Source organism: Arachis ipaensis, chromosome B7, assembly GCF_059453495.1.
Source record: "Arachis ipaensis isolate K30076 ecotype BB chromosome B7, ASM5945349v1, whole genome shotgun sequence".
Taxonomy (NCBI): Eukaryota; Viridiplantae; Streptophyta; class Magnoliopsida; order Fabales; family Fabaceae; genus Arachis; species Arachis ipaensis.
This window is the reverse complement of record NC_142442.1, coordinates 88,545,636-88,617,724: the sequence shown is the minus strand read 5'-3', so window position 1 is coordinate 88,617,724 and position 72,089 is coordinate 88,545,636. Positions and strand designations below refer to the sequence as shown.

Here is a 72,089-nt window from a genome sequence, read left to right as displayed (position 1 = left end):
CGAACGGCCACGTGTAGATATAGCTTGACTGCGAAAGGGGCATTCTTTTGATGACACTCTAGTCTGACATTATCTGTTAGTTAGTCTCTCACTTGTTTTAGTACACCCGAGATCTAGGAGCTATATAGTGGTTAGGCTAGCCTAGGCACCATTTTAGTGGCTTTCTGTATGGGCCAGGCCCTGGGAGTGTCGTGTATATATTAGCTGCGTAGGATGACGAGGATGTAAACTGACTTGATCTTGTGTAAACGATACATGTTTTGTTATAGTGTACCTGATGTATATTATCAGCTGTGTTTCTTTGTTTATTTATGCTTCCTTTCTATTTCTCTCAATGTATGCCTATTTATCTTACCTTGTTATCCGCAACGATATAATAAAAAAAAAGTTACCCATAAAATTGGCATCGCTAACAAGGAACAGGCTCATATATTAAAGAATAGTTAATAATTAGGAAGGATAAGTTAGTAACACCTAGCTTCTTGTATGACCATGGCATACTAGGAGTTGGGTCGTTACATTTTTCGCCTTTGGCTTGTGATGTGCTGAAATTAAGAATAAGCGGGTTAAGCGTAGGCTCAAAATTGGTTGCAAATGTTGTTATAAGGTAAGGTCATTTGGGTAACTAGCTAAGTAAATTGATGGCCTCAATCATGCACATGCATTCATACATATAACAATGGACATATAGAGTCAAACAAATTAAGGATCACAATCATAGAGAGAGAATAATGCACACAAGAAGGAAAGTAAGTGGTTATAAGATACAACCACGCAATTAGGCTCAAAATTCACTTGCTTGTGTTCTTGGCTCAAAATCCATGTTCCAAATTACATTCTTCGAGCAAGCTAAGCATCAAAAGATTTTCAAAATTGGTAGGGTTGCCCTAAAATTCTAGTTTTCTAGGAGAGAAGTCATTACTCTAGCCAAGTGGATTTATTAAGAGATACTAATATGCAAAGGGATTAAAAAGGTGAAAAACCTAATTATGCATTCTTTCCTAATTAACAAAAGAGATTCAAAAGATTTATTCGGGTGTTACCTATGAAGACCGGTCGGCTGACCGACCTCCCCACACTTAGAAGTTGGCACGGTCCTCCGTGCCTTGAGTGAGACGCAGTGGTTGATCAGCTTCCGAGTGTCCATTCTCGTATTCATTATCGCTTTCCTCATTATTGGTGCTGGTGGACGTGGAAATTTCTGGTTCTTCCATAGGTGGTGCTAGGCAACTTAGAAGCTTCTTGATAAAAGTGTATCGGCGTTGGTTACACCGCTCATAACGGTCAAGCTTCATGTGGAGGTCCTCTATGCGTTGCATGGATGACTTTGGAGGTGCGGTGGATGTGGTGGGAATGCTCATGGGGACGGCTAAGTTTGGCTCCTCGGCGTCCGCTGGAGGATAAAGATATTTCCCGTTTGGAACAACATCGCCTTCTATCGGGATCATGGCCCTTCGATCCTTGGTCTCTCGGGGAACACCGGCTGCGGCAACTAAATCGATCACTAGAGCGAGAAAAGGTAGGTTCCCCTTAGCGTGGATGCAGCCCATAGCTTGGCGAATGAGACGGGGAATATGCACCGGTCTCTCTGTTAGGACACACCAAACCAACAAGGCTAACTCGGCAGTGATAGATGAGCCATGCGTGCTCGGGAGTACGTAGTGGGCTAGAATTTAGGCCCATGCCTGAGCCTCTCTAGTGAGAAAACGAGCGGTGATGCCCTTGGGCCGGGGTCTCATCCTTCCTCGAATCCAGAACGATTCGGGTATAGCAATGACCTCCGTGACAGGAACTTGTCTTTGGCACACAAATACCGATGCAAGGGATGAGAAGTGGTAATTGGTGTAAAATTCTACCACCCAAGACAAGTTTGCCTCCCATGGCTTCCTGAATAGGAACTCCCATTGCCGCCGTTCGATGCGGGGCATGATGAGCAGAATGAAATGAGCCAGAGTGGCTAGAAGAGGCTCTGCATGAAAGTTCCTTGGTTTGATCAATGGGTAGACAAGTTCGCAATAGCGGTTGGGAAACTTGTTTGGATCCCTAGCCGGATTGTCCTTTTCCAAATCATCAATGTTAGGAACGCTCCTTGACTTATTGGGGAGGGGCTTGGCTCTAGGTGCTTGTTGTGCTTTGCTAATGGACCGTGAGGGTGCCATCTTGGGTGCCTTTCCGTTGTCTCTTTTGATCACCATCCTAGAAAAGAGGGAAAGATGGTGAAATTAAGCCCAAAGAAGCACGAAGAAATGATAAGCATGCTAGTGACAAAGCATAAGGGAATAAGTGACTTAGATACATGACAGCTGCAACATGTAACTAAGGCAATAACAAAGATCGTGATTAATCACTAGCATGTGATGTATGAGTGGTATATGCATGTAAACAAGAAGCATGAGAAGCACACACTCTTAACAACAATAACAAGAAGGGAGAATTAGGGGATGAGCATGTAGATATGAAGCAAGAAATGTAGTAAGCTCAATACACATATGAACAAGCAAGTGAAAGAGAAAGAACACCAAAATAGAGGAGTTAAATCAAATGTAACACCAAAAAGTAATGTAGGTCTTCCATCAACACTTGGTGTGCATCCCTTTTTATGACAAAAATGGAATAAGGGTGATAATGTAACATCCCATAAAGCATTATCAATCATCATAACATACCACATATTGCAAAAGAAATCAAGTAAGTCAAACCAACTCATCAATGTAAGAGTAATCTCCACTTCTAACACCCGTAAGAAAATGAAAAGGAAGAGAGAAAGAAAATTCAACAAACAAAGAAAACATGAATGAAACTAACTAAGAGGAAGAGTAAGGGAATGTAACTAAGGAAAGAAAAAAATAAAAAGAAAACTAAACAAGAATAGAAATGATAAGTACCTTGAGAGGAAGAAGAGAAATGGGGTATGAAAGTGGGAGAAAAAGTAGTGAAGAGTAAGAGAGAGTAGACGAGAGAGGTGTGGAACTGCCGGAGGTGGTGGTTGCCGTCGGTGGTGGCGGAGGAGAGGTGGTAGAGATGGTAGAAGGGGGTAGAAGTGAAGAAAAGGGGTGGTGGTAAGAAGAAAGAAAGGAAATTGAAGGAGAAAAGCGCGTTCTAATGCAATTGGTTTGCGGAATCGACACGCGCGCGCCATGCACGCGTGCGCGTGCATGGGCAGAAATCAGTAAAGGCGCAGACGCGCACGGTGCACAGTCGTGTGAAGGGGCGAAATGCAGTTGTGCACGCGAGCGCTAGGTGCGCATGCGCGTGCACATGAGTTGTGCCCTCAGCACAGGTTGGCACAACTTTGGCTCAACTTCTGGGAAAAAGTACCAAAAGATGAATTGTGATAATCGACGCGGCCGCGCACTGTGCGCTGGCGCGTCGATTTGCATTATGATTGAAGTGCGCGTGCGCACCTTGTGCGCGTACGCATGAGTTGAGTTAGGCCAGTGGCATGAGATTAGCCAAACTTGGGCACAACTCTCGGGAAAGATGGCCCAGGATTGCAAATCGCAGTAACGGCGCGGACGCGGCTAGTGCGCGTATGCGTGCTTTTGTGCGAGTGGCCATGGACGCGTATGTGCATAGTGCGTGCACGCATGATAGTGGTTATGCCCAGGGCTCAAAACTGGTCCAGAATTTGCACAACTCTCTGGAAAATTAACCAAGAGCTGCGAAGGCTCATGGGCGCGTGCGCGCACGCGCCCCCTCCCCCCCCCCCACTTTTTTTTTCAGGAACATGAAGAATGCCTAATTATCATGAATGTAATGGCCAAACAAGCCAAAAAGGTCAAAAACACCTAAAACTCAATGCAAAACCTAAAGAAGGGGTGTTCTTCTACCACAAAATCAATTTATTCATTGAGAAAATCAATGCAAGTCTTCATGAACAAATTATCCAAGGGATTCACAATTAACACTAATCAAATAAGACTATAGCTAGGCAATCACAAAACAATCAAGAGTTTAAGAACTATATACAAAAGGGTAAAAAGGGTAGATCTCACCATGGTGGGGTGTCTCCCACTAGCACTTTTGTTTAATGTCCTTAATTGGACTTCCACTAGCTCATTGCTCTTTGCCAAGAGGTGCATCTTCCAAAAGGAATACCTCAATCTCTTTGTTGCTCTTCATTTGCTCAGCATGATATAACTTGAGACAGTGCCCATTGACCTTGAAGATATCCGAACTTGAGGGATGGTGCAAATGGTAAACCCTATAGGGTTCCGCTTTCACCACTTGATACGGGCCTTCCCATTTCGACCTTAGTTTTCCAGGCAACAATATCAATCTAGAATTATAAAGAAGGACTAGATCACCGGCTTTAAATTCTTTACCTCTTATTTTCCTATCATGCACGGCTTTCATTTTCTCCTTGTAAAGTCTAAAGTTCTCATAAGCTCCAAGCCTCAAACATTCCAACTCCGCTAGTTGTAGCTTCCTCTCAACTCCGGCTCCACCCAAACTATGATTGCATTCCTTGATGGCCCAATATGCCTTGTGCTCGATCTCCACCGATAAGTGGCAAGATTTGCCATATACCAACCGAAAGGGACTAATGCTAATTGGGATTTTGTATGCCGTTCGGTAGGCCCATAATGCATCGGTGAGCTTAGTACTCCAATCTTTCCTATTGGGTTTCACAATCCGCTCCAAGATGCGTTTAATCTCCCGATTGGAAACCTCGGCTTGGTCATTTGTTTGTGGGTGGTAGGCCGTGGTTACTTTATGCATGATTCTATATTCCTCATTAGCCCTTCCATTCTCTTATTGCAAAAATGTGAAACTTGGTCGCTCACGATTGCTCATGGCGACCCAAATCTACAAATGATATTGTATCTCACAAAAGAAAGAACCACATTAGCATCATCTGTCTGGGTGGGTATCGCTTCCACCCATTTGGACACATAATCAACGACAAGTAGAATGTAGAGAAAACCATTAGAATTTGGGAATGGCCCCATGAAGTCGATTCCCCACACATAAAAAATCTCACAAAATAGCATGGTTTGTTGGGGGATTTCATCCTTCTTGGCCAATAAAACCAAATCTAATGCATTGAGAACAATATTTACAAAAATGTGAAGAATCCTTAAAAAGAGTTGGCCACCAAAATCCATAATCTAGGATTTTTCTTGCCATTATTTGAGGTCCAAAATGGCCTCCTCCTTCGGAGGAGTGGCAAGCTTCCAAGATTAAGTGGGATTCAGTTTGTGGAATTCACCTCTGAATTACTTAATCTGCCCCACATCTCCAAAGGTTTGGGTCATCCCACACATAGTATTTGGATTCGCTTTTTAACTTATCCCTTTGAAGTTTGGAGAGATTAGGAGGGAAGGAGCGAGATACTAAGTAATTGGCAATTGGTGCATACCAAGGAATGGTTTTCGAGATTGCATACAAGCCCTCAAAGGAAAAAGAATCATTAATAGGAGTGGTATTGCCTTTTGTGTGTTCAAGGTGACTTAAGTGGTCCGCCACTAGGTTTTGCGTACCACTCCTATCCTTAATTTCCAAGTCAAATTCTTGCAACAATAAAACCCATCTAATCAATCTCGGTTTGGATTCTTTCTTAGCCAAAAAATACTTTAACGCTGCATGATCCGAGTGCACTACCACCTTTGAACCAAGTAGATATGCTCGGAACTTGTCCAAGGCAAAGACAATGGCCAAAAGTTCTTTTTCGGTGGTAGTGTAGTTGGATTGGGCTCCATCTAGTGTTTTTGATGTATAGGCTATGACATATGGATTCTTACCCTCGTGTTGTGTTAACGCGGCTCCGACGGCAAAATTTGAGGCATCACACATTATTTCGAATAGCCGACTCCAATCCGGCCCTCGCACAATGGGAGCTTGGGTCAATGCTACCTTGAGCTTGTCAAAAGCCTCCATGCATTCCTTGCTTAAATCAAACTCAATATCCTTTTGCAACAACCTTGATAGATGCAATGCTACCTTACTAAAGTCCTTTATGAATCTTCGATAAAATCCTGCATGTCCAAGGAAAGAACGGACTTCCCTCTTGGATGATGGGTAAGGCAAGCTAGATATAACATTAATCTTTGCTGGATCTACGGAAATACCATCTTTGGAAATAATATATCCTAAAACAATGCCTTGCTTGACCATGAAATGACACTTCTCAAATTTAAGACAAGGTTGGTTTTAGTACATCTTTCCAAAACTTTTTCAAGGCTATCCAAGCAATGATCAAAAGAATCACCATATACCGTGAAGTCATCCATGATTACCTCCATGCATTACTCTAGAAAATCCACAAATATGCTCATCATGCACCTTTGGAAAGTTGCCATTGTATTGCATAAGCCGAATGGCATACACTCGTAGGCATAAGTTCCAAAAGGGCAAGTAAATGTTGTTTTCTCTTGGTCCTCTAGAGTAATGTGTATTTGGAAGTACCCCGAATAGCCATCTAGAAAGCAATAATGGGATTTACCTGATAATCGATCGAGCATTTGATCGATAAACGGAAGTGGAAAGTGATCTTTTCTAGTGGCCGAGTTCAACCTTCGGTAGTCTATACATACTCGCCAAGAGTTTTGCACTCGTGTTGCTATGAGCTCCCCGCTTTCATTTTTTATTGTGGTTACCCCAGACTTTTTTGGCACAACTTGAACGGGACTCACCCATTCACTATCCGAAATGGGGTAGATGATGTCTGCCTCAAGTAACCGTGTTACCTCTTTCTTAACAACCTCCAAAATGGCAGGATTCAAGCGGCTTTGAGGTTGTCTCACGGGTCTAGCTTCTTCTTCTAAAAAGATCTGGTGCTCACACACTTGGGGACTTATCCCCACTAGATCCGCCAAACTCCACCCTATTGCCCTTTTGTTCTTCCTCAAAATACATAGCAACTTCTCTTCTTGTTGTGGATTTAGTTCCCTTGCTATGATCACTGGGAACTTGTGGGCTTCATCAAGATATGAATACTTTAGGTGGGGTGGTAGTGGCTTCAATTCTAGCTTTTGCTCTTGGCTTGTCACTTGAACTTCTTCACTTGGATCTTCACTATCTTCTTCAACCATATGTTTTTCTTCTAGCTTTGCATAATGCACTTCGGCCACAATGTTGTCAATTAGATCACACCAGAATATGGAATGGTTCTCCGGTGGGTGCCTCATTGCTTCTCCTAGGCTAAAACTTACAACTCTCCCATCTATCTCAAATGAGTAGGTTCCCGAATGGGCATCCAACTTGAATCTAGAGGTCCTCAAAAATGGCCTCCTAAGTAGGATAGATGATGCCCTTTCGGATTCACTTGGTGGCATCTCAATAATATGGAAATCAGTTGGAAATATCAAACCCTTGATGTTGACTAACACATCTTCTACAATACCCGTCATCGTTATTATGCTCTTGTCCGCCAAGACAAACCTAGCCACCGACCGCTTCAACGGTGGGAGCTTCAATAGATGATAAACGGAAAGAGGCATAATGTTAACGCATGCTCTAAGGTCACACATACAATCAATAAATTGAACTCCATCAATGACACAAGAGACTAAGCAAGGACCCGGATCAACACACTTTTCCGGAATGGCCCCCATTAAAGCCGAAATGAAACTCCCCAATGGAATGGTTTCCAACTCATGAATTCTATCTTTGTTCATACACAAGTCTTTAAGAAATTTCGCATATTTAGGCACTTGAAGTATAACATCAAAGAGGGGGATAGTGACCTCCACTTTCTTGAACATCTCTACCATTTTTGGGTCAAGTTCTATACGCTTCTTAGCCTTTCTTGCCAATATGGGAAATGGGATTGGTTGAGCCACTTCCTCTAAGACTTGCTCCTTTCTAGGGGCTTCACTCCTTGGTTGAGGGTCTTCATCTTCAACTATCACATGTGCTTCCTCCTCCTCCTCAATTTCTTCTATCTCAACTCCATCTTCCTCTTGAGCAACTATCAATGGGCTAGGTGCCTTTGAGTCCCTCTCTTTCAATTGAGTTCCGGACCTCAAGGTGACGGCATTGATGCCACCCTTGGGGTTGGGTAGAGGTTGAGAAGGTATGGCACTAGAGTTTGAGGCTTGAGGAGTGGAAGTAGAAGGTGGCTCCATACGTACAATGAGAGCTTGGAGGGTGGAAGTAAGACCATTGAGACTTGAGTTGAGTGTGTTTTGGAGTTCTTTTTGTCCTTGGAGTATGGACCAGAGTGTGTCATCTTAATTTAGAGATGTGGAAGGGTATGTGATTTGTGGTGCTTGGGGTTGGTTGGGTTGAGGTAGTTGTCTATGAGGTGGTATGTAAGTTTGGTAGTTCCTTCTTTGGTTCGGTTGTTGGTTCGGAGGGTTTTGTGAGTATCGGTTTTGTGAGGTGTTGTTTTTCCATCTTTGGTTGCCTCCATTGTCCCTACCTCCATGTTGATAATTGTCCCGCCAACCTTGATTAGAGTTGTTACTCCCTTGGTTATAATTGCCTCCTTGTTGGGGGTACCCTTGGTTGTAATTGCTCCCTTGTGAATGGTATCCTTGATTGGCGCGTTCATAGTAGGAGTGATCATAAAAGTTGTCGGTAGCCGCTAGAGTGTTATCTTTTTGGAGACTTGGACATTCATCCGTGTAGTGGGAGTAGTATGAGCAAATGCCACATACTTTTTGGGGGACCAATTATTGGCTTTGTTGGTGATGAGGAGGTAGTGGTTGTTGTTGGGATGGATGTTGTTATTGATTCTTGGAGTTGCTTTAGAAGGCTTGTCATCTCACACAAGGTCTTAGTAAGGGTAGCAGTCTCACCACTAGAAGAAACTTCATTCACAGCCTTTGGACGGTTGACTCTCCGTCTAGCATGTTGAGCGGACTCGGCCAAGTCGGTAATGAGTTGCCATGCTTCCTCCGCCATCCTATACTTTGACAAAGAACCGTTGCTTGAAGCATCCAACAAATTCTTATCTTGCTCCCTCATGCCTTGGCACACATAGCTAAGCAATAATTGAGTGTTAATCATATGGTTGGGACATGAGTCAAGAAGTTTACAGAATCGCTCCCAATATTCATATAAAGTTTCCATCTCGCCTTGTACAATACATGAGATCTCCTTCCTTAGCTTGTCTGTCATTTCCACGGGCATGAACTTATCAAAGAGTTTTCTTCTAAGAAAGTCCCAATCGGACACAACATCACTAGGTAAGGTATAGAACCACTCCTTGGCTCTTCCCTCAAGAGAGAAATGGAAGGCAAACAACCATATGGCCACTTCATCGAATCCTTCCTGCCTAGTAGTCGAGCATTCACCATGAAAGTCCTTGAGGTGTCTAATTAGATCTTGTGCAGGAAGTCCATGGAACTTTGGTAAGAGATTGATGAGAGCAGTCTTGAGTTCAAAGTTTGCATTCAAGATGGGATAAAGCAGATGAAGGGGTTGGAGAACAAAATCTAGTACACCCGCTTCCTTGAGAGTAACTCTCCTTGGAGCAGACATGTAGTCAAAACCTAGATCAAAAGAAGAACTATTAGTAGTATCAACGGAAGAGTAATTAGTGCCTTCGTTGAATGACGATTCAGAATCCACCTCGGATGTAGTTGGTGAATTGGTAAAAACCTTTTCACCTTCCTCAAAGGTTAACCGCCTTCGAGCTTGCCTAATATGAAGTAAAGTTCTTTCAATTTCTGGATCCAATGGGGCTAAGCTCGGATTTGGTAGTGATCGCGTCATACAATGAAGGGGAAAAGAAGCTCATGACATCAATTAGTATCTAAGCAAAATCTAATCCTATGTAACAATCAAACAAACAATCAATCGAGAGACAAATACAAATATTCACATATTAACATATTCACACTAACCAATAGAATGGCACACATAAGCAATTCCCCGGCAACGACACTATTTTAATGAACCGAAATATTCTTATGCCGGTTAGGAACTAGCAATATATCCAATCGTGAGTATAGTCTAACCAACACGCAAATATCACATCAAACAATTCTAAAATCTATGACGGAGAGTGTTGATCCCGGGTCGTTCTCCCTAGGAATTGCCTTGGAATGCACATCATTGATTAGGAAAGCTTTTGTGGTTTTGAGAGTTGGTGCAAGAGTTCAAGCTAACAAAAGCAAACAACAATTAATTGAGATAAAGGCCTTGGCTAAGGGTAAGTATTGGAAGTTCCATCATTATAGTTTCCTTCAATTATGATAAGAATTGATTATTTCTTCACTTAGTTAACCCCCTAACAATGGAGAAAAGTCAAGTGAGAGTAACTAACTTGAGTCACAAGTCCTAGTCTCACCCTAGGGAAGTCTAGCTTTAGTGCACTCCAAGTCAATTAGCAACTTCTCAATTCATACTCTACAATTGATATCCACTATTCAAGTGTCTCCAATAACTCAACCCCTAAGCCAAGTAAGAGAAATCTACTCCATAGCTAGGGTTGTCATTATCACAAATAATTGGTAGGCAATCACAGAAGACATGATGTAATTGAGAGAAGAAAATTGAATTAAAGCTATCTAATCCAAACAATCATCAACAATCAAGCAATTGAATAAAATTACACAATTCATTAATCCAAAATAAAGGTAACAAAGTCAAACAAATATAGATCTAAGAGATTGAATCAAAAGAGCATCAATTAAGAGTAGAGGAAGAGTAGATCTATGAATTAGCAATGGATCTCACCAAGAAATCCAAGGAGAATTGCAATGGAGGAAGTGAAATTCTAAAGAGAAGTTGGAGTTTCTCTCTCTAAAAACAAAATGTAACTAACTCCCTAAAATATCTAGAATTATGACTAATTGTCCTAACACTCCTAATCCTTGGTCTTCTTAAGCTTTTCCCTCCAAAATTCTGCTCCAAAACAGGGCCTGGGATTCCCTGAAATTGCTGGACACGTTTTTCTTTTAAAAAATCATGTGCGCTCATCAGCACGTATGCACACTGTACGCGTACGCGCCCTTAGGGTCTTTCGCGATCTGCGCACAGGCGTACGGTGCGCGCGAGCGTCATAGGAAATATGGCCCAGCCATATAAGCGAGCTGGCTCCTCTCTCGGCTCCACTGCGCTGGCTCTGGGTGTACGCATCCACGCGTACGCGCAAGGTGCGCATGCACGTGCATGTCCAAACTTCAAATCTTTAATTTATTCCATGCTCCTTCCATTCATGCATGCTTCCTTCACTCCTCTTAGCCATTTTTTACCTGTAACTTCTAAAACCACTTGACAAACGGATTAAGGCATCGAATGGTAATAGAGGAGGATTACAATATATCAATTTGATGCAAAAGAAGCATATTTTTATCTATGAGGAAAAATGGAGAAAGGAACACAAAATCACATAGTTTTATATGAATAAGTGTGGAAGATCATTGATAAAACTCTTAAATCTATACATGATAAACCCTAAAAATGGTCTTCCAAGAGGAAGACCTCTAGCTCTTTGTGTTCCTTCATCTTCTCACCATGATAAAGCTTTAGGAGATGTCCATTGACCTTGATGAAATTGAAACTTGAAGGATGACTCAGGTGGAAGACTCCATATGGCTCTACCTTCTCTACTCTATAGGGTCCTTCCCATCTTGATCTCAGCTTGCCTGGCATGAGTCTTAGCCTAGAGTTGTGAAGGAGAACCAGATCTCCGGGTCTAAACTCTCTTCTCTGGATTTGCTTGTCATGCACAGCCTTAACCTTCTCTTTGTATAATCTGGAGTTGTCATAAGCTTCGAGTCAAAGGGTCTCCAGTTCTGCTAGTTGTAGCTTACTTTCAGCGTCAGCTTTCTCAAATCCCATGTTGCACTCCCTCATAGCCCAGAAAACCTTGTGTTCCACCTCTACTGGAAGGTCGCAAACCTTTCTGTACACTAAGTGGAAGGGGCTCATCCCAATGGGTGTCTTATACGCTGTCCGATACGCCCAGAGCGCATCAACAAGTCTGGTACTCCAGTCTTTCCTATTAGGCTTTACTATCTTCTCCAGAATGCACTTTATTTCTCTGTTAGACACCTTTGCTTGCCCATTGGTCTGGGGATGGTAAGCTGTTGCCACTTTGTGAACAATCCCATGCTTCTTTAGTAGTCCTGCTAGTCTCCTGTTACAAAAGTGAGTGCCTTGATCACTCACGATTGCTCATGGTGATCCAAAGCGACAGATAATATGATTTCTAACAAAGGAGACAACAGTGTTAGCATCATCAGTGCGGGTAGGAATTGCTTCCACCCATTTAGAAACATAATCTACAGCTAACAGTATATATAAGAAACCACCAGAGTTTGGGAATAGACCCATGAATGGGCCAAAAGGTAGCAGTATCCTTAAAAAGAGTGGGCCACTAGAATCCACAGTCTAAGATTTTTCTAGCTGTTCTTTGAGGGCCAAAATGTCCTCCACTCTCAGAAGAGTGGCAGGCCTCTAAAATGGACTGGAATTCTGATTGGGGCACACACCTTCTAATTATTTGGTCAGCACCATACCTCCATAAATATGGGTCATCCGATATATAATATTTGGACTCGCTTTTCAGCTTGTCTCTCTGATGCTTAGTAAAATTAGGAGGGAAACACTACAAGAAAACACGTCTATTGCCACACTTTTTGAGCTACCGCCATGTTTTTGAATGGGTGACCTATGAAAGGGTGGCGGTTGCTCTATCGCCACGCTTTTTCAGTCTATCGCCACGCTTTTTTCTTGCCACGCTTTTTTACAAATTGCCACTTTTAAAAGCGTGGCTATAGGTGGGAGATATGGCCACGCTTTAAAGCGTGGCGACAGGGAGAGATATGGCCACGCTTTAAAGCGTGGCAATAGGGAGAGATACGACCACGCTTTTAAAATGTGGCAATAGAGAGAGATACGACCACGCTTTTAAAGCGTGGCGATAGAGAGAGAAATACGGCCACGCTTTTAAAGCGTGGCGATAGCCTTATCAAATTAAAAAAAAAAATCCTTTTTTGACTTTTCCTTTATCACTACACAATATAAATTTTCAGTCCTTTTTTATTACCAAACCATTATGCAATTTTTATTACAAGACAAATCAAATAGTAATTACTGACATATATAATTATTGTTATAATTGTTTTATACATTAATACTCAAATACAAAATAGATCTTGGGTTCAAAACTCTAATTTCTCAACAAGCTTTTCAACTTGAGCAAAAAATACAATGCTATCTAATACTTCCATATCCATCATTCGGTGTATAGCCTTCCAACAATTCTTTAATATCTTCAAGCATTCTTCATCAGTTACTCTAGAGAAAATTCACAGAACATAGGCCAGTTACTAACCTCACTTGTGTCCTCATTTTCTGGACCAAAACTCAAATAAACATCCATCATAAATCAGAACTTCTTGTCACACAACCAGAACAACACAATCCACTATGGTTATGGTATGATTTTACCCACCGGCATCTGGAGTTTCAGGAACAGATGCCTTAACTTGTGAATTCGTACAACATGGAAAGAATCTGGAATACTGAATCCCCATTCTGATATGCACAAGTCAAACTTGAATTAACAAAAGCTTCTTCCACTTTCAATAATGCGCCTTTTTCCAAATGTGTCAAAAAATGGCAAGTCCCGTTCACTCCACCAGAAGTCTTACAAAACCTTATTCGCTGCCTCGAGATATTTCAATCATGGTCTTTAACTTGGTTTTCCTAATCTCATGGCCATCTGGTATTGCAGGATAGCACACACTCTGCATATATCAGCAATTCAATTTGACTAAACACTCAATATACATTGAACAATTCCAAAACCCTCGCCCATCAAAGAAAGAAAAAGTTAACCAAAACTCGGAACACACACATGGCAAAACTGAAACAAAGTTCACAAAAAATAGAATAAAATAAACGGAGGTTCTGGAGTAAAAAAAATTCACCTGATCTGCCAAGGAATTCTCCAGCAACTGAGCCTTTTGAAGACTCATATTATCAGTAGCAGCAGCAACATAGAATCTGGGATTGAACTTATCTTTCTGTAACACTACCAATAGAGGTCTTGATTGAAAACTTTCTCAGCCTATAAGGACATGAAATAAAAGGCATAAACATCAGCCAACAGTAACACTTTCAGTGACAATTAAAATGGGAGAACATTTCATATGATTCAGAGGATTTCAATCAAGCAACTGGAAAAAGTAATGCAGATCTAATACTATACAAGATAAATCACCATAAGACAGTAAGAGAAAATAATAAAAATGAATCTATGTTCTGACTTCTGTTAATATTATAATGTGCTAAGGTTGAAGATGAATCTAAACGACTAAACTAATCTTCTAATTGTTCTCATTTTGCTTGTTAATATCATGGAAATCTACTTGCATGAACTCAGGTCAGTCATACCATAGTGTATTATTGATTATTCCACTGAGATATGAAATGAAATTACCTCTGAACAAATTCTGCCAAAAGTGGAAATAGTCTCAATAGGGTACAACCCACACAAGGTCTCAGCACCCAGAAGTATTGCATCACTACCTGTATGTTTGTTTAAAAATTCAACAAATATGAACCCAATAAGTAGTTATAACTGAAAATAGAAACCAAAAATCATTCAGAAGAATACAGTTACAGCTTCAAGCGCACGAAAAATGGGATCAGTAAATTCAATAAAAAAATGGCTTAATCATTACATGTGGCATCATACAGCTGGTAACTTACCATCCAAAACAGCATTGGCAACATCAGTGGCTTCAGCACGAGTGGGTCTTAAGTTGTCAGTCATACTATCCACAACACGTGTAAGTACAGCAGGTTTTTCAGCCATATTACACTTGTATAGGGCAGATTTTTGAAATAAAAGCACCTACAAAAGCAAATCAAAATTAATTAATATTGACTTTCCATTCACAAAGCAAATATAATTATACATTTACAATAAGAAGCATGGCAGAGGCAACAATCATAAATGTGGTTCAGTTCAAAGAAAATTTGTAAAATTAGATGTACTATTTTAAACCTTTTTTAAACATATGGAAGCATCCATTTGTTTTAATTTATTCAAATATCAAATGCATTATCCACATGACCACAAACATAGCTATTTACACCCACAACATGAGTCATTCAAACAACAAAATGAATTTCAAAGGCAAAACTAACCTTCTCTGGTGGAAGATCAATGCCCAAATTACCACGAGATTGGATAATACCATCAGCTTCTCATAGAATCTCATTAAAATGGGTCAGGCCCTAATTTCAACATAGACATAAGATTGAATCAGCATAGTCAATAAGATTATATCTTAAAAGAGAAAAGTTAACACTATGAAGACATCAAAATCACCTCAACATTTCAATCTTAGCAAAAATTTGGGTCTGGTTGAGATCACCCCATTTGGAAGGAATTCACGGGCCTGAATTACAACATAAAAAAGTATGTTATAAGGAAAAGCACAACAAAGGATTCTATAAGTGAAAACGTTCTTCGGCTGGATTTTTTCTCAAAGACCTGAAAGAAGGTACAACATAATTAAAAGAGTGGGGAAAAAAGTAGAGAAGAAAACAAATACAAAGAAAAATCAGAACCAGATGAAAACTCTACTGCAAAAGCCATAGGGTTTTACAATTCCACAATCCACATACCATTTTGAATTTGTCCATAGTTCCTGAAAGAACTCCTTTTGAAGAATCCATGTCATTCCCTTAAACAAATACCAACATTTTATCAAAGAAGAACAAAAAAGTAGCAGTGCAAATGGTAAATATTTTTTATAGTTATATGCAAACCATGTGGTCTAACATCCGGTTATGACTATCCACCTCCTCGTGTATATCACTTGAGATCTGTTACAATCACATCAACAACACGTTAACACATCAAAATAATAAGAAGGTTATCAACAGTTGAAAAGAAATAAATGAGGAAATGATCATAATTCACAGCGTTCTTCAAGTATAATATACAGGAAGAACAAACTTAGGTCTAGATTATTTTACAAGAAAAATTAAACTTACTCTTTTCAACAAACTGACTCTATCTTGCAATCCACCCATTGCTCGTTCGTTATCTTTTTCATCAATTTCATTATAGGAGGAGTAAATTGATGATGCTCGGATGCCTCCCTCCTCAATGCCGTCAAACAGAGCAACTTTGCTGTTCCGGGCATCTCTGAAATAGGGAAAAGGTTTATAACAAAATAGTAAGAGGCAAAAGTTAGATAATAAACAAAAGCAAGGTGATTTCCTTTGCATAAACCATACATTGAAACAGTTTTACAGTCTTTCCATCAGACATCTCCATGATTTCATAAAATGTTCAAGATAAGCAAATTATCTATGAGGAACAAAAAATTTGTTTCAGTATTTCTACCGTCACCTGTGAATGCTTGCGTATTTCAAAATAACAAACTTGTAAGTTAAAATAACCCTTCACAAGTTATCAAAATCCCAAAAGAACTAATCAAAGGGGGGAAAACGAAATACTAGTCCAGCATAACCCAATTTCCACCAGAAAAGTTACCCTTCAATTTCTTTTGTATCTGCCATTTTAGAAGTTCTTTTTCATGTTTAAAATTACCTGTCACATTTAAATATCAAGAAAATATTAATTATTTTTGACCAATTATATCTTTAAACTAATTATGCTGAACAATAGAGTGGAAAACATAAATAAGTGGTAATTCAGTATAACTAAATAAGGATAGTTTCATAAAATTAGCTTACTAGATACTAGTATCAAGATTATTCATAAAACCAACCCGAAATATGGTTAAAGCATTTCATCCAACATGTTGAGTGCGGTAAACTTGAAACGAAATAAGAGAATTCAAAGCTTAGTATCAATGTGATAGAGAAGAGAACATAATATTGTATACATTAATTCAGTCTATGAAAAAGATCCAAACCACTGCCAAATTAAATAGTTACTTATTGTAATAGAAATAAGAAGTTGCAGAGTTTCAAGCAGAGTATTGGTGTTGTGTGAGTGTATTGTCTGGTGGTGTGTTTAGAGAACTCACGGCGGCGACAAAAGAGAGCAGTTCGACGGCTAGGTGGAGCGCACGGGTTGGTTGTAGAGTTTGAAGCAGGGCAACGTGGCTTCCAGACGAACGCGAATGCGAACGGTGAACGGCGAGTGAACGCGAATGGTGAACGCCGAGCAAACTTGAACGGCGAAGAACACAAACGAAGACGACGGCTGAACGAAGACACGAACGTTAACGGCAACCAACGGCGGCAAAAGCGCAGCTGAGCAGACAAAGACGACGGATGCCGAGCTCGAGAAAGCAGCTGTGATCGGTGACAGCGAACGGGGGTTGAAGACTTGGAGCACGAGGGAAGCAAGATAGACAGACGGACGGCAGCAGTATGCCACTCCTTGCGGCGGCGGTGGTGTAGGCTTACAGTGCTAGGGTTTTTTGGCTGAGTTTCTGTGAATGAAAGAAACGGAGGGAGAAAGGGAGAAAGAAACGAAGGAGCTTTAGAACCAAGAGTGAAGGGTTTCGAGTGACGAAGGCTAAGGGCGAAGGGCGAAGGGTTCACGGCGAAGTGCGAAAGGTGAAGGGTGAAGGGCTAAGGCTAATGGGAGGCGCTCTTCAGGCTTAGGGTTTCGAGTGATTAGGGTTAGTGTCTTTGGGTTGGGGACCGGGTTGGTGCCAGGTTGGGAGCTGGGTCAGGGGCCGGGTTAGGGTCAATGGGTTGGAGACCCTCTCGCCACGCTTTTAAAACGTCATTGTTTTGCTCTACGGCCACGCTTTTGAAGCGTGGCAGAAAAGAACCTTTTGGCCATGCTTTTAAAGCGTGCCAAAAGCGTATTAGGATATGGCCACGCTTTGTAAGCGTGGCCGTAATGAAACCCTATCGCCACGCTTTCAAAACGTCCTTGTTTCTCTCTATGGCCACGCTTTTGAAGCGTGGCAAAAAAAAGCGTGGCCGTTTCTCTAACCAATTGCCACCCATACAAAAGCGTGGCCGTTGATACTTTTCGCCACGCTTTTGAAGCGTGGCGATAAAAAAAGTGGCCAAATCTCTAATTTATTGCCACCCTCATAAAAGCGTGGCCATTGACCACTTTTGGCCACGCTTTTGAAGCGTGGCAACAAAAAAGCGTGGCCATAGGCCGTTTTTCTTGTAGTGAAATTATGGCTAACTAGATAATTAGCTACAGGTGCATACCAAGGAATTACTTCAGATACTGCATGCAAGCTATCAAATGGAAAAGCATCATTGATAAGAGTGGAGTCATCCTTGATGTGCTCAAAGCGACTCAAGTGGTCTGCCACTAAATTCTGGGAACCACTCCTATCCTTAATTTCAAAATCAAACTCTTGCAGCAACAGTATCCAACGTATCAACCTTGGTTTGGACTCTTTTTTAGCTAATAAATATTTTAGAGCTGCATGGTCCGAGTACACTACCACCTTAGTACCAAGTAAATAGGCTCAGAATTTATCCAGAGTAAAAATAATAGCCAGAAGCTCTTTTTCAATGGTAGTGTAATTAGACTGAGCAGCGTCTAGGGTCTTAGAAGCATAAGCAATTACGAAAGGATCCTTACCCTCACGCTGAGCCAGCGCCGCTCCTACTGCATGGTTGGAGGCATCACACATAATCTTAAATGGCTGGCTCCAGTCTGGTCTTCTCACAATCGGAGCTTGAGTTAAGGCGATCTTCAGCTGATCAAATACATTCATGCAGTCCTTACTCAGCTCGAACTCAACATCTTTCTGCAGCAGTCTGGATAAAGGCAATGCTACCTTACTGAAGTCCTTGATAAATCTCCTGTAGAAACCTGCATGGCCAAGGAACGAACGAACTTCCCTCACGGAGAAGGGGTAAGATAAACTAGAAATGACATCTACCTTTACTAGATCTACAGAAATACCAGTATTAGAAAAAACATGTCCTAGTATAATACCTTGTCTTACCATAAAGTGACATTTTTCAAAATTTAAAACAAGGTTTGAACTAACACACCTGTCTAATACTCTAGCTAAACTATCCAAGCAAAGGCTGAATGAATCACCATATACGCTAAAATCATCCATGAAAACTTCCATACAGTTCTCAATAAGATTTGAGAAGATACTCATCATACATCTTTGGAAAGTAGCCGGGGCATTACATAAGCCAAAAGGCATCCTTTTGTATGCATACATTCCAAAGGGACATGTAAAAGTAGTCTTCTCCGGATCTTTAGGAGCTATATGAATTTGAAAATAGCCTGTATAACCATCTAAAAAGCAGTAATGTGATTTACCTGACAGGCGATCAAACATCTGATCAATAAATGGCAAGGGGTAATGATCTTTGCGAGTAGCTTGGTTGAGACGCCTGTAATCAATGCAAACTCTCCATGAATTCTGCACTCTAGTTGTCAGGAGCTCTCCATGCTCATTCTTTACTATTGTGACTCCAAATTTCTTGGGTACCACTTGTACTGGACTGACCCATTCACTATCTGAGATGGGGTAGATGATATCTGCTTCAAGTAGCATGATCACTTCTTTCTTGACAACTTCAAAGATGGTGGGGTTCAGTCTCCTTTGAAGTTGATGGACAGGCCTTGCTCCCTCTTCTAAAAATATCCTATGCTCACAAACTTGAGGGCTGATGCCTACTATATCTGCTAAGCTACACCCAATTGCTTTCTTGTGTCTTTTTAGCACACTGAGTAGCTACTCCTCCCGTTGGGAAGTGAGTTCCCTTGCAAAGATAACTGGGTGCTTCTGATGATCCTCAAGGTAAGCGTACTTGAGGTGAGGTAGAAGGGGCTTTAATTCTAATTTCTGCTTATGGCTAGGCACTTGATCATCTAGAGCTAGTGATGGTTGTAACGTGTCTTCGTCTTGTCCAGGGGGCGTCACCACACTTACATCTTGTTCCATGTGCCTCTCTTCTACTTCTTCCTGGTGAAATGGAGCTACCGTCTCATCAATGATGTCGCACTGGAAGATAGAATGATCTTCAGGAGGATGCTTCATAGCTTCATCTAGATTGAAGCTCACTGCTCTGCCATCTATCTCAAAAGAGTAAGTTCCTGAGAAAGCATCCTGCTTGAATTTTGAAGTCTTCATGAATGGCCTTCCAAGCAGGATAGATGATGGTCTTCCTGAGTCATTAGGGGGGATCTCCAAAATATAGAAGTCAATAGGAAATGTGAGCCCCCTTAATGCTCACCAGCACGTCCTCAGCAATTCCAACCACAGAGATAATGCTTTTATCTACTAAAACAAAACGAGCTGCCAACCTTTTTAAGGGAGGGAGCCTCAAAGCATCATATACAGACAATGGAATTATACTAACACACGCTCCTAAATCACACATACAGTCAGGAAATTTCACACCATCTATAGTAATAGTAACCATGCATGGACCTGGGTCACTATATTTTTCAGGTATATCACCCACTAAAGCAGAAATGGAACTACCTAGAGGAATAGTTTCTAAATTTTGTAATTTATCTTTATGCATGCACAAATTCTTTAGAAACTTAGCATATTTAGGTACCTGCTGAATGGCATCAAAAAGTGGAATGGTTACCTCAATCTTTTTGAATATCTCTACCATTTTAGGGTCTAGTTCCATCTGCTTTCTGGACTTCCTAGCAAAGTGTGTGATGAGTGGATAATTTATACCCTTTTTGGCATTGTTTTTATAAAGTTTTTAGTATGTTTTAGTTACTTTTCATTATATTTTATTAGTTTTTATGCAAAAATCACATTTCTGGACTTTACTATGAGTTTGTGTATTTTTCTTTAATTTAAGATATTTTCTGGCTGAAATTGAGGGACCTGAGCAAAAATCTGATTCAGAGGCTGAAAAAGGACTGCAGATACTGTTGGATTCTGACCCTCCTGCACTCAAAGTGGATTTTCTGGAGCTACAGAAGCCCAATTGGTGCTATCTGAATTGAGTTGGAAAGTAGACATCTTGGAATTTCCAGCAATATATAATAGTCCATACTTTGTCCGATATTTGATGGCCCAAACTGACATTTAAACGCCAACTCAAACTGGAGTTAAATGCCCAAACTGGCATCCAAGCTGGCGTTTAACTCTAAAAATGGCCGATGCACGTGTAAAGCTCAATTCTCAGCCCAAGCACACACCAAGTGGGCCCCGGAAGTGGATTCTGCACTATCTGCACTTAGTTACTTATTTTATGTAATCCTTAGTAACTAGTTTATTATAAATAGCACTTTTTACTATTGTATTCGGAAGTTTTGGAAACCCTCTTTTCACTTTTATTTTCACATTATGAGGCTGGCCATTCGGCTATGCCTAGACCTTTTTCTCTTATGTATTTTCTATGGTGGAGTTTCTACACCTCATAGATTAAGGTGCGGAGCTCTGCTGTTCTTCATGAATTAATGCAAGTACTATTGTTTCTCTTTCAATTCACGCTTACTTCTTCTCCAAGATATAAACTTGTAATTAATTTAGTTAAGTAAGAATGAAGGGGTGACCCGTGACAATCACCCACTATCTTTGTTACTCGCTTAGCCAAGATCCGCGTGCCTGACAACCACAAGTGGTCTACATAATGTTCAACGTTGTCATTGGAAGACAGCTGGAGTATACTCTTGGGTCTTTAATCCACGGACCGAGTCCGTGAGATTAGAACCTTCGTGGTATAGGCTAGAACCAATTGGCAGCATTTTCGAGATCCGGAAAGACTAAACCTTGTCTGTGGTATCCCGAGTAGGATCTGGAAGGGATGACTGTGACGAGCTTCAAACTCGCAAATGTTGGGTGTAGTGACAGTGTGTGATAAACCCCATTTGTAGGGTTTATCTTGTATTGAATTTAGAGGACTTTATAAGCTTTTACCCACATTTATTCAATGAAATAGCATGGTTTTATAACTTCACCTTTAATTGTGCTTAAGAGTGAACACATGCTTTTTAGGACTTAGAATAGCTAAATTTAATTCACCTTGATTCCATTAGATGCCTTGATATGTTTGTTAAGTGATTTCAGGTTTAGGAGGCAAAGATTGGATGCAGGGAATGAAGGAAAATCATGTAAAAATGGAGAACTCATGAAGAAATGAGGAATCGCAAAAGCTGTCAAGCCGACCTCTTCACACTTAATCGATCATAACTTGAGCTACAAAGGTCCAAATGATGCGGTTCTAGATGCGTTGGAAAGCTAACATCTGGAGCTTCGAAGTGATATAAGATTTGCCATAGTTGCATCATGTTTAGGGGGCGCACACGCGCCGATTCGCACGTGATTCATTAAAAGCAAATTAGTGGCTAGCGAATTCTAAACCTTGTGGGCCCAATCCATCTCATTTCTAATGCTATTTAACCCAAGGATTGAAGAGGGATGAGACATCTAGTGATTAGTTGAGTTTTATTGTAGTTTTCACATGCTTTTAGTTAGTTTCTAGAGAGAGAAGCTCTCTCTTCTCTCTAGAATTAGGAGTAGGTTAGATCTAGATTAGTAACTCTTAGATCTAGGTTAATTTCATGTTTTGATTTACTTTTTCTTTTGTAATTCTTCTTCTTCTACATCTCTTCTCTCTAGTTTAGTATTTAATTCTTGTAATTCTCTACTTTTATGTTGATGCACTTTTGTTCTTCTATTTCTCTTTGATGCACTTTTGTTCTTCTATTTCTCTTTAATGCAATTTATGTTTTCATGTTCCTTTATTGTTGATTTGATTTGTTGTTGTTTAATTCCTTGCAATTGAGTAGTGTAGATTTACTTTCCTTGCTATTTTACTATGTTTTCCTTTTATGCCTTCCAAGTGTTTGATAAAATGCATGGTTGGATTTTAGAGTAGATTTTAATGCTCTTGGCTTGGGAAGGTAACTTAGGAACTCTTGAGTTGCTAATGTCCAAGTGATTGACGATTGGGAGCCATTAACTCTAGATCTCACTAATTGAATTGGTGGAGAACTAGGACTTATGGACTTGGATTGACATAGCTCATTTGACTTTCCTTTACTACTAGTTAGAGGTTGACTTAGTGGGGTTCATCCTTGCCAATTCTCATGATGTGGTTAGTGATTAGGATAGAGATCCTTGACCACCAAACTTTGCCAAGACCTCTTTAGTTGTTAGTTTATTTTCATTTCCATTTACTTTTCATGCCTCTTATCAAAAACCCCAAAACATATCTCATAACCAATAACAAGACACTTCATTGTAATTCCTACGGAGAACGACCCGAGGTTTAATACTTCGGTTTATAAATTTAGGGGTTTGTTACTTGTGACAAACAAATTTTTGTATGAAAGGATTGGTGTTGGTTTAGAAACTATATTACAACGAGATTTCATTTGCGAATTTTAAACCGTCAAAAGTCCAATCATCAGTGTGCAAAAGGATACAGAGATCCTATTCCGACACAACCGACAGATGATTAGCCGTGCGGTAGCTGTACCTAGTATTTTTCATCCGAGACGAGAAATCCGACAGTTGATTAGCCGTGCAGAAATCGTACTTAGACCATTTTTACTGAGAGGATCATACAGCTTTCCATGGAAGGGAGCACGCATGATTGGAAGAAGACAGTAGGAAAGTAGAGGTTCAGAAGCAACAAAGCATCTCCAAATGCTTATCTAAAATTCCCACCAATGAATTACATAAGTATCTTATTTTAATTTATGTTTTATTTATCTTTTAATTATCAAAACTCATAACCAATTGAATCCGCCTGACTAAGATTTGCAAGATGACCATAGCTTGCTTCAAGCCGACAATCTCCGTGGGATCGACTCTTACTCACGTAAGGTATTACTTGGACGACCCAGTGCACTTGCTGGTTAGTTGCCAGGGATTGTTCGAGTTTGAACAACTGACAGTTCATCTTGTTGCTTAGATTGGGTAATTTTATTTTATGTTTATGCTTTTTATTTTTATTTTCAAAAAAAAATGTGTTTTCAAAAAAAATCATTCAAAAATTTTTAAGAATGAATTCTAGAGCTTCATAAGATATGTTGAAGCCTGGCTGGCTATTAAGCCATGTCTAATCTTTTGGACTAAGGTTTCCACTTTGCATTGTAAAAAGGACATGTCTGTATTTGTTATGCTAAAGCTTGGCTGGTCATTTGGCCATGTCTAATTCTTTTGGACCAAAGCTTTAGACTAACATTGCATGAATCCTGGAATTCTTATTAAAAATTTTGAATTTCTTTATTTTCTTTTTCCAAAATAATTTTTTGAAAAATATACAAAAAAAATAATAAAATCATAAAACAAAAAAAATTTTGTGTTTCTTGTTTGAGTCTTGTGTCAAACTTTGAGTTTGGTGTCAATTGCATTTTTTTTTAATTTTCTTAAAATTTTCGAAAATTCATACATTATTTTCTTCTTTGATCTTCATGTTGTTCTTGATGATTTTCCTTGTTTGATCTTTGCATTTTCTTGTTTTATGTATTTTCTTATTTTTCATATGTATTTTAGAATTATTAGTGTCTAAAGTTTAAAAATTTTTATGTTTGGTGTCTTGCATGTCTTTCTTTTCTTAAAAATTTTCAAAAAAAATATATTCTTAATGTTCATCATGATCTTCAAAGTGTTCTTGGTGTTCATCTTGACATTCAAAGTGGTCTTGCATGCATTATTTGTTTTGATCTTAAATTTTTATATTTTGTTTCATTTTGTTGTTTCTCTCTTTCTTCATTAATTCAAAAAAATCAAAAGTAATATCTTTTCCTTATTCTTCTCATAATTTTCGAAATTTTGAGTTGACTTGGTCAAAAATTTTTAAAATTTAGTTGTTTCTTGTTAGTCAAGTCAAAATTTCAATTTAAAAACTTTATCTTTTCAAATCATTTTCAAAAATTAAATCTTTTTCACTTTTCTTCTTAATATTTTCGAATTTCTTAAATAGATTTTCAAAATATTTTTCTTATTTTTATTTCATATTTTTGAAAAGTTTACTAACAATTAATGTTTTGATTCAAAAAAAAATTTCAAGTTTGTTACTTTCCTATTAAGAAAGGTTCAATTTTTAAATTCTAGAATCATATCTTTTAGTTTCTTGTAAGTCAAGTTATTAACTTTAATTTTAAAATCAAATCCTTTTAATTTCTTTTTCAAATTATTTTTTAAAATAAATTTCAATCATATCTTTTTAAAATTTTAATTTCAAAATCTTCTTCTAACTTCTTATCTTTTCAAAATTTATTTTCAAATCTTTTTCAATTAACCACTTGACTTGTTTGTTTTAATTTTAAAAAAGTGTACTATTTCTTATCTTTTTTAAAACCACCTAACTACTTTTCTCTCTCATTAATTTCGAAAACTAACTAACAAAATTTTCAAAAATCTTTTTAATTAATTAATTTATTTAGTTTTCAATTTGCTTTTATTTCTTTTCTTAAATTTTGAATTCTAACTTATAATTAAAATAAAAACAAAAATATTTTTCTTTTCTTTTAAATAATATTTGAATACTCTCTCTCCCTCTCTCATCTCTTTCTATTTATTTTGTTTATTCACTAACACTTCTCTTCTACTCATCTAATAATTCGAACCCTCTCTCTCTCTGTGTGTTCGAATTTCTTCTTCTTCTTCCTTCTTCATTCTATTCTTCTTTTCCTCTGACACATAAAGAAATCTTTATACTGTGACATAAAGGATTCCTCTTCTTTTTTTGTTCTCTTCTTTTTTATATGAGCAGGAACAAGAATAAGAACATTCTTATTAAAGCTGATCCTGAACCTGAAAGGACTCTGAAGAGGAAGCTAAGAGAAGCTAAAGCACAACACTCCGGAGAGGACCTTACTGGAAATTTTGAAAAAGAAGCAGAGATGGCAGCCGAACCCAACAACAATGCTAGAGATGCAACGAAGATGCTTGGTAACTTTACTGCACCAACTTCCGACTTCTATGGAAGAAGCAACTCAATTCCTGCAATTGGAGCAAATAACTTTGAGCTTAAGCCTCAATTAGTTTCTCTAATGCAGCAGAATTGCAAGTTTCATGGACTTCCATTGGAAGATCCTCATCAGTTCTTAGCTGAATTCTTGCAAATCTGTGACACTGTTAAGACCAATGGGGTTTATCCCAAGGTCTACAGACTTATGCTTTTCCCCTTTGCTGTAAGAGACAGAGCTAGGATATGGTTGGACTCACAACCTAAAGAAAGCCTGAACTATTGGGAAAATTTGGTCAATACTTTCTTGGCCAAATTCTTTCCACGTCAAAAGATGAGCAAGCTTAGAGTGGAAGTCCAAACCTTCAGATAGAAGGAAGATGAATCCCTCTATGAAGCTTGGGAAAGATACAAGCAATTGATCAGAAGGTGTCCTTCTGACATGCTTTCAGAATGGAGCATCTTATGTATCTTCTATGATGGTCTGTCTGAATTGTCCAAGATGTCATTGGACCACTCTGCTGGTGGATCTTTTCATTAAAATGATTGCAAATAACTAGTTCATGTACACTTCTGAAAGAAATTCTGTGAATAATGGGATGAATCAGAAGAAAGGAGTTCTTGAGATTGATACTCTAAATGCCATATTGGCTCAGAACAAAATATTGACTCAGCAGGTCAATATGATTTCTCAGAATCTGACTGGAATGCAAGCTACATCCGGCAGTACTAAAGAAGCTTCCTCTGAAGAAGAAGCTTATGACCCTGAGAATCCTGCAATGGAAGAGGTGAATTACATGGGAGAATCCTATGGAAACACCTATAATCCTTTATGGATGAATCATCCCAATTTCTCATGGAAGGATCAGCAGAAGCCTAATCAAGGCTTCAATAATAATAATGGTGGAAGAAATAAATTTGGCAATAGCAAGCCTTTTCCATCATCTTCTCAGCAACAGACAGAGAATTCTAAGCAGAGCCTCTCTGACTTAGCAACCATAGTCTCTGATCTATCTAAGACCACTCTCAGTTTCATGACTGAAACAAGGTCCTCCATCAGAAATTTGGAGGCACAAGTGAGTCAGCTGAGTAAAAGAGTTACTAAAATCCCTCCTAGTACTCTCCCAAGCAATACAGAAGAGAATCCAAAGAGAGAGTGCAAGGCCATCAATATATCCAAAGTGGCCGAACCTATAGAGGAGGAAGAGGCAGTGATTTCCAGTGAGAAAGACCTCAATGGAGGTCCATTGACCACTAAGGAGTCCCCTAGTGAGGAACCAAAGGAATCTGAGGCTCAATAAGAGACCATAGAGATTCCACTGAACTTACTGCTATAGTTCATGAGCTCTGATGAAGATTCTTCCTCTGATGAGGATGAAGATATTATTGAAGAGCAAGTAGCTTGGTATCTAGGAGCAGTGATGAAACTAAATGCCTTGGTTCAACAGAAATTACCTCAGAAGAAACTGGATCCCGGAAAGTTCTTAATACCTTGTACCATAGGCACCATGATCTTTGAAAAGTCTCTGTGTGACCTGGGGTCAGGAATAAACCTCATGCCACTCTCTGTAATAGAGAAACTAGGGATCTTTGACATACAAGCTATAAGAATCTCACTAGAGATGGCAGACAAATCAATAAACAGGCTTATGGACTTGTAGAGGATGTCTTAGTGAAGGTTGAAGACCTGTACATCCCTGATGACTTCATAATCCTAGACACTGGGAAGGATGAGGATGAATCCATTATCCTTGGAAGACCCTTCCTAGCCATAGCAAGGGCTGTGATTGATGTGGATAGAGGAGAGTTAGTCCTTCAATTGAATGAGGACTACCTTGTGTTTAAGGCTCAAGGATCTTCTTCTGTAACCATGGAGAGGAAGCATCAAAAGCTTCTCTCAATACAGAGTCAAACAGAGCCCCCACACTCAACTTCTAAGTTTGGTGTCGGGAGGCCACCATCATGCTCTGAGTGTCTGTGAAGCTCTATAAGAGCTCACTGTCAAGCTATTGACATTAAAGAAGCGCTTATTGGGAGGCAACTTAATGTTATTTAATTATATTTATTTTTATAGACATTTGTTTTCCATTGTCATGTTATGTTTTCTTTAGGTAGATGATCATGTGGAGTCACAAAAATAGCATACCATGGAGGACAAGCTTATTGGCGTTTAAACGCCAGTAAGGATAGCAGAATGGGCGTTTAACTCCCAGTCTGGCAGCATTCTGGGTGATAAACGCCAGAATTGGCAGACAGACTGGCGTTTAATGCCAGAAAAGGGTGTCTGGCTGTCTGGCTGGCATTAAATGCCAGAATTGGCAGACAAACTGGCGTTTGATGTCAGAAAAGGTAGCAGAGATGGCGTTAAATGCCAGAAATGGCACATAGACGGCGTTTAAATGCCAGAAGGGTGCAGGGACCAGAATTCCTTGACACCTCAGGATTTGTGGACCCCACAGGATCCCACCTACCCCACCTCTCTTTCTCTCCTCTTCACACCTTTCTATAACACTCTTCCCCAAATACCCTTGACCAATCACATCAACACCCATTCCTCAAACACCATTCACCAATCAAATCCTACCCTCTTCCCCATAATCTCTTCATCATTCATATCAATCCACTGTTCCCCAAAAAACCATCATAAAACCCCACATACCTCACCATTCAAATTCAAAACATTTCCCTCCCAAACCCAACCCCTTCATACATGACTTTCCTCTCTATTTAACCCTATAAATACCCCTCCTTACCACCTTCAATTTCACACATCATGAACACTTAAACCCCCCTTGGCCAAATTCAAAATACGCCTCCATCTCCTCCATTTCTTCTTCTTCTCCTCCTATCTTTCTTCTTTTGCTCGAGGACGAGCAAACCCTCTAAGTTTGGTGTGAGAAAAGCTCTATTTTTTTGTTTTTCCATAACAATTAATGGCACCTAAGGCCGGAGAAACCTCTAGAAAGAGGAAAGAGAAGGAAATTGCTTCCACCTCTGAGTCATGGGAGGTGGAGAAATTCATCTCAAAAGTCCATCAACACCACTTCTATGAAGTTGTGGCCAAGAAAAAGGTGATCCCCGAGGTCCCTTTCATGCTCAAAAAGAGTTAATATCCGAAGATCTGACGTAAGGTTCGAAGAAAAGGTTGGGAAGCTCTCACCAACCCCATCCAACAAGTCAGAATCTTAATGGTTAAAGAGTTCTATGCTAATGCATGGATCACTAAGAACCATGATCAAAGTGTGAACCCGAACCCAAAGAATTGGCTCACAATAGTTCGGGGGAAATACTTGGATTTCAGTTCGGAAACTGTAAGGTTGGCACTCAACTTGCCAATAATGTGAGGAGACTCTCATCCTTTCACCAGAATAGTCAACTTTGATCAAAGGTTGGACCAAGTTCTCATGGACATCTGTGTGGAAGGAGCACAATGGAAGAGAGACTCAAAAGGTAAGTCGGTTCAATTGAGAAGGCCTGACCTCAAACCCGTTGCTAGGGATGGTTGGAGTTCATCCAACGCTCTATCATCACTACTAGCAACTGGTCCGAAGTAACTGTGGATCGAGCTATCATGATCCATAGTATCATGATTAGAGAGGAAGTGGAAATTCCTGAGATCATACCTCTAGAACTATACAAGGTGGCTGACAAGCCCTCCACTTTGGCAAGGTTAACCTTTCCTCATCTCATTTGTCACCTATGCAATTCAGCCAGAATTGTCATAGAGGAAGACATCCTCATTGAAGAGGACAAACCCATCACTAAAAAGAGGATGGAGCAAACAAGAGAGCCCACTCATGGACCTCAACAAGAGCATAAGGAAGTCCCTCATCAAGAAATCCCTGAGATGCCTCAGGGGATGCATTTCCCTCCACACAACTATTGAGAGCAACTCAACACCTATTTAGGAGAATTGAGTTCCAACATGGAGCAACTAAGAGTGGAGTACCAAGAGCACTCCATTATCCTCCATAATATCAGAGAGGACCAAAAGGCCATGAGAGAGGAGCAACAAAGGCAAGGAAGAGACATAGAGGAGCTCAAGCACTCCATAGGATCTTCAAGAGGAAGAACTAAACGCCGTCACTAAGGTGGACCCGTTCTTTAATTTCCTTGTTCTTATTTTTTCATTTTTTGGTTTTTATGCTTTATGTTTTGTCTATGTTTGTGTCTTTATTACATGATCATTAGTGTCTAGTGTCTATGTCTTAAAGCTATGAATGTTCCATGAATCTTTCACCTCTCTTAAATGAAAAATGTTTTCTGAAAAAGAAAAAGAAGTACATGAATTTCAAATTCTATCTTGAAAATAGTTTAATTATTTTGATGTGCTGACAATACTTTTTGTTTTCTGAATGAATGCTTGAACAGTGCATATTTTTTATAGTGAAGTTTATGAATGTTAAACTTGTTGGCTCTTGAAAGAATAATGAAAAAAAAGAAATATTTTTGATAATCTGAAAAATCATAAAATTGATTCTTGAAGCAAGAAAAGTAGTGAAAAACACAAAGCTTGCGAAAAAAATTGTGAAAAATAAAGAAAACAAAAAGAGAAAGCAAGCAGAAAAAGCCAATAACACTTTAAACTAAAAGGCAAGGGTAAAAAGGATCCAAGGCTTTGAGCATTAATGGATAGGAGGGCCCAAAGGAATAAAATCCTCGCCGAAGCAGCTAAATCAAGCTGTCCCTAACCATGTGCTTGTGGCGTGAAGGTGTCAAGTGAAAAGCTTGAGACTGAGCGGTTAAAGTCGTGATCCAAAGTAAATAGAGTGTGCTTAAAAGCTCTGGGCACCTCTAACTGGGGACTCTAGCAAAGCTGAGTCACAATCTGAAAAGGTTCACCCAGTTGTATGTCTGTGGCATTTATGTATTCGGTGGTAATACTGGAAAACAAAATGCTTAGGGTCACGGCCAAGACTCATAAAGTAGCTGTGTTCAAGAATCAACATACTGAACTAGGAGAATTAATAACACTATCTGAATTCTGAGTTCCTATGGATGCCAATCATTCTGAACTTCAAAGGATAAAGTGAGATGCCAAAACTGTTCAGAAGTAAAAAGCTACTAGTCCCGCTCATCTAATTGAAATTAATCTTCATTGATATTTTTGAAATTTATTGTATATTCTCTTCTTTTTATCCTATTTTGTTTTTAGTTTCTTGGGGACAAGCAACAATTTAAGTTTGGTGTTGTGATGAGCGGATAATTTATACCCTTTTTGGCATTGTTTTTACATAGTTTTTAGTATGTTTTAGTTACTTTTTATTATATTTTTATTAGTTTTTATGCAAAAATCACATTTCTGGACTTTACTATGAGTTTGTGTATTTTTCTGTAATTTTAGATATTTTTTGGCTGAAATTGAGGGACCTGAGCAAAATCTGATTTAGAGGCTGAAAAAGGACTACAGATGCTGTTGGATTCTGACCCTCCTAAACTCGAAGTGGATTTTCTAGAGCTACAGGAGCCCAATTAGCGGGTTCTTAATTGCGTTGGAAAGTAGACATCTTGGGCTTTCCAGTAATATATAACAGTTCATCCGTTTTCCGAGATTTGATGGCCCAAACTGGCGTTTAAATGCCCACCATAGACCCTTTTCTCGCGTAAAACGCCAGAACTGGCACCAGAACTGGAGTTAAACGCCCAAACTGGCATCCAAGCTGGCGTTTAAGTCTAGAAATAGCCTATGTATATGTAAAGCTCAATGCTCAGCCCAAGCACACACCAAGTGGGCCCCGGAAGTGGATTTCTGCACTATCTGCACTTAGTTACTTATTTTCTGTAATCCTTGGTAACTAGTTTAGTATAAATAGCACTTTTTACTATTGTATTCGGAAGTTTTGGAAACCATCTTTTCACTTTTATTTTCACATTGGGAGGCTGGCCATTCGGCCATGCCTAGATCTTTTTCTCTTATGTATTTTCTACGGTGGAGTTTCTACACCTCATAGATTAAGGTGCAGAGCTCTGCTGTTCTTCATGAATTAATGCAAGTACTATTGTTTCACTTTCAATTCACGCTTACTTCTTCTCCAAGATATACTCTTGTACTTAATTCAGTTAAGTCAGAATAAAGGGGTAACCCGTGACAATCACCCATTATCTTTGTTACTCGCTTAGCCAAGATCCGCGTGCCTAACAACCACAAGTGGTCTACATGATGTTCAACATAGTCATTGGACGATAGCCGGAGTATAAACTCTTGGGTCTCTAATCCATGGACCGAGTCCGTGAGATTAGAACCTTCATGGTATAGGCTAGAACCAATTGGCAGCATTCCCGAGATCCGAAAAGTCTAAACCTTGTCTGTGGTATTCCGAGTAGGATCTGGGAAGGAATGACTGTGATGAGCTTCAAACTCACAAATGTTGGGCGCAGTGACAGTGTGCAAAAGGATAGAGAGATCCTATTCTGACACAAGTGAGAACCGACAGATGATTAGCCGTGCGGTAGCTGTTTCTGGTATTTTTCATCCGAGACGAGAAATCCAACAGTTGATTAGCCGTGCAGAAACCGTACTTGGACCATTTTCACTGAGAGGATCATACAGCTTGCCATGGAAGGGAGCACGCATGATTAGAAGAAGAAAGTAGGAAAGCAGAGGTTCAGAAGCAACAAAGCATCTCCAAATGCTTATCTGAAATTCCCACCAATGAATTACATAAGTATCTTATTTTAATTTACGTTTATTTATCTTTTAATTATCAAAACTCATAACCAATTGAATCCTCCTGACTGAGATTTGCAAGATTACCATAGCTTGCTTCAAGCCGACAATCTCTGGGGGATCGACCCTTACTCACATAAGGTATTACTTGGACGACCCAGTGCACTTGCTGGTTAGTTGTGCGGAATTGTGAAAAGTGTGATCACAATTCCGTGCACCAGTGTGGAAATGGGATAGGAATGGCGCCACTTGCAGCTTCTGTGTCCCTTGGTGCTCCATTCCTTGGCTGAGCTGCTTCTCTTCAACCAAGTCTTGTATTCACTACAAGAAAAAAATATTTGTAACAAAAAAAATTATTACAAAAAATCGAAATTTTGAAACAAAAGGATTTTGTAACAAAAAAAGGGGCTGTTGTAGTATGTCCCAGTACAAAAAGTTTTTTTAACAAAGAATGAAATTGTTACAATTCAAAATAATATTTTGTAACAAATTTTTTTGATACAAAAAACTAAAAGTCATTACAAAAGTGATAACAAATTTTGATCTTCAAAATATTTTTCGTAACAATTTAAACTTTTGTGTCATAATATTTTGTTACAAAATACTAACTTTTGTAACTTTTTTATTCTTAGTTATAAAAATAGAAAATTTATTTTAAAATATTTAATTAAATAATTGATATATCAATTAATTTTCTAAACACACTAACTTAACATTTATATAATATATAATCATATAGATAATTAGAATATCTTACATGTCATTAAGATTCTTTTACAATAAAATAATTTCTACAAATTCAACTAAACACAACTTTTTCCTAACATAAAATTGTATCATATCAGATTTATAATTCTTGATTCTTCTAGCATATTTCAGTCAATATAAAGTCTAGCATGTTGGCATCAATTTTGTACCCCTGCAAATATGAGCAATGAAAACCAAAATTAAAAAACCACATATAACACTATCTTCATGAGAGTAAAAATAAAATTAGAACTTACAAGTTAAAATTAACTAATTCTTTAAGAATCTATTCTCAAAGTTTAAAACTAGTCAATCAAGAATGCAAATTATCAAAAATTGACAATTCAATATATAAACTCGGCCTAATTAATCATAATTCAATTCATTAAATTTACATAAGTATCAATTGTCTAAAAATCACTACAAAGCACAATTTCCACCAAAGTCCTCATAACAAATATACTTGACTTTTGGAAATAGTTTGGAAATAGAAAAGTATAGCAAGAATGGAAAAATAAAACCGAATAACAACTTGACAGCTAAGCCACACTATCTTGAACTTTCTTGACAGATAAGCCACACTAATCCAGAGATCTCTTTTGCCACCTAATTTATTTTTATATGATTTTTTTTAAAAACCGGCTACTGATTTAGTACACTTCAGAAAAACAACAAGCAGTAACCAATTTAAAAAAATCATATAAAATCCATCTTTTGTTGGATTCTCCTAAATTTTGGTGTGGTTGAACTAGAATTACCCATCTTTCATCCAGTTCAAGTCCCAGAGAATTTTCACTTCTCTAGAAAAAGTTATGCCTCTTGAAATATGATTTTGTTTTAAGGAAAGGATGTTGTCACAGAAGTGAACAGCCCTACTTCCAGAAAGCACAACTTTCTCTACAAAATTCGAATTATCCTAAAATTTGGATATAAAATACCCCTCTTTGGTTTCACCTCCAAAGAGTTTCAGAGTATTGAGATATTTGGTTTTGGAATTGCTGTTCCAGAATTTGGACAGCAATATTTCTGCAGAAAATGACCATTTTCTAAAAATCATATCTCCTAAAACACACATTGAAAAATTCTAAAATTTTAGAGGAACAATCTAGACATATCAAATTTTTATAGAAAAATAATTTCACCCATTTTGAGTGGCTAGATTGCTCCCAGTTTTGTTCACAAAGTGCTGTCTGAAACTGCATAATTCTGCAATATGTAACCTTGGGTTTTGAGAGGTCAAAAATTGATTCCTAGCTTTTCATTCACTCTAACCTTGCATTCTAATTTTTTTTATCTATTGTGACTTGTTGAAAAGATTAAATTAGCCTCAAGTGCTCAGGATTAATAAATCACCATTTTTGGTCAGTTTTCACATTTAAGCATACTCATATGAAATCAACAAGTTCTGCATTACTCGACACAATCCAGCCACAAATCACTCAAATAATTCACATATATTATCATCAATCTACTGCATCATATATAACAAATAGTCCAACATCATCTCAAGTAATCATTAGCATGTATCATCCATTAATTCAATCATGAAACTTGGCTTTTAGCCTTTCAACAAATTCTGCACTCTAACAAACAGAATTTTCAGCATCATCATCATTTAATAAATCAAACACAGCATCATTCAATCAGTTTAAACAAAAAAAATTTTCTAAAGTTGTAATAATCAAAATTCTATACACGCATCCTCATCACAGAAACTATACACGCATCCTTAATAAGAAATTCTAATCAAAAGTCATAAATTTCAATAATCAAAATTTATAATCAGTACAATTTAACAATTCATAGTATTTTTTCTTTGAAAATCTCTTTACAGGAATAATCACATTTTGTTTTATATGTATCTTCTTGCTATCAATTCAGCTACATAACTTAGATGCAGATGGCTTTAAATATTAGTATTTACATAGCATCTCATCAATTTTAATTCCATATATATAATAAATCAATATATCATTCCATCCATCAAATTAACCATCATCTAAGTCTGGAATAAGACATGACTTAACGTTTTTTATATACATGAAAGGGGGTTTGGATGATTGACACTAACAGGAACTCAGGAAGAACAAAATCAATCAATATTATAAAGCCTTAATCAAAACACTAACAGGAACTCAAGAAGAACAAAATCAGAACAATTCACTAACAGGAAGAGAAGAGAAGCAAATTTCAAATTTACCTAATCAGAACTTCTAATAACCAAATCCCAAATTTCAGAAGAGAAGCAATCTTAATCAGAAATTCCAAATTTCCAATAATCAGAACCCTAAATCCCTAATCATAAATTCCAATAATCAAATCCCTAATCAGAGATTTTAATAACCAAATCCCTAATTAGAAATTCAAAACATATAATTTACCTGAACTGAACTTCAGCAGGGGCTAGAGAAGAGAAGAAGACCAGCGGAAGAAGCAGTCGTTGTTGCCGTTGTCCTTCAGGCATTGAGGGTCAGAGAAGCTCCATCGCTATTTGCAGTTATTTGCCATCTGAAAGAATGCTTCTCCTCCAGACTTCCAGCAGCAGATCCGGCAAGACACAGCTCCATCGACGGCACCAGGAAGCACGATGATGACAGCTTGGTGAGACGCGACAGCGGTGGAGCATGATGACAGCGATGATGGCTTCGTGGTGGCGTTGCCCTTCACACACGCTCTCTCTCCTCTCCGCTACAGAACCGGCTTGATAGAAGGCAGAACGGTGATTGAGTAGCGACGAACGGTAGACTCCAAGGTGGCGACGGCGCAGTGGCGCTGCAGACAGCCCCCTTCCTCCCTTCTCTTCTCCTGGCACGACTTTCTCTTCCCTCTTCCCTCTTCCCTCTTCCGTTTCTTTCTTTCTTTCATATTTTTGTGTGTGGGTGTGTGGAATAGGTGACCACTGTGTGGCTGGGTCTATGTGCACGCTGAAGAGGGGTGGGGTTCTAGGGTTAGGTTTTCCTAAGGGTTTGTAATTTTAATTAAATTAGGGAAATGAGTATTCATTAAAAATATAATTTAATCTCTTTAAATTATTTTAAAACATTAATTAAATTATCAATTTGTTAATTAATTCTTAATAAGTATTATGATTTAAAATATAAGATGATATAATTAATTATAAAAATTAAAGTATTAAAGTCTAAAATTTTAATTATTTAAATTAAATAGTATAATTTTTTTTACAACTACTCAGTCTTATAATTTAAATATAGAAAATTATTCAATAATTATAAAATTCAGTAAAATTTTTATTTTAATTACCAAAACTTGATTTAATTATTCTCAATGAAATAATTTTTTAAAATAAAATCGCTAATAAATAAATAAATTTAGAATCAACTCAAAATAGGATTTTTTCAAAAGTTCTGGATCTTACATAAATAATTTTTTGAAAATAAAACCATGAATAACTATAATAAATCACAATACAAATAATTTATTATTTATTTTCTAACAATCATAGATTTTACTGGCTTAATGATGAGTGTTAGGTTAAGGTGGGTTTAGGACTAGTAGAGAGAGAAAAAAAACCAGAGCTCTATATTTTATACTTAAGGGAGTTTTTCAAAATTTTTTTTAAATGGACAAGGATGGCAAACAACAAAATAAAAAATAAAGGTGAGGGTTAGAATTAGAATTTTTATTTTTTATATTTGTTTTTATTTTTAAATTTTAACTATTTTTATTTATGTTTAATAATTAATTTTTTAATTTAAAAATTTAATTTTTAATCAACATTTAAGATTTAATTATTAGTAAAATTATATATTAATTTTATAAAAAATATTAAATAATATATACCATTTTTAAAAATAAATCATTTAATCTTTAATTCTTTTATAAAAAATAATTCTTTTAATTATCTTAGAGATTTTAATCATTTAATCATTTAATTCTTTTAATTATCTTAGAGATTTTAACATTTTAAAATATTTTTTTACTTAAAAAAATTTTTTGTATTTTGTGACAAACAAATAACTTGTTACAAACAATATTAAATTTTGTGACAAATTAATTTTTTGTTATAAAATAATTGGAATTTTTGAAACAAATGGACATTTTGTTACAAAATATTTTAAACTTTTGCAACAACTTCATCTTTTGTTACAAAATATTTTAAAATTTTGCATCAAAACAATGGTTCGTTACAAAAGTCAATATAATTTGTAACAAAAAAATCAAGTCATTACAAAATATCAAAACATTTTGTAACAAATTGTATTGTTGTTACAAAACATTATTATTATGTAACAGTTACTAATTTTTGTTACAAAAGAATAATTTTTTGTAACAATTTTAAATTTGTTACAAAGCTTTTGTTACAAATGTTCAATTTTCTTGTAGTGATTACATCCTCTTCTTCAGCATCCTCTACCTCCACAACATCTTCAACTTGAATGTTTTCCTTTGAGCTTGGCTCCTCATGATTCCTCTCTTGCAGTGTGGTTCCGGACCTCAAAGTGATGGCATTGATGCCACCTTTGGGGTTGGGTATAGGTTGAGAAGGAATTGTACTGGAGCTTGAAGGTTGAGTGTTGGAGGTACTCAACGATCCCATCTGAGAGACGAGAGCTTGTATAGCAGAAGTCAGACTAGTAAGTGTATTTTCCATGGTCGTTTGTCATTGTTCTAGAGAGTGAAGCAACTCGTCCTTGGGAGAGGAAGATGGGTAAGTGATTTGGGGGACCTGCTGTTGGTTGTTCTGAGGCGCTTGGGACTGCCTTTGGTGAGGTGCTCTGCAAGGCTGGTTTTGGTTCTGCTGTATGTTGTTGTTGTTTCACCTCTGATTTCCATTGTTGTCTCTGCCCCCTCTGTTGTAGCTGTCCCTACATCCTTGCTTGAAATTATCTCTCCATCCCTGGTTGGAATTATCTCTCCACCCCTAGTTGGAGTTATCTTGCCAACCTTGATTGTGGTTTCCACCTTGGTTGTAATTGCTGCCTTGTTGATTGTATCCTTGATTCAGGTGGTCATAGAAATTATAAGTAGATGCCAAGGTGTTGTCTTCTTGTTGGAGCTGCAGACATTCATCAGTGTAATGAGTGTAATCATCACATATTTCACACACTCTTTGAGGAACCAACTGTTGACTTTGTTGTGGTGAGGGAGGCTGAGGTTGTTGTTGATTTAGCTGTATCTGCTTCAGTAGGTTGGTCATCTCACATATAGCCTATGTGAAGGCAGTAGTCTCACTACTAGAGGAAACCTCTGCAACAGCCTTGGGGTGGTTGTTCCTGTGCTTATGATTCTGAGTGGACACAGCTAGGTCGCTGATCAGTTGCCACGCTTCATCTGCAGTCTTGTACGTTTTCAGAGAACCATTACTTGCATCATCCAATATAGTCTTATCCTGAGGCCTCATGCCTTGAGTGAAGTAGCTGATCAACACCAACTTGTCAATCATGTGATGGGGGCATGCGTCCAGAAGATTCTTGAAGCGCTCCCAATACTCATAAACAGTCTCCGATTCACCTTGAATAATGCAGGAGATCTCTTTCCTCAGTCTATCTGTAACTTCAGCTGGAAAGTATTTTTCCAAGAATTTTCTCCTGAGCGTATCCCAATTGGTAATAGTTGCTTTAGGTTGGGAGTAGTACCACTCCCTCGCCTTTCCCTCAAGAGAAAATGGGAAGGCGATTAGCAGAACAGAAGTTTCATCTGCACCATGACGCCTAACAGTAGAACAGGCTGTCTGAAAATACCTGAGGTGCTTGATAGGCTCCTGAGCCGGTAAGCCATGAAACTTAGGTATTAAGTTGATTAGCGCAGTCTTCAGTTCAAAATTTGTAGCCAGATTTGGGTGACGCGCTTGATACGGTTGCAGAGTAAAGTCTGGGGCTCCTGCCTCCTGGAGAGTAATCCTCCTGGGTGCTGCCATGTTACCTGCACGTAAATTCACAGAATCAGTAGTAGAGGAGCTTGTTTCTCCCTCAGATGGCGGTTCAGATTCACCCTCGGATGAGACTGGTGAATTGATAACAACCACTTCACCACCCTCAGAGGCTAACCGACGCCGAGCTCGCGTAATATGTGAAAGAGTTCTTTCAATTTCAGGATCAAATGCGGCTAAGCTCGGATCAGGCAGTGAATGCGTCATTCAACGAAAGAAAAATATAGCTCATGGTAATAAAATAAAATAAAATATGCAAATAAATAAAATAAAAAATATTTACACCAACTAATAATTTAGCACACAATTGTAACTCCCCGGCAACGGCGCCAAAAATTGATGGATGCGGAAATCAGCCAATTAAGAAATTAATATAAGAAATACGTTGCGAGTATAGTGATAAACCCCGATTTTGTGGTTTATCTTGTGCTTAATTTGGGGGATTTTATCAACTTTTCTCACATTTATTCAATGAAATAGCATGGTTTTGTAATTCTCCCTTGATTTGTGCTTAAATGTGAAAATATGCTTTTTAGGCCTTAAAATAGCTAAATTTAATCCACTTTAATTCCATTCAATGCATTGATATGTTTGTTAAGTGATTTCAGGTTAGTATTGGATGGAAGAAGTGAGGAGAAAAGCATGCAAAATGGGAGAACTCATGAAGAAATGAAGGAACCGTAAAGTTGTCAAGCCTGACCTCTTCACACTCAATTGACCATAACTTGAGCTACAGAGGTCCAAATGAGGCGGTTCCAATTGCGTTAGAAAGCTAACATCCGGGGCTTCAAAATGACATAAAATTTGCCATATGTTATCTCGCGTTCAGGGGCGCGCACGCTCCATGTATGCGTGCACGCTGATGCTGCACATGGCCCATTAAAAGTGAAATCGTGGCCAGCGATTTGTAGCTTATTTTGGGCCCAATCCAACTCATTTCTGATGCTATTGAACCCAAGGATTGAGGGGGGAATGAACCAAGTAGTCATAGTTTAGTTTTCATCATGTTTTTAGGGTAGAAATTCTAGAGAGAGAGAGGCTCTCTCCTCACTCTAGATTTAGGATAGAAATTAGGATAGAGTTATGTTAATCACTGTCAAATTTCTCTTTTAATTCTTGTTTTGATTTCAATTCTCTTTATGTTTTAGTGTTCTATTGTCTTTGATCTTGTAGTTTCTCTTATTAATTTCTTATTTTGCTTTCTCTTATGTTGATGAACAATTGTTGGATCTTAGTTTTCTTTAATGCAATTTTATGTTTCCATGTTCTTTTATGTTGATCTTGCTTGCTATTATTGATTTCTTGCTTATGATAGTTATGGGTTTCCTTTAATTCTTGCATTTTATGATATTTACTTTTCTTGCATTCTAGGTGTTTGATAAAATGTTTCCTCTAGTTTTTGAGTAGTTTTCTTTGCTCTTGGCCTAGGCTAAGGGAATTGAGTGACCTTGAGTCATTGGGTCTCAATGAATTGGTGATTTGAGAACCCTTGGTGATCAATTTGATACTCATTGACACTAACCCACTACTAATCTAATTAGTAGATAGGTTGGGACTTATGGGTTGATGTGATCAAGCCTATTTGACGTACTTCAAGCCTAGGAGTAGATATTACGTACTTAAGGCTTTTGGAAGTAGACTTAATAGGTTGGCCTCTCATAATTATCAATATATGGTTTGTAGACAAGGATGGTGATCTCAATTACCTATGTCTAGCCAAGAGTATTTTTTCTTTATTTTATTAGTTCTTGTTATTTTACCTTCTTGTCATTTAATTTTTCTTGCCATTTACTTTCTTGCAAAAATATAAAACCAACCCCCTTACCCCCTTTATAGCCAATAATTGATCATTTCATTGCAATTCCTTGTGAGACGACCCAGAGTTCAAATACTTCGGTTAATTCTTATTTGGGGTTTGTTACTTGTGACAACTAACATTTTTGATGTGAGAATTGTTTGTTGGTATAGAACTATACTTGCAACGAGAATTCATTCATTTGAGGAAATTCTAGACCCACAACAATTCGCTCATCAAAATGGCACCGTTGCCGGGGAGTTGGAATGGTGCTATGTTATTGGCTATTCTGAATATTGTGAATATGTTTGCCTTTTGCTTATTTGTTAGTTTTTGTTAGGCTTAGGACTTTGTTGCTTATTTTTGTTAGCTTTTGTTTTTATTTGCTATTATGAATTCTCATCCTCACTTTGGCTATGAGTTTGGTTCAAATTATGTTGTAGAAAATGAGAGCTACAATGAGGATGTGCATCAAGGATGGAACAATCAAAGATGGAAGGAGCCTCAAGGGATTGATCACCCTTCTTGGCAACAACAACATCCGGATTCTTATGGGTATAACTCTCATCCTAATGCATATCAATCTAATGGATGTGGTGACCCTTATTGTGATTGTCAACAACCACCACCATATGCCTATGAACCACCTCCTCAACATAATTTTACACCGCCTTACTCACAAGCCCCTTTTCACCAAACACCTCAATATGACCCCAACCCATATCCACCATACCAACCACCTTGTGAACCATATGAACCATATGAAGAACCACCCTAATTCCACTACCAATACCCTCAAGAACCACCACCTCCATATTATCACCAAGATGAATCACCTCCCGTGCATGATAACTTTCAACCACATAATAAATTTCCCTTTCCACCACAACCCTCCAAGGAAGAACACCCATATCCACCCATCCAAGAGCCAATGGATCGTCTCAAGGAAACAATGGATCGGCTTCAAGCAATAATCCGTCAACAGGAGCAAGAGGAAGCCCAAAAGAATTATGAAGCTATCGAGGCTAACCTTGCAAAAATTAAAGCCAACTTGAATTTATGGGACTCATGCAACAAGCAAAGCATCTCCACGGATGAATGTGAGAAATCAACCGAAGAAAGGAGTATGAAGGAGATTTTAGAATCTCAACATGAGGACAAGGAGATGGGGTATGTCTTGCAACAAGTGGAGGAGGAAGAGATTGTTGAAGAAGAAGAAGTGGTTTAAGAGTTAGAGGAAGTTGAACAAGAGGTGGATTTCAAACTTGAGAGCACTTCCACACCAAGTGACATTGTTGATGATTTTGTGGAAGTTGTTGAACCTTCTTCCAATGAGCTTGAATTTGGTGTTGAGGAGGATAATGCGCAACCTCCTAAGCATATAATGAATGATGAAGAATTGGAAGAAGGTGAGCAAATAACAAATCTTCCTCTTGGAGATGAGCCCACACCAACACATGATCCATTGGTATTTGAAGAATCTTCTCCTCTTGAAATTGAGGTGGATGTTGAGACAAGTTTCACATTACCTCCAAGTTGTGATATGAAGAATGGAGAAGAGCTAGAAGAGGTTGGTGAGGAAGTAATTGGACATGAAGAGCCTTGTCAAGAGGTGAAGGTGGAAGAAGCTTGCCAAGAGGTGGAGGTATTCAAAGAAGAGCACAAGGGAATGGAACGTACAAGACCATTGGAGACGTCCTTTCCTAAGTCACTATCCAACACAACATTCAAGTGGGTAAAATTCTTATCTCTAATCTTTACTTTCCCACTTGAATATGGTTTGATTGAAAATGATGGAAAACTTAGAGCTCTTCGTGGGGTTAACAACAAAAGGAAATTGAGTAGTGGGTGGAAATTCCAATCAAAGTTCCTTATGGTTGGAAGCTTAAAGTCTAAGTGCAATGGTTGGTATAGTTCTTAACTAAAGGGGTTTAGGAAGATGCTTTGGTGTTTACTTGAGAATTCGGATCACTTCTCACCCAATTGGAATTGCGATGATCCACTTGAAGATGGGTATAGAAACAAGATTTGGGATCCGGGAATATATGAAGGCCAATTTTGGAAGCCCTTAGCTTGTGTGGAACTTTATCAAAGCTTGGTGCCATTGATCTTGAATTTTGGAGCTTACTTGAAGTCCAAGCATTGGTGGAAGTTTCAAGATGAGTTCAAGCATAACCCACCATGACAAGGAGCTTTCCAAATGTCCAACTTAAGGACTTAAACTAAAAGTGCTAGGTCGGAGATACCCCACCATGGTAAACTCTTTCCACTCTCTTTTAGATTTGGTTAATAAGTGATTGGAGTTGCCATTGTATGTAGTTTTTGTTATTTTCTATACTCTTATACATATTGCTTTGATTGATTGGTTATTTATTAGTTTGTTTTGATTAGATTAATTGTTGTTGAATTGCATTTTGCTTGTAGTATCAGTTTTGTTTTTAGTATATTCGAAAATTTTTCAAAAAAACTAAAAAGATTTGTTGTTAAATTTGATTTTTGATTGTTTTAGAATGCTTGTAGATTAGGAGAGTGCCTTGTTTTTGAGAAAAAAAAGAAGAGAAAATGTGGGCATCGGCACGCAAGCACACTGTGCGCGCACGCGCCGGTGTGGTTTCACAACTCCTAGTACTAAAACCCGAGAGTTGTGCCCACTGTATGCATACTTTGTGCCAGGCGATCCGCGCGTAAGCACGCATGGCGCGCGCGCGCCGATTGTCCCTACCACATCCGCGCGTGAGCACGCATGGCGCGCGCGTGCGGATTGTATCTGCTGCATCCACGCATAAGCACACATGGCGCGCGCGCGCGGATTGTTCCTGCTGCATCTGTGCCTAAGCACGCATGGGGCATATGCACGGATTTGCACCCTGTTTTTCTCCTTTCTCCTTTCTCCTTCTTTCTTCTTTTCTTCTTCTTTCTTTCTACTTTTTTCTTTTTCTTCTTCTTCCTCTCTTGAAAATTTTTTTCTTTAAAAAAATGAAAAAAATTAAATTAAAAAGAAAAAAATTTCTCTTTTCTTCCATCCTCTTTTATTGCATTTGCTTATTTTCATTTATTGCATTTTAATTTTGTTTTCATACCTTGTTCTTATTTTCTTTTCTAGGTTTCTTGTTTTAACATTGGTGTTAGATTACTCTTACTGATGAGCGGATAATTTATACGCTTTTTGGCATTGTTTTTAGGTAGTTTTTAGAATGTTTTAGTTAGTTTTTATTATATTTTTATTAGTTTTTAAATGAAAATCACATTTCTGGACTTTACTATGAGTTTGTGTATTTTTCTGTGATTTCAGGTGTTTTCTGGCTGAAATTGAGGGATCTGAGCAAAAATCTGATTCAAAGGCTGAAAAAGGACTGCAGATGCTGTTGGATTCTGACCTCCCTGCACTCAAAGTGGATTTTGTGGAGCTACAGAAACCCAATTGGTGCGCTCTCAATTTATTTGAAAAGTAGACATCCTGGGCTTTCCAGCAATATATAATACTCCATACATTGCACGAGATTTGATGGCCCAAATCGGCGTTCCAAGTCAGCATAAAAATTCTGGCGTCAAAACGCCAAAACTAGCATAAAAGTTGGAGTTAAATGCCCAAACTGGCACCCAAGCTGGCGTTTAACTCCAAGAGAAGCCTCTACATGTGAAAGCTTCAATGATCAGCCCAAGCACACACCAAGTGGGCCCGGAAGTGGATTTTCGCATCATTTACTTATTTATGTAAACCATAGGTTACTAGTTTTCTATAAATAGGATCTTTTGCTATTGTATTTTCATCTTGGAAATCTTTAGTTTGTCTTTTGATCTCTTGATCACGCTTTGGAGGCTGGCCATTCGGCCATGCCTGAACCTTCATTAATTTTGTATTTTCAACGGTGGAGTTTCTACACACCATAGATTAAGGTGTGGAGCTCTGCTGTTCCTCATGAATTAATGCAAAGTACTATTATTTTTCTATTCAACTCAAGCCTATTTCTTCTCCAAGATATTCATTCGCACTCAAGAACATGTTGAATGTGATGATTATGTGACACTCATCATCATTCTCACCTATAAACGCGTGCCTGACAACCACTTCTGTTCTACATGCGAACAAGCTTGATTGTGTATCTCTTGGGTTTCTAATCTAAGATTAAAACATTCGTGGTATACGCTATAAATATTGGCAGCCATTCCTAAGATCCGAAAAGTCTAAACCTTGTCTGTGGTATTTCGAGTAGGATCTAGGAAAGGATGACTGTGACGAGCTTCAAACTCGCGAGTGTTGGGCGTAGTGACAGACGCAAAAGGATCAAAGGATCCTATTCCAACATGATCGAGAACCGACAGATGATTAGCCATGCGGTGAAAGCGTATTTGGACCATTTTCACTGAGAGGACGGAAGGTAGCCATTGACAACGGTGATACCCAACATACAGCTTGCTTGCTATGGAAAGGAGTATGAATGATTGGATGAAGGAAATAGGAAAGCAGAAGTTCAGGAGGAACAAAGCATCTTTATACGCTTATCTGAAATTCTCACCAATGAATTACATAAGTATCTCTATCTTATTTTATGTTTTATTCATCTTTTAATTATCAATTCTCCATAACCATTTGAATCCGCCTGACTGAGATTTACAAGATGACCATAGCTTGCTTCAAGCCGACAATCTCCGTGGGATTGACCCTTATTCACGTAAGGTTTATTACTTGGACGACCCAGTGCACTTGCTGGTTAGTTATGCGGAATTGTGAAAAAGAGTTGAGATTACAATTGTGCGTACCAAGTTGTTGGCACCATTGATGATCACAATTTCGTGCACCAAGTTTTTGGCGCCGTTGCCGGGGAGCAAACAATCCCCGTGCAACCAAGTTTTTGGCGCCATTGCTGGGGATTGTTTGAGTTTGGACAACTGACAGTTCATCTTGTTTCTTAGATTAGGTAACTTTATTTTATTATTCAGAATTTTTAAGAATGAATTCTAGAGTTTCAGATGATACTTTCATCATCACAGGAGCTAGTTGATTCCCATCAATTTGGCTATTGTACGTAATGTCTGCTGAAGCTTGGCTAGCCATGTCTAATCTTTTAGACTGAAGCTTTAGACTAACATTGCATGATTCCTAGAATTCTTATTAAAAATTTTGAAATTCTTATTTTTCTTTTTCCAAATAATTTTCGAAAAATCCAAAAAAAATTTTAAAATCATAAAACCAAAAAATAATTTATATTTTCCTGTTTAAGTCTAGTGTCAATCTTCAAGTTTGGTGTCCTGCATGTTTTATTCATTTCCATGCATTTTTTTCGAATATATGAATTCTGTCCTTCATTAATCTTCAAGTTTTTCCTGATGATTTCCTTGCTCTAATCTTTAAATTCTCTTGTTTTGTGTCTTTTGTTGTTTCTCATAGGCATTTTTAAATTGTTATAGTCCTTAGTATACAAACTTCTAAGTTTGGTATCTTGCATGCATTATTTGTTTTGATCTTGATTTTCCATGTTTATTTTCATTCTGTTGTTTTTCTTTCTCATCATTAAAAATTCAAATTTTTTTTTCAAAATTATGTCTTTTCAAGTCAATAATACAGAGAATTGAAGGTTCAGAACATACAGCAGAGGAATCACAGAGAAAAAGCTGGGCATTCAAAACGCCCAGTGAGGAAGGAAAACTAGCGTTTACCCTGGCTGGGCGTTAAACGCCCAAAAAGGTAGTATTCTGGGCGTTTAACGCCAGGATGGCACAAGAGGGAAGATTCTGTTTTTAATTCAAATATTTTTCAAATTTTCATAATTTTTCAAAATCAAATCTTTTTCAGATCATATCTTTTCAATCATATCTTTTCAAAATCAAATCCTTTCCATTTTTTTATTATTTTCGAAAATCCTTGCTACAATTAATGACTTAATTCAAAATTTTCAAGTTGTTACTTACCTATTAAGAAAGGATCAAATTTTAAATTCTAGAATCATATCTTTTAAATTTATTGTTAGCCAAGACATTAATTTTAAAATTTAAATCTTTTTAATTGTTTGTCAATATATCTTTTTAAAAATCATATTTTCTCAATCATATCTTCTCAACCACATCTTTTTCAAAAAAATGATTTTCAATCATATCTTTTTGATTTCTAATGTCAAAATCTTTTTCAAAATCACTTAACTACTTTCTCAATTTTAATTTTCGAAAATGATCAACCAAATTTTCAAAATTTCTTTTAATTATTTCAAAATCTTTCTAAATTTAATTTTGAAAAAATTCTTTCCCTCTTCTCACATCCTTCTATTTAAGGGACTAACATTCCTCCTCAATGTGCAATTCGAACTCTCTCCCTCTCCATAAGTTCGAATTCGCTCCTTCTATTCCTCTTTTCCTCTGACACCTCAAGGAATCTCTATACTGTGACATAGAGGATTCCATACTCTCTCCTTCTTTCTTTCATATGAGCAGGAGCAAAGACAAAGGCATTCTTGTTGAAGCTGATCCTAAACCTGAAAGGACCTTGAAGAGAAAGCTAAGAGAAGCTAAAGCACAAGTCTCTGGAGAGGACCTAACAGAATTTTTCAAACAAGAAGAAGACATGGCAGCCAAAAATAACAACAATGCAAGGAAGGTGCTTGGTGACTTTACTGCACCTACTCCCGACTTTTATGGGAGAAACATCTCTATCCCTACCATTGGAGCAAACAACTTTAAGCTGAAGCCTCAATTAGTTTCTCTAATGCAACAAAATTGCAAGTTTTATGGACTTCCATTGGAAGATCCTCATCAGTTCTTAGCTGAATTCTTACAAATCTATGACACTGTCAAGACCAATGGGGTTGACCTTGAGGTCTACAGACTTATGCTCTTCCCTTTTGTTGTAAGAGACAGAGCTAGGATATGGTTGGATTCACAACCTAAGGAAAGCCTGAACTCTTGGGAAAAACTGTTCAGTGCTTTTCTGGCCAAATTTTTTTCCACCTCAAAAATTGAGTAAGCCAAGAGTGGAGGTCCAGACCTTCAGACAGAAGGAAGGTGAATCCCTCTATGAAGCTTGGGAAAGATACAAGCAATTGATCAGAAGGTGTCCTTCTGACATGCTTTTTGAATGGAGCATCATAGGTATCTTCTATGATGGTCTGTCTAAACTGTCCAAGATGTCATTGGATAGCTCTGCTGGAGGATCTCTTCATCTGAAGAAGACGCCTGCAGAAGCTTAGGAACTCATTGAGATGGTTGCAAATAACCAATTCATGTACACTTCTGAAAGGAATCCTGTCAATAATGGGACAAATCAGAAGAAAGGAGTTCTTGAGATTGATACTCTGAATGCCATATTGGCTCAGAATAAAATATTAACTCAGCAAGTCAATATGATTTCTCAGAGTCTATCTGGCATGCAAGCAGCAACAGGAAGTACCAAGGAAGCTTCATCTGAAGGAGAAGCTTATGATCCTAAGAACCCAGCAATGGAAGATGTGAATTACATGGGAGAACCCTATGGAAACACCTATAATCCTTCATGGAGAAATCACCCAGATCTCTCATGGAATGACCAACAGAGGCCCCAACAAGGCTTCCACAACAGTAATAGTGGAAGAAATAGGTTTAGTAATAGTAAGCCTTTTCCATCATCTTCTCAGCAACAGACAGAGAATTATAAGCAGAGCCACTCTGACTTAGCAACTGTAGTCTCTGATTTATCTAAGACCACTCAAAGTTTCATGACTGAAACAAGGTCCTCTATTAGAAATTTGGAGGCACAAGTAGGTCAGCTGAGTAAGAAAATTACTGAACTCCCTCCTAGTACTCTCCCAAGCAATACAGAAGAAAACCCAAAGAGAGAATGCAAGGCCATAAACACGTCCCACATAGCCGAATGCATAGAGGAGGTAAAGGCAGTGATTTCCACTGAGGAAGACCTCAATGGACATCCATTGGCCTCCAAGGAGTTCCCTAATGAGGAACCATTGGAATCTGAGGCTCATACAGAGACCATAGAAATTCCATTAAACTTTCTTCTGCCATTCATGAGCTCTGATAAGTATTCTTCCTCTGAAGAGGATGAAGATGTTACTGAAGAGCAAGTTGCTAAATACCTTGGAGCAATCATGAAGCTGAATGCCAACTTATTTGGTAATGAGACTTGGGAGGATGAACCCCCCTTGCTCACCAAAGAACTGGATGACTTGACTAGGCAGAGATTACCTCAGAAGAGACAGGATCCTGGAAAGTTCTCAATACCTTGTACCAAAGGCACCATGACCTTTGAGAAGGCTCTGTGTGACCTAGAGTCAAGTATAAACCTCATGCCACTCTTTGTGATGGAGAAGCTAGGGATTTGTGAGGTACAAGCTGCAAGAATCTCACTAGAGATGGCAGACAATTCAAGGAAATAGGCTTATGGACTTGTAGAGGATGTCTTGGTAAAGGTTGAAGGCCACTACATCCCTGCTGATTTCATAATCCTAGACACTGGGAAGTGTATGGATGAATCCATCATCCTTGGCAGACCCTTCCTAGCCACAGCAAAAGCTGTGATTCATGTTGACAGAGGAGAATTGGTCCTTCAAGTGAATGAGGACTCCCTTGTGTTTAAAGCTCAAGGTCCTTCTGTAACTATGGAGAGGAAGCATGAAAAGCTTCTCTCAATGCAGAGTCAATTAGAGCCCCTACATTTAAACTCTAAGTTTGGTGTTGGGAGGCCATCATCATGCTCTGAATATCTGTGAGGCTCCATGAGAGCCCACTATCAAGCTATTGACATTAAAGAAGCGCTTGTTGGGAGGCAACCCAATTTTATTTAATCGTATTTAGTTATTTTCCATTGTTATTTTATGTTTTCTGTAGGTTGATGATCATGTGAAGCCGCAAAAACAACTGAAAAAGCAAAAACATAATGAAAAATAGTATTAAAAATAGCACACCCTGGAGGAGAAGCTTACTGGCATTTAAATTCCAGTAAGGGTAGCAGAATGGGCGTTAAACGCCCAGTATGGCACCATTCTGGGCGTTTAACGCCAGAAATGGGCACCAGACTAGCATTTAATGACAGAAATGGGAATAGAGCTGGCGTTTAACGCCATAAAGGGGAGAAAAGCTGGCGTTAAACGCCAGAAATGGGCAGGAACCTCGCGTTTAACGCCTGGAGTGGCAATCAAGGGGGCATTTACACTCCAACATGGTGCAGGGATGAGAAATTCTTGACACCTCAGGATCTGTGGACCGCACAAGATCCCCACCTACTTCATCTCTCTCTCTCTCTTCTTTACACCTTTCCATAACACCCTTCCCCAAATACCCTTCACCAATCACCTAAGTACCTCTTCCCCAAAAACCCCTCACCTATCAAATCCTACTCTCTTCTTCATAATCTCTTCACCAATCCACATCCATCCACCATAGATCCCCACCTACCTCACCATTCAAATTCAAACCACTTTCCCTCCCAAACCCACCCATACATGGCCGAACTCTACCCCTCTCTCCACTCCTATATAAACCCATCTTCACTCATTCATTTTCACACATCATACACACTACTTCTCCCCCTTGGCCGAACCACAAAACCCCTTCCATCTCCTCCATTTTCTTCTTCTACTCTTTTCTTTCTTCTCTTGCTCGAGGACGAGCAAACCTTCTAAGTTTGGTGTGGTAAAAGCTAAAGCTTTTTGTTTTTCTATAACCATTTATGGCACCTAAGGCCGGAAAAACCTCTAGAAAGAGGAAAGGGAAGGCAAAAGCCTCCGCCTCCGAGTCATGGGAGATGGAAAGATTCATCTCAAAGATCCATCAAGACCACTTCCATGAAGTTGTGGCCAAGAAGAAGGTGATCCCCGAGGTTCCTTTCAAACTCAAAAAAGGTGAATATCAGGAGATCCGACATGAGATTCAAAGAAGAGGTTGGGAAGTTCTCACTAACCCCATTCATCAAGTCGGAATCTTAATGGTTCAAGAGTTTTATGCCAATGCATGGATCACCAAGAACCATGATCAAAGTGTGAACCCGGATCCTAAGAATTGGCTTACAATGGTCTGGGGGAAATGCTTAGATTTTCGTCCGGAAAATGTACGGTTGGCATTCAACTTTCCCATGATGCAAGGAGATGCACGCCCCTACACTAGAAGGGTCAACTTTGATCAAAAGTTGGACCAAGTCCTCAGAGACATTTGTGAAGAGGGCGCTCAATGGAAGAGAGATTCAAGAGGGAAGCCGGTTCAACTAAGAAGGCATGACCTCAAGCCCGTGGCTAGGGGATGGTTGGAGTTCATCCAACGCTCAATCATTCCTACTAGCAACCGGTCTGAAGTTACTATAGAACGGGCTATCATAATCCATAGGATCATGATTGGAGAGGAAGTAGAAGTTCATGAGGTTATATACCTAGAACTCTACAAGGTGGTGGACAAGTCCTCTACTTTGGCAAGATTAGCCTTCCCTCATCTCATTTGTCACCTCTGCAATTCAGCTGGAATTGACATAGAGGAAGACATCCTCATTGATGAGGACAAGCCCATCACTAAGAAAAGGATGGAGCAAACAAGAGAGCCCACTCATGGACAAGAGCATGAGGAAATTCCTCATCATGAAATCCCTGAGATGCCTTAAGGGATGCATTTTCCTCCACAAAACTATTGGGAGCAAATCAACACATCCCTAGGAGAATTAAGTTCCAACATGGGACAACTAAGGGTAGAGCACCAAGAGCATTCCATCCTCCTCCATGAAATTAGAGAAGACCAAAGAGTCATAAGGGAGGAGCAACAAAGGCAAGGAAGAGACATTGAGGAGCTCAAACACTCCATAAGATTTTTAAGAGGAAGAACAAGCCGCCATCACTAAGGTGGACCCATTCTTTAATTTCCTTGTTCTTATTTTTCTGTTTTTCGAAAATTATGCTTTATGTTTTATTTATGTTTGTGTCTTATTACATGATCACTAGTGCCTAAGTGTCTATGCCTTAAAGCTATGAATGTCCTATGAATACATCACCTTTCTTAAATAAAAAGTGTTTTTAATTGCAAAAAGAAAAAGAAGTACATGAATTTCGAATTTTAAAATAGATTAATTATTTTGATGTGGTGGCAATACTTTTTGTTTTTTTGAATGAATGCTTGAACAGTGCATATTTTTGAATTTGTTGTTCATGAATGTTAAAATTGTTTGCTCTTGAAAGAATGATGAAAAAAGGAGAAATGCTATTGATAATCTGGAAAATCATAAAATTGATTCTTGAAGCAAGAAAAAACAGTGAAAAGCTTGCAGAAAAAAAAAAGGAGAGGCGAAAAATAAAAAATAAAAAAAAGGAAAAAAGAGAAAGAAAAAGCCAATAGCCCTTTAAACCAAAAGGCAAGGGTAAAATAAAAAGGATCCAAGGCTTTAAGCATCAGTGGATAGGAGGGCTCATAGGAATAAAATCCTAGCCTAAGCGGCTAAACCAAGCTGTCCTTAACCATGTGCTTGTGGCGTAAAGGTGTCAAGTGAAAAGCTTGAGACTGAGTGGTTAAAGTCGTTGTCCAAAACAATAAGAGTGTGCTTAAGAGCTCTGGACACCTCTAATTGGAGACTCTAGCAAAGCTGAGTCACAATCGGAAAAAGGTTTACCTAGTTATGTGTCTGTGGCATTTATGTATCCGGTGGTAATACTGGAAAACAAAATGCTTAGGGTCACGGCCAAGACTCATAAAAGTAACTGTGTTCAAGAATCAACATACTGAACTAGGAGAATCAATAACACTATCTAAATTCTGAGTTCCTATAGATGCCAATCATTCTAAACTTCAAAGGATAAAGTGAGATGCCAAAACTGTTCAGAAGCAAAAAGTTAATAGCCCTGCTCATCTAATTAAGACTGATCTTCATAGATGTTATTGGAAATCATTATATATTCTCTTCTTCTTATACTATTTGATTTTCAGTTGCTTGGGAACAAGCAACAATTTAAGTTTGGTGTTGTGATGAGCGGATTATTTATACGCTTTTTGGCATTGTTTTTAGGTAGTTTTTAGTATATTTTAGTTAGTTTTTATTATATTTTTATTAGTTTTTAATTGAAAATCACATTTCTGGACTTTACTATGAGTTTGTGTATTTTTTTGTGATTTCAGGTATTTTCTGGCTGAAATTGAGGGACCTGAGCAAAAATCTGATTTAGAGGCTGAAAAAGGACTGCAGATGCTGTTGGATTCTGACCTCCCTGCACTCAAAGTGGATTTTGTAGAGCTACAGAAGCTCAATTGGCATGCTCTTAATTGCGTTGGAAAGTAGACATCTTGGGCTTTCCAGCAATATATAGTCCATACTTTGCCCGAGATTTGATGGCCCAAACCGGCATTCCAAGTCAGCATAAAAATTCTGGCGTCAAAACGCCAGAACTGGCATAAAAGCTAGAGTTAAATGCCCAAACTGGCACCCAAGCTGGTGTTTAACTCCAAGAGAAGCCTCTACACGTGAAAGCTTCATTGCTCAGCCCAAGCACACACCAAGTGGGCCCGAAAGTGGATTTCCGCATCATTTACTTATTTCTGTAAACCCTAGGTTACTAGTTTTCTATAAAAAGGACCTTTTTCTATTGTATTTTCATCTCGGAAATCTTTAGTTCATCTTTTGATCTCTTGATCACGCTTTGGAGGCTGGCCATTTGGCTATGCCTGAACCTTCATTACTTTTGTATTTTCAACGGTGGAGTTTCTACACACCATAGATTAAGGTGTGGAGCTCTGCTGTTCCTCATGAATTAATGCAAAGTACTATTGTTTTTCTATTCAACTCAAGCCTATTTCTTCTCCAAGATATTCATTCGCACTCAAGAACATGATGAATGTGATGATTATGTGACACTCATCATCATTCTCACCTATGAACGCGTGCCTGACAACCACTTCCGTTCTACATGCGAACAAGCTTGAATGTGTATCTCTTGGGTTTCTAATCTAAGATTAAAACCTTCGTGGTATAGGCTAGAATTATTGGCGGCCATTCCTGAGATCCGGAAAGTCTAAACCTTATTTGTGGTATTTCGAGTAGGATCTGGGAAGGGATGACTGTGATGAGCTTCAAACTCGCGAGTGTTGGGCGTAGTTACAGATATAAAAGGATCAAAGGATCCTATTCCAACATGATCGAGAACCGACAGATGATTAGCCGTGCGGTGACAGCATATTTGGACCATTTTCACTGAGAGGACGGGAGGTAGCCATTGACAACGGTGATACCCAACATACAGCTTGCTATGGAAAGGAGTATGAATGATTGGATGAAGGCAATAGGAAAGCAGAAGTTCAGGAGGAACAAAGCATCTTCATACGCTTATCTGAAATTCTCACCAATGAATTACATAAGTATCTCTATCTTATTTTATATTTTATTCATCTTTTAATTATCAATTCTCCATAACCATTTGAATCCGCCTGACTGAGATTTACAAGATGACCATAGCTTGCTTCAAGCTGACAATCTCCGTGGGATCGACCCTTAATCACGTAAGGTTTATTACTTGGATGACCCAGTGCACTTGCTGGTTAGTTGTGCGGAATTGTGAAAAAGAGTTGAGATTACAATTGTGCATACCAAGTTATTGGCGCCATTGATGATCACAATTTCATGCACCACTTACTCAATTGTTGAGAATTCTTTGGATTATTTGGTGCTTCATGACTTGTTTAGCATTAATTGTAATAATTGTTCCACACACAAGATTAGTGCTTTAGTCCTTCCTAACTCATTATTCTTTGTTTTTGTACCTCATTATCATTGAGTTAGGATAGGACCAATTGCTCTCATGCTTATCACTAATCTTGTTTGTGTCAACTCTTTCTTATTTGAACTTGATGCTTTTGAGTGTTCTCTTCATGCTTTGACTTTACTCTTGCATCAACTGTTAGTTAATATGCCTTAGCTTATATTGCCTTCTCACTTATATGTCGTAGCTAGCATATAGTTGAGAACCTCACTCTTACTTGGCATTAGCCCCCGCCTATGTTTTATTGCCTTGATATCTTTGTTGTAGGCTTAATTCTCTTTCTTTTTCTTTCCTTTTAGGTTGGCCACCAAGAAGGAAAGGGAGGAAAAAGCTTTTAAATGGGACAACAAACAAGTTCACCCGCACAACCCTTTGAAGAAACTCATCAATTGTAGAAATCCGTCCACCTTGCTCTTTTTTGCATGCACCGAGGACGGTGCAAATTTCTAAGTGTGGGGAGGTCGTCCGACCGACCTCCATGGGTAAAAACTTCCTTTTTCAACACCAATTTTTAATTTTTGTGTTTTTTAGATTAGTTGTTGCATTGCATGATAGATTGCATGTTAGTTAGAATTTGTATATATTTTACTATTTCTTTTTATGTTAGGACTACTTGGTTAGGGTGATGATATCTTTTGCAAGAAAAATTGTTTTAGGACACCCTACCAATTTGAAAAAAAAAAATTTTGTGAACTTGCTTGAAGAATTTATTTTGGAACATGGTTTCTGAGTTAAGAACACAAGCATGTGAGTTTTGAGCCTAATTGTGTGGTTATATCATATAACCACTTATTTTCATTCTTGTGTGCATTATTCTTTTTCAATGATTATAATCTTTGATTTGTTTGATTCTTTATGTCCATTATTCCATGTATATATGCAGTTATATGATTGAGGCCATCATTTTATTTAGCTCACTTACCCAAATAGCCTACCTTTCATCAACCATTGTTAACCAATTTTGAGCCTATTGAATCCCTTTTGTTCTTAATTATAGCACATCACTACCCCTAAGTGAAAAACAATAAATGTTCTTAATTTGGATCTTTGATTAGCTTAAGCTAGTGAGAGTGTGTATCATTTGGGTAATGGGATACTTGGAACATTGGTTGAGGTAATAGTGTAATTTTTATTTTTAAAAAATATTAGGAATTGGGTACATATTCATGCACCATATGTAAAACCATATGCATTGATATGTTTGTATATATTTTTCAAAAAAAGATGTAGAAAAAAATATATATATAAAAAGAAAAAAAATATAGAAAAAGAAAAATAAAAATATATAGAAAAAGAATACAATAAAAAGGGGATAAAAATGCCCCAAAGTAAAGTTCAATAAAAACCAATGAATATAGAATGTTAATTAAAGAGAATGCATGAGTATGTAAAAAAGTGAGAATCATGGGTAGCTAGATTGTGTATTAGAATTGTATAGGTTGTTACATGTGCTAGGTGAGAGCTTAGGCTAATCAAAGATACAAATTTCAAGCTCACTTGACCATATGCATCCCTACATTTATCTAGCCCCATTACAACCTATGAATAAGACCTCATGATGAGTTTAGGCATGCATTGAATAATTGTTGATTGTTAGATGAAAAATAAATCATGGAAAGCATGATTAGAAGAGAATTGAGAGGATCGACCCTATATACTTGAGCGACTAGAAAGCGACCAAGGAACCCAACTCAAACTCTCCTTAAGATTTGAGTTCCCTGCCTCAAACAATCAAGCAAAGTACGAAGCCCTAATGGCCGGCTTGAAGCTGGCTAGAGAAGTTGGAGCGCAAAAGCTCACCATCTTCAGCGACTCACACATAATCACCTCGCAAATAGATGGAAGCTACCAGGCGAAAGATCCCACTGTGAAGAAGTACCTGGACAAAACTAAAGAATAGCTCGGGAGCTTCAGCGAATATGAGATTTGACATATACCTCGGGAGAAAAATGCCCGAGCTGACGCACTATCAAACTAGCCAGCACCAAACTAGGGGACAACAATAGAAGCCTCATCCAAGAAACCCTGCAGCACCCATCAACCTCAAGGGAAGAAAAGGTCTTAAGCATATCAGACCAAGAACAAGGGTGGATGACCCATATAATCAACTACCTCAACTCTGAAACACTTCCCATAGAAAAGAAAGACGCACAAAAGCTCATATGGGAAGCACAATATTAAACTCTGGTGCACGACGTCCGGTACAGAAGATGGGTCTCAACACCCCTCCTGAAGTGCGTCCTGACTTTTGCCACAAAGGAGGTCCTAGAAGATGTTCAAACGCGGCATGTGCGGCAATCACGTCAGAGCACGGGCACTATCCAAAAAGGTACTCTGAGCCGGCTTCTACTAGCCGAACCTATAGAAGAAACAGTCGAGTTCGTCAAAACATGCCAACTTCCACATCGCCCTACCTGAAGAGATCATTTGCGTCACCTCACCCTGGCCGTTCGCAAAGTGGGGGCTCGACCTCCTCGGACCATTCCCCCAGGGATCAGGGCAAGTCAAATTCCTCGTCGTAGAAATAGGCTACTTCACAAAGTGGATCAAGGCAGAACCATTGGCCACCGCCACCACCCAAAGAAGTCAGAAGTTCTTGTAGAGAAATATTGTCACAAGGTTTGGGGTTCCCCACTCCATCACCACGGACAATGGGACTCAGTTCACTGATACAGGCTTCAGGAACCTGATAGCTCTTCTAAAAATCAAGCACCAGTTCAGCTCAGTAGAACACCCACAAGCCAAAGGACAAGCAGAGGCCGCAAACAGAGTCATACTGGTCGGTTTAAAACGTCGATTACAGGACGCGAAAGGAGCCTGGGCTGAAGAGCTCCCCCAAGTCCTATGGGCGTACCAGACAACACCGCACTCCACCACGGGTGGATCCCCCTTCTAACTTGATTACGGAATGGAGGCAATGATTCCTATTGAAGTAGATGAAGGATCTCCTAGGGTGATCTTCTACAATAAGGACATCAACTCCCAAGCACAGAAGGAAGAACTCGACCTGCTTTGAGAAAGAGCTCGAATTAAAGAGGAAGCCCTAAAGCATCGAATGGCATCAAGGTACAACCGGAAGTAATCCAGTGAAGCTTCGCTACCAACGACCTCATCCTGATCCGAAATGACATCGGAGCAGGTCGGTCAGGAGAAGAAAAGCTAGCCGCTAACTGGAAAGGACCATACCGGATCACGGAAGTTCTAGGAAAAGGTTACTATAGGGTGGCCGACCTCCAAGGCTGGGAGCTCCCAATGTCTTGGCATGCCTATAACTTGAGAAGGTACTATAGCTAAGGAAAGATCTTGAGCCGAGGTGTGCTCTTTTTCCCACCAAATGGTTTTTTAACGAGGCACCAGGCCAAGAGCTGAAGGTGGCCTGACTTGTAGGGTAACCACACATGTATATAATCTTATTTACATTTTTACTTTGATTCATTGCATTTTACTTTAATAAAAATAGAGATTCCTTAAAAAGTTTCCTACCAAGGCGCATTAATTTATGCTAAAAAAACGCAAAAATCACTACCCAACCAGAAAAGGTCGGCGAGGTGAAGCGACGAGATCCAAATTAATATGAGAAGTTATAAAAGCAACTCGTACAAAGTGACCAACAAGGTTGGATAAAAAATAAAGTTGCAAAAATAACTTCAAAAGGCCCGACAGAGAAGTCGGGCCATTCAAAGGATCACTAAAAAAGGAATAGCGCCATCCGACCATGCCAAGGTCGATCTTAAAAAGCGAAGTTTGAAAGTTACTCCCGAAAGTTGCTAGGCTAAAAGGTAAAAGTTCAAAAAGAACACTACTTAAAAAGCAAAAGCAACTACAAGTGCAATCAACGAAGAAAGTTTCAAAACAGTTGAGCATTAAAAGGTAAGCCCAAGTCAGACTACCAAATGGTAAGCGATCATTACCCAGGAAACAGCCATTGAACTACCGAAAGCAATCATCCAAGAAAGTTTCAAAATAGTGAAGCATTAAAAACTCAAAAGTTGCCATACGGCAACCTAAGAGTGAAAGTTTTTTAACTGAAAACTAAAAGGTTGCCAAGAAGCAACCACAAGTGTCAGAAAATAACCCAAAATATTACAATAAAAAGTTCAAAGGTCCATAGGTCGAACCACATCAACACATAACTGAAAGAGCATTAGAGGAATAACCAAAATCGGGACTGCCCCAAAAACACCATCTAGACCATTCAAGTTCTCCACATCAGGGTCGGCCTTAGATCGGGTAGCCTCAGCAGAGGGGGTCACAGAAGCCTTGGTCTTCGGATCAGGAGCTGGGATCTCATCTTCCTCTGGGGCAGGCACAATCTTACCATCCTCCATAATGTTGTCCATACTAAACAAAGTAAGATCGAGATCAGGAACAAGAACCCGGACCTGAGCTTTCAAATTCTCATACAGGACGGTCATGCCATTCACCACGTGACCCTGCAGCTCAGCATAATCATCATAAGAAGACTGGAGCTTTTCCTTAACCTCAAGGAGCTCGGCATAAGTCCAAGCGTAGCCCTTCTTAGCTTTCTTTGCCATCTCCCCCACCAAGTTAGAAGCTGCCTCTGCCGCAGTAGCACTAGCCTTCTCCTTCTCCAAAGAAACCTCCAGCCCAACAATTTTTGCCTCCAGCTCAAGCCTCAGCCTCTCACCCTCTCAAAATCAGTTTTGGCACTCCCAAGGAAGGAACTGGTAACATTGATAGGGGATTTCTTGAACTCCCTCGACAACCCAGAACTAAGGTTGGCTATCCAGACGCTGTTGCTGGACATAAAATCAAGGTGCTTGAGGGTGGACACGTCGTCAGTCAGGACGAAACCATACGGAGCGATATGCTCCTCAGCAAAGGCCACGCCGTCAAAATCCTTGTCATTGAGGTCATAAGCACCAGAAGTTCTTTGTCTCTTAGGAGAGGCTGGTGCACGAAATTGTGTATATCAATGTCAATATTACTATTTCTCATAAATTTGCACAACTAACCAGCAAGTGCACTGGGTCGTCCAAGTAATACCTTACGTGAGTAAGGGTCGAATCCCACAGAGATTGTTGGCTTGAAGCAATCAATGGTTATTTTGTAATTCTTAGTCAGGATATCAATTATATTAATCAGTTTGAATTGCAAAAAATAAAAGAGCATGAAATAAATACTTGTTCTGCAGTAATGGAGAATATGTTGGAGTTTTGGAGATGCTTTGTCTTCTGAATTTCTGCTTTCCCCTGTCTTCTTCTTCACGCATGCAAGGTCCTCCTATGGCAAGCTGTATGTAGGTGGATCTCCGTTGTCAATGGCTACCATCCGTCCTCTCAGTGAAAATGGTCCAGGTGCGCTGTCACCGCCCGGCTAATCATCTGTCGGTTCTCACTCATGCTGGAATAGGATCCGTTGGTCCTTTTGCGTCTGTCACTACGCCCAACCTTTGTGAGTTTGAAGCTCGTCACAGTCATTCAATCCCTGAATCCTACTCAGAATACCACAGACAAGGTTTAGACTTTCCGGATTCTTAAGAATGCTGCCAATGGATTCTAGCTTATACCACGAAGATTCTGATTATGGAATCCAAGAGATATTCATTCAATCGAAGGTAGAATGGGAGTGGTTGTCAGGCACGCGTTCATAGATTGAGAATGGTGATGAGTGTCACGGATCATCACATTCATCATATTGAAGCGCGAATGAACATTTTAGATAGAAACAAGCATGTTTGAATAGAAAATAGAGATAATTGCATTAATTCATCGAGACACAGCAGAGCTCCTCACCCCCAACAATGGAATTTAGAGACTCATGCCGTCAAAGAGTACAAAGTTCAGATCTAAAAATGTCATGAGGTGCGAAATAGACCTCTAAAAGTTGTTTAAATACTAAACTAGTAACCTAGGTTTATAGAAAATGAATAAACTATGAAAGATGGTGCAGAAATCCACTTATGGGGCCCACTTGGTATGTGTTGGGGCTGAAACTTAAGCTTCTCACGTGCCTAGGCTGTTTCTGGAGTTAAACGCTAGGTTGTAACCTGTTTCTGGCGTTCAACTCCCATTTGTAACCTGTTTCTGGCGTTTGACGCCAGACTGCAACATGAAACTGGCGTTGAACGCCAGTTTACGTCGTCTATCCTTGAGAAAAGTATGGACTATTATATATTGCTGGAAAGCCCTGGATGTCTACTTTCCAACTCAATTGAGAGCGTGCCAATTGGACTTTTGTAGCTCCAGAAAATCTATTCCGAGTGCAGGGAGGTTAGAATCCAACAGCATCAGCAGTCCTTTTTCAGCCTGAATCAGATTTTTGCTCAGCTCTCTCAATTTCAGCCAGAAAATACCTGAAATTACAGAAAAACACACAAACTCATAGTAAAGTCCATAAATTTGAATTTTGCTTAGAAACTAACGAAAATATACTAAAAACCAATTAAAACATACTAAAAACTACATGAAATTAACCCCAAAAAGCGTATAAAATATCCGCTCATCACAACACCAAACTTAAACTGTTGCTTGTCCCCAAGCAACTAGACAAATAAAATAGAATACAAATAAGTCAAGAAGCAATAATATCTCAGAGTTTTTGAGTGTAGCTCAGATTCTAATTAGATGAGCGGGACTAGTAGCTTTTTGCTTCCGAACAGTTTTGGCATCTCACTTTATCCATTGAAGCTCAGAATGATTGGCATCTATAGGAACTTAGAATTCAGATAGTGTTATTGATTCTCCTAGTTCAGTATGTTGATTCTTGAACACAGCTACTTTATGAGTCTTGGCCGTGGCCCTAAGCACTTTGTTTTCCAGTATTACCACCGGATACATAAATGCCACAGACACATAATTGGGTGAACCTTTTCAGATTGTGACTCAGCTTTGCTAAAATCCCCAATTAGAGGTATCCAGGGTTCTTAAGCACACTCTTCTTTTTGGTTTGGACCTTGACTTTAACCGCTCAGTCTCAAGTTTTCACTTGACACCTTCACGCCACAAGCACATAGTTAGGGACAGCTTGGTTTAGCCGCTTAGGCCAGGATTTGATTCCTTTAGGCCCTCCTATCCACTGATGCTCAAAAGCCTTGGATCCTTTTTATTACCCTTGCCTTTTGGTTTTAAGGGCTATTGGCTTTTTCTGCTTGCTTTTTCTTTTTCTTTTTTTTTATTTTCGCCATTTTTTTTTCTACAAGCTTTTGTATTCACTGCTTTTTCTTGCTTCAAGAATCATTTTTATGATTTTTCAGATTATCAAATAACATTTCTCCTTTTTCATCATTCTTTCAAGAGCCAACATATTTAACATTCATAAACATCAAATTCAAAAGACATATGCACTGTTCAAGCATTCATTCAGAAGACAAAAAGCATTGCCACCACATGTAAATAATTAGAATTTTTTTCTTATTAAATACTCGAAAAATATTGCCTCCTTATTCTAAAGAAAATCTGCTATTTTATTCATGTTTAATGATGATGAAAAAAATAAATTATAGCTTAATTGGGGATAAAATCAGAATATAGATACTAATTACTACTACTCATATATAGCTTCTAAGGTAAACTTTAAATAAGAACAGTTATCACAGAGTTAAGGCTAAGATTAGAACTCAACAACCTTGAATTTGGGAAGTGGATGCCTCTTTAGTCTGTGGAGTGCTTGGCCCTTCAAGAGATAGTTTCTGACGCTTTAATTCCTTCAGTTCACACCCTTGTTCTTCTTGTTCTCTACGCAGTTTGCAGAGCATGTTTTGATTTTGCTGTTCTTCCTTCAGTTGATTCACAACTTCTTGCAACTTGGTGACAGATGCTTCTAGGCGCTCCCAGTATTCAATTTGAGGGATTTCCGGAAGGAGCTCCTCTGCTTTTCTCTTGATGGGGTCGTCCTGCACTTGTTGTCCTTCCATATACTTTTTGGTGATTGGTTGCTCAACTGAGATATACTTTTTGGATAGGCCAATTTGGCATCTTTGGAGTTCTTGTTTGCAATTTTGTAAAGCTCACAAACAATCAGCTGATAAACTTCCACTTCTTTTTCCAGCATAATGCAATGAATCATCACTGCCCTTCTGATGGTGACTTCAGAGCGGTTGCTAGTGGGCAGTATAGAGCGCCCAATGAAGTCCAGCCAGCCTCTGACAACTGGTTTGAGATCTCCTCTCTTGAGTTGGTTTGGGGCACCCTTTGTGTTAGTTGTCCACTTGGCTCCAGGGAGGCATATGTCCTCTAGAATTTTGTCCAATCCTAGGTTTAATCCAGGGAGGCATATGTCCTCTAGTCTGAGTCATCTTGCAGTTGAGGCAGCTTGAAGATCTCCCTTATTTTGTCAGGGTGGGTGTGAACAATCTTCCCTCTGACCAGAGTTCTACAGTCATAGAATGCGGTTCCAGCTATTCTCTGCTTGTCCGTCTGCCATAGATTAGCATAGAATTCCTGAACCATGTTTCTTTCCACCTTTGTTTCAGGATTAGCTAGGACTTCCCAGCTCCTGTTTCGAATTTGCTCTTGGATCTTCGGATATTCATCTTCTTTCAGATCGAATTTAACTTCCGGGATCACTGACCTTAGACTCATTATTTTGTAAAAATGGTCTGAATGTTCTTTGGTTATGAACTTCCCTTGATTCCAAAGTGGTTTTGGAATATTCTCTTTCTTGCCTCTTGAGTCGGTTTATTTTTCCTTGGGAGCCATGATCTTAGTGGGTATTGGTTTAGTGATCACGGATAAACACACCAAACTTAGAGGTTTGCTTGTCCTCAAGCAAAAGAAAAGAAAGGAGAGGGAAAGAGGGAGAGCCAAGCGCAACTTGTGGAGGAGAGGGGGAGGCCGAATTAGGATTTAAAGGGGAAAGCGAGGGTGGGTTCGAAAATTTTGAAGGAGATATGATAGAAGATATGATTTGTAAAAGATAAGTATGATAGGAAAAAGATATGATTTAAAATTGAAAAGATGTGAAAGATATTTGAAAAAGATAAATCTGAATTTTGAAAAAGATGATGTGAGGATTTGAAAAAGATATTGATGATTTGAAAAGATTTTAGAGTGAAAAGAGATAGATTTGTTTTGAAAAGGATTTGAAAATAATTTGAAGAGGATGAAGAAAAAGGGCTTATGAATTAAGATACATTTGATATTTTTTTTGAAAAAAAAGGATTTGAAAAATTAGGATTTGTAACATGTTTGTGCAAGAAATCATGAATTGAAACATAAAAAATGGAAAAAATTTGAATTGAAAACGAAATTGCCTACTCCCCACAATCCTGGCATTAAACGCCTAACTGTTGCATGTTTTGGGCGTTTAACGCCCAGTTGCTGCTTGTTTTGGGCGTTTAACACCCAGCTATTGCTTCTAGCTGGCGTTAAACGCCAGAAACCCCTTTGTTACTGGGCATTTTTCTGAATTCCCAGGATGCTGTCAATCTGGCGTTAAACGCCCAGAAGCTGCTTCTTTCTGGCATTTAACGCCCAGATGGCTATCTTTACTGGCGTTAAACGCCCAGTAGATGCTCCTTTTGGGCGTTTAACGCCCAGTTGTGCCTCTTACTGGCGTTTTCTTGCCAGTGAGCTCTTTTTCTCTGTTTTGTATGCTGAATCCTTCTGTAACCCTGTGAACCTATGCAATTGACTCTTTACCTTATTAACATTGAATTTATATGCTTTAAAAATAAATAAATAAATAAAATGAAGAATAGGGCGAAATAACAGAAAAAGTTTTGCTAATGGCTGGGTTGCCTCCCAGCAAGCGCTTCTTTATTGTCTTTAGCTGGACCTTGCTGAGCTTTTAATCTAGCCTTAGCCTTGAGCACTCTTGCTCAACATTCCCTTCAAGATAGTGCTTGATTCTCTGTCCATTAACAATGAACTTCTTATCAGAATCAATGTCTTGAAGCTCCACATAACCATATGGTGATACACTTGTAATCACATATGGTCCCCTCTACCGAGATTTCAGTTTCCCGGGGAACAGCCTGAGCCTAGAGTTAAACAACAGAACCTTTTGTCCTGGTTCAAAGACTCTAGATGACAGATTTCTGTCATGCCACCTTTTTTATTTCTCTTTATAAAGCTTGGAATTTTCGAAAGCAGTTAGTTTGAATTCCTCTAGCTCATTCAGCTGGAGCAATCTTGTTTCTCCGGCTAATTTGGCATCAAAGTTTAGGAATCTGGTTGCCCAGTAGGCCTTATGTTCCAGTTCCACGGGCAGATGACAGGCCTTACTATACACAAATTGGTATGGAGAGGTCCCTATAGGGGTCTTGAATGCTGTTCTGGAAGCCCACAGAGCATCATCCAAGCTTCTTGCCCAATCCTTTCTACGGGTACTTACTTACAGTCCGTTCCAGGATTCTTTTTAGTTCTCTGTTAGAAACTTCAGCTTGCCCATTTGTCTGTGGATGATATGGAGTCGCTACCTTGTGGCGAATCCCATACCGGACCATGGCAGAGTAAAGCTGTTTGTTGCAGAAGTGAGTGCCCCCATCACTGATTAGTACTCTAGGGACACCAAACCTGCTGAAGATATGTTTCTGGAGGAACTTCAGCACCATTTTAGTATCATTGGTGGGTGTGGCAACGGCCTCTACCCATTTTGATACATAGTCAACTGCCACCAGAATATAAGTGTTTGAGTATGATGGTGGGAAATGTCCCATAAAGTCAATTCCCCATACATCAAACAACTCAATCTCCAAGATTCCCTGTTGAGGCATGGCGTAACCATGAGGTAGATTACCAGCTCTTTGGCAACTGTCACAGTTACGTACAAACTCTCGGAAATCCCTATAGAGTGTAGGCCAGTAGAAACCACATTGGAGGACCTTGATGGCTGTTCGCTCACCTCTGAAATGGCCTCCATATTGTGATCCATGGTAATGCCATAAGATCCTCTGTGCTTCTTCTATAGGCACACACCTACGGATTATTCCGTCTGCACATCTCTTAAAGAGATAGGGTTCATCCCACAAGTAGTACTTTGCATCAGTAATTAATTTTTTCTTTTGTTGCCTGCTGTACTCCTTGGGTATGAACCTTGCAGCTTTATAGTTTGCAATATCTGCAAACCATGGTGTTTCCTGGATGGCAAATAAATGCTCATCCGGAAAGGTCTCAGAGATCTCAATAGAGGGGGGAAACTCCCATTCTACTGGTTCTATCCGGGACAGATGATCAGCCACTTGGTTCTCTATCCCTTTTCTGTCTCTTATTTCTATATCAAACTCTTGCAGAAGCAACACCCATCTTATGAGCCTGGGTTTTGAATCCTACTTTGTGAGTAGATATTTAAGAGCAGCATGGTCAGTGTACATAATCACTTTTGATCCTACTAAGTATGATCTAAACTTGTCAATGGCATAAACCACTGCAAGCAATTCTTTTTCTGTGGTTGTGTAATTTTTCTGGGCATCATTTAAAACACGGCTAGCATAATAAATGACATGCAGAAGTTTGTCATGCCTCTGCCCCAGTACTGCACCAATGGCGTGGTCACTGGCATCATACATTAGTTCAAATGGTAGAGTCCAGTCTGGTGGAGAAATAACTGGTGCTGTGACCAGCTTAGCTTTTAGGGTCTCAAACGCTTGCAGACACTCTGTATCAAACACAAATGGCGTGTCAGCAGCTAGTAGATTGCTCAGGGGTTTTGCAATTTTTGAAAAATCCTTTATAAACCTCCTGTAGAATCCTGCATGCCCCAGAAAGCTTCTGATTGCTTTAACATTAGTAGGTGGTGGTAATTTTTCAACTACTTCCACTTTAGCTTGATCCACCTCTATTCCCTTGTTTGAAATTTTATGCCCAAGGACAATTCCTTCAGTCACCATAAAGTGACATTTTTCCCAGTTTAAAACTAGGTTGGTCTCTTGGCATCTTTTCAGAACAAGTGCTAAATGGTCAAGGCAGGAGCTGAATGAGTCTCCAAATACTGAAAAGTCATCCATGAAGACTTCCAGAAATTTCTCTACCATATCAGAAAAGATAGAGAGCATGCACCTCTGAAAGGTTGCAGGTGCATTACACAGACCAAAAGGCATTCTCCTGTAAGCAAATACTCCAGAAGGACATGTGAATGCTGTCTTCTCTTGGTCTTGAGGATCTACTGCAATTTGGTTGTAACCTGAATAGCCATCCAAAAAGCAGTAATATTTATGACCTGCTAGTCTCTCTAGCATCTGGTCTATGAATGGTAAAGGAAAATGATCCTTTCTGGTGGCTGTGTTGAGCCTTCTGTAGTTAATACACATGCGCCACCATGTAACTGTTCTTGTAGGAACCAGTTCATTTTTTTCATTATGAACCACTGTCATGCCTCCCTTCTTGGGAACAACTTGAATAGGGCTCACCCAAGGGCTATCAGAAATAGGGTAAATAATCCCAGCCTCCAGTAATTTGGTGACCTCTTTCTGCACCACGTCCTTCTTGGCTGGATTTAGCCGCCTCTGTAGTTGAACCACTGGCTTAGCATCATCCTCCAATAGGATTTTGTGCATGCATCTAGCTGGGCTTATGCCCTTAAGGTCACTTAAGGACCACCCAAGAGCTGTCTTGTGTGTCCTCAGCACTTGAATTAGTGCTTCCTCTTCTAGTGGGTTTAAAGCAGAGCTTATGATCACTGGAAAAGTGTCACCTTCTCCCAGAAATGCATATTTCAGGGATGGTGGTAATGGCTTGAGCTCGGGTTTAGGAGGTTTCTCCTCTTCTTGAGGAAATCTCAGAGGCTCTTTCAGTTCCTCTGAACCCTCCAAATCAGGCTGAACATCTTTAAAGATGTCTTCCAGCTCTGATTCGAGACTCTCATCCATGTTGACCTCCTCTACCAAAGAGTCAATGAGATCAACTTTCATGCAGTCTTTTGGTGTGTCTGGATGCTGTATGGCCTTGACAGCATTCAACTTAAACTCATACTCATTGACTCTCAGGGTTACTTCCCCCTTTTGGACATCAATGAGAGTTCGTCCAGTTGCTAGGAAAGGTCTTCCTAGAATGAGAGTAGCACTCTTGTGCTCCTCCATTTCCAGCACTACAAAGTCAGTGGGAAAGGCGAATGGCCCAACCCTGACAATTATGTCCTCAATCACGTCTGATGGGTATTTAATGGAGCCATCAGCAAGTTGGAGACATATCCGGGTTGGTTTAACTTCTTCAGTTAAACCAAGCTTTCTGATAGTGGATGCAGGTATTAAGTTGATGCTTGTCCCAAGATCACATAAAGCTGTCTTGGTGCAATTACCCTCTAATATGCATGCTATCAGAAAGCTCCCAGGATCTTTAAGCTTTTCTAGAAAGCTTCTCAGAATGACTACACTGCATTCTTCAGTGAGGAGAACTCTTTCAGTTTCTCTCCAATCCTTCTTATGACTCAAGATCTCCTTCATGAACTTGGCATAAGAAGGTATTTGCTCAAGTGCCTCTGCAAATGGAATTTTTATTTCAAGAGTCCTGAGATAATCTGCAAAGTGAGCAAATTGCTTATCCTGCTCCTCTTAGCGGAGTTTTTGAGGATAAGGTATCTTGGCTTTATATTCCTCAACCTTAGTTGCTGCAGGTTTATTTCCTACAGAGGTGGTTGGAGAAGCCTTTTTAGAGGGGTTGTTATTAGCACTTTTGTGTGTCTGATCCCTCACTGGCATTTGAATGCCAGGGTTAGAAGCTGGAGTGGCGTTAGATGCCAACTCCTTACTTGTTTCTGGCATTTGAACGCCAGAACTGAGCTTCCATTGGGCGTTTAACGCCAAATCCTTGCCTGTTTCTGGCGTTTGAACGCCAGAGTTATTCCTCTCTGGGCTTTTACTGTCATCAGAGGGATTTTGGGTAGCAGTTTGTTCTTTTCTTGGCTTCCTGCTACCTTGAAGTGAGGTATTTAATGTTTTCCCACTTCTTAATTGAATTGCTTGGCACTCTTCTGTTATTTGTTTTGATAACTGTTTTTCTGTTTGCTTCAACTGTACCTCCATATTTATATTAGCCATTCTTGTGTCTTGTAGTATCTCCTTGAATTCGACCAGCTGTTTTGTTAGAAAGTCTAATTGCTGATTGAATTCAGTAATTTATTCTGCAGGACTGAGTTCAGCAGTTACTGTTTTAGCCTCTTCTTTCATGGAAGATTCACTACTTAGGTACAGATGCTGATTTCTGGCAACTGTATCAATAAGCTCTTGAGCCTCTTCAATTGTCTTTCTCATGTGTATAGATCCACCAGCTGAGTGATCTAGAGAAATTTGAGCTTTCTCCGTAAGCCCATAATAGAAGATGTCTAACTGCACCCATTCTGAAAACATTTCAGAGGGGCATTTTCTTAGCATCTCTCTATATCTCTCCCAGGCATCATAAAGAGATTCATTATCTCCTTGTTTAAAGCTTTGGATGTCCAGCCTTAGCTGTGTCATTCATTTTGGAGGGAAGTATTGATTCAAGAATTTTTTTGACAGCTGTTTCCATGTCCTTATGCTAGCCTTAGGTTGGTTATTTAACCACCTCTTAGCTTGGTCTTTTACAGCAAATGGAAACAGTAATAATCTATAGACATCCTGATCTACTTCCTTATCATGTACTGTGTCAGCAATCTGTAAAAACTATGCCAAAACTCTGTAGGTTCCTCCTGAGGAAGACCGGAATACTGGCAACTTTGCTGCACCATGATAATGAGCTGAGGATTCAACTCAAAGCTACTGACTCCAATGGAGGGCATACAGATACTACTCCCATATGAAGTAGTAGTGGGGTTGGCATATGACCCCAGAGTCCTTCTAGACTGTTCAATTCCACTTAGATCCATGATGGAGAAAAGGGAATTGATATGAATAGCAAATAAAATATATTTTTATTTTTTTTTTTGTGAAAAGGGAACGAATAAATAATAAAAGAAAAGAGAATAAAATAGTTTAAAATTAAATATAGAATTCGAAAATTAAGAACAAAAAATTTAAGACTAAAATAATTACTTTAGAAGATTTGAAAAATTTTGGATGTGATTTTTTATAAAGATTTGAATTTTGAAATTTTAAAACTAAGATAAGATAAAATAAAAAATTTTAAAATAAAATCTGAATTTTTAAAAGGAAAATTCAAAAAATCAATTAAATTAAAGGAAAAAGATTTTTTTGAATTCAATGAGGAAAGAGAAAAACAATAAAAAGACACAAAACTTAAAATTTTTAGATCTAATGCTCCTTATTTTCGAAAATTTTGGAGGGAAACATCAAGGAACACCAAACTTAAAAATTTTAAGATCAAAACACAAGGAAGACTCAAGAACACTTTGAAGACTCACAAGAATAGCAAAAACATGAAGATAGAACACCAAACTTAAAATTTTTAGAAAACCAAAACAAAATTTTCGAAAACTAAAGAAAAATCAACAAGAAAACACCAAACTTAAAGTTTGGCACTAAACTCAAACAGAAAAACTCAATTATTAGTTTATAAAAATTTTTTGAAATATTTAAAAAGAGAAAATAAGGATTAAAAAGAAAATTTTAACCGAAAACAATAATATAAGACTCTAAACCAAAAAGAAAAATTTTTCCTAATCTAAGCAACAAAATAAACCGTTAGTTGTCCAAACTCGAACAATCCCCGGCAACGGCGCCAAAAACTTGGTGCACGAAATTGTGTATGTCAATGTCAATATTATTATTTCTCACAAATTCGCACAACTAACCAGCAAGTGCACTGGGTCGTCCAAGTAATACCTTACGTGAGTAAGGGTCGAATCCCACGGAGATTGTTAGCTTGAAGCAATCTATGGTTATTTTGTAATTCGTAGTCAGGATATCAATTATATTTATCAGTTTGAATTGCAAAAAATAAAAGAGCATGAAATAAATACTTGTTCTGCAGTAATGGAGAATATGTTGGAGTTTTGGAGATGCTTTGTCTTCTGAATCTCTGCTTTCCCCTGTCTTCTTCTTCACGCACGCAAGGTCCTCCTATGGCAAGCTGTATGTTGGTGGATCACCGTTGTCAATGGCTACCATCTGTCCTCTCAGTGAAAATGGTCCAGGTGCGCTGTCACCGTCTGGCTAATCATCTGTCGGTTCTTACTCATGCTGGAATAGGATTCGTTGGTCCTTTTGCGTCTGTCACTATGCCCAACCTTTGTGAGTTTGAAGCTCGTCACAGTCATTCAATCCCTGAATCCTACTCGGAATACCACAGACAAGGTTTAGACTTTCCAGATTCTCAAGAATGCTGCCAATGGATTCTAGCTTATACCACGAAGATTCTGATTATGGAATCCAAGAGATATTCATTCAATCGAAGGTAGAATGGGAGTGGTTGTTAGGCACGCGTTCATAGATTGAGAATGGTGATGAGTGTCACGGATCATCACATTCATCATATTGAAGCGCGAATGAACATCTTAGATAGAAACAAGCATGTTTGAATAGAAAACAGAGATAATTACATTAATTCATCGAGACACAGCAGAGCTCTTCACCCCCAACAATGGAGTTTAGAGACTCATACCGTCAAAGAGTACAAAGTTCAGATCTAAAAATATCATGAGGTGCGAAATAGACCTTTAAAAGTTGTTTAAATACTAAACTAGTAACCTAGGTTTACAGAAAATGAATAAACTATGATAGATGGTGCAGAAATCCACTTCTGGGGCCCACTTGGTGTGTGCTGGGGCAGAGACTTAAGCTTCTCACGTGCCTAGGCTGTTTCTGGAGTTAAACGCCAGGTTGTAACCTGTTTCTGGCATTCAACTCCCATTTGTAACCTGTTTCTAGCATTTGACGCCAGACTACAACATGGAGCTGGCGTTGAACGCCAGTTTATGTCGTCTATCCTTGAGCAAAGTATAAACTATTATATATTGCTGGAAAGCCCTGGATGTCTACTTTCCAACGCAATTGAGAGAGCGTCAATTGGACTCCTGTAGCTCCAGAAAATCCATTCTGAGTGCAGGGAGGTCAGAATCCAACAGCATCAGCAGTCATTTTTCAGCCTGAATCAAATTTTTGCTCAACTCTCTCAATTTCAGCCAGAAAATACCTGAAATTATAGAAAAACACACAAACTCATAGTAAAGTTCAGAAATTTGAATTTTGCTTAGAAACTAATGAAAATATACTAAAAACCAATTAAAACATACTAAAAACTACATGAAATTAACCCCAAAAGGCGTATAAAATATCGGCTCATCAGAGGCCCGGACAAAGAGGGGGAGGAAGCAGCACCCGAACTCAACAAAGGCGGGTCGGTAGGAGCCAGGCGAACTTGAGGAGTCGGGATAACCTTCCTTGGACCCTGAGGACCCGAGTCTGGCTTCTTCGGCAGAACTTAAGAAGAACCTTCCCCGACATCTTTATCTGCAGGTTCTGAGCGTTGACAGTTTTTTTTGGTCTTGCGGAGAAATTTCATCAAATCAGAGCATGAAGCTATCTCTAAAAAAGAAAAAACCATAAAACAGTTATATAACGGCAACCACAAAACAAAGGTGGTAAAAATCTAAGAAGTCGGGCACTACCTAGCTCAGAACGGAGAAGAGCAGGATCCCCTAAAAACCTCTTCGTATCCAAATGAGTCGGCTGCCCCCAATGCTCCTCCAAAACACCCACAAAGGGGAAAAGTGGGTTCCTTATTC

At 38.8% G+C, this 72,089-nt stretch overlaps 2 protein-coding genes and 3 pseudogenes across 3 annotated transcripts; 2 read left to right on the top strand and 3 right to left on the bottom strand.

Annotated features, from left to right (window-relative positions):
• LOC148553287 (uncharacterized) overlaps window positions 1-17 on the top strand; it is a 676-nt pseudogene extending 659 nt beyond the window's left edge.
• Window positions 18-4,056: 4,039 nt separating this feature from the next.
• LOC148553286 (uncharacterized) lies at window positions 4,057-8,069 on the bottom strand. The gene is made up of 2 exons (XM_088494807.1): window positions 7,254-8,069; window positions 4,057-4,497 (listed from the first exon to the last, which is right to left on the bottom strand). The coding sequence occupies exons 1-2, from the start codon at window positions 8,067-8,069 to the stop codon at window positions 4,057-4,059; spliced, it is 1,257 nt and encodes a 418-aa protein (XP_088350933.1).
• A 5,867-nt stretch (window positions 8,070-13,936) lies between these two features.
• LOC107607366 (pyruvate kinase 1, cytosolic-like) lies at window positions 13,937-15,292 on the bottom strand (annotated as a pseudogene).
• Window positions 15,293-15,316: 24 nt separating this feature from the next.
• On the bottom strand, window positions 15,317-22,886 carry LOC110264251 (bet1-like SNARE 1-1). Of its 2 annotated transcripts, none has more exons than XM_088493866.1 (5): window positions 22,873-22,886; window positions 15,913-16,066; window positions 15,685-15,741; window positions 15,541-15,600; window positions 15,317-15,406 (listed from the first exon to the last, which is right to left on the bottom strand). In XM_088493866.1, the coding sequence occupies exons 1-5, from the start codon at window positions 22,884-22,886 to the stop codon at window positions 15,317-15,319; spliced, it is 375 nt and encodes a 124-aa protein (XP_088349992.1). The 2 variants fall into 2 exon arrangements, with proteins under 2 accessions (XP_088349992.1, XP_088349993.1); XM_088493867.1 differs by lacking the exon at window positions 22,873-22,886 and adding an exon at window positions 16,418-16,443 and having other exon boundaries at window positions 15,541-15,602; window positions 15,720-15,741.
• Window positions 22,887-47,885: 24,999 nt separating this feature from the next.
• On the top strand, window positions 47,886-49,520 carry LOC148553285 (uncharacterized; annotated as a pseudogene).
• Window positions 49,521-72,089: the final 22,569 nt, after the last annotated feature.

Bases quoted from the DNA above. Each gene is read 5' to 3' on its own strand.
- LOC148553286 (XM_088494807.1), bottom strand. From the start codon at position 8,069: ATGGAGCCACCTTCTACTTCCACTCCTCAAGCCTCAAACTCTAGTGCC. The intron at 4,498-7,253 runs GCATCATCTATC...TTATCGGTGGAG, and splicing joins CACCAAGTGAATCCGAAAGG to ATCGAGCACAAGGCATATTG.
- LOC110264251 (XM_088493866.1), bottom strand. The intron at 15,742-15,912 runs GTAAGTTTAATT...TGATTGTAACAG, and splicing joins GAGTCAGTTTGTTGAAAAGA to ATCTCAAGTGATATACACGA. The intron at 15,601-15,684 runs GTTTGCATATAA...GTATTTGTTTAA, and splicing joins ACCGGATGTTAGACCACATG to GGGAATGACATGGATTCTTC.